The sequence below is a fragment of the Dendrobates tinctorius genome, unplaced genomic scaffold (assembly GCF_039654945.1).
Source record: "Dendrobates tinctorius isolate UK_male_01 unplaced genomic scaffold, ASM3965494v1 ptg000243l, whole genome shotgun sequence".
Lineage (NCBI taxonomy): Eukaryota > Metazoa > Chordata > Amphibia > Anura > Dendrobatidae > Dendrobates > Dendrobates tinctorius.
The window spans coordinates 18,662,841-18,734,929 of NW_027361910.1; positions in this window are offsets into that span (position 1 = coordinate 18,662,841).

Here is a 72,089-nt window from a genome sequence, read left to right on the forward strand (position 1 = left end):
TTGGAGGACGATTTGCACTCATTTGGGGATCCATTTGTCATTCTGTTCAGCATTTCACCCGCAGTCTAGTGGGCAAACTGAATGGGATAACCAGAATCTTGAGACTTATCTTAGGTGTTTTGTGTCTGAGAATCAGGAGGATGGGTTAACTACCTACCTCTAGCTGAATTCGCAGTAAATAGTCGTTGTCATGAGTCTACTGGTAAGTCCCCGTTTTTGGGGCGTTTGGGTTTCATCCTCAGTTCAGCTCATTTAATAGGAGTTGTTCTTCTGTAATACCAGAAGAATGGTTTTCATCATAAAATACGTCTGTGTGGCAAGGGGTTATTGATAATTTGAGGAAGATGGGGTTTAAATATAAGAGTGTGGCTGATCGGAGATGTTTGGTGGAACCGAACCTGTGTGTTGGTGACAAGGAACATTAAGTTAAAAGTACCCTCTTGGAAACTGGGTCCTAAGTTCAGCGGTCATTATAAGATTGTGGCCGTTGTCAATCCCGTAGCATTCTGCCTTGCTTTGCCGCACACCTTTAGGATCCATAATGTGTTTTAACAATGTCTTCTCAAAAAATAAGTTGCATCCTCTATACCATCTCCGCTTCCGCCATCCCCTGTCATTGTGGATGGAAAATTAGAATTTCTGATAGCAAAGATCGTTGATTCTTGCTTAGTTCATCTGTGGCTTCAGTATCTGGTACACTGGAAGGGATATGGTCCTGAAGAGAGGATGTGGGTACCAGCATGTGACGTCCATGTAGTCAGGCGGATCCGGTCTTTTCACGTGGCACACCCTGATAAACCTGGTTCTGGGGTTCCGGAGATCCATCGTATAGAAGGGGAAGGGTACTGTCACTGGTTTACTGCGACAGAGAGGAGCCAGAAGACCGCAGCATCTGATTTCTTCTACTCCTGGTCTGAATAGAAGCTCTTCACCTGCAAATTAAACAGTATAAATTTATTTGGGCAGTGCAGGGGTTAATCAGCTCTGTTGAGAACTCTTGGAGCTAAGGCTCTCAGCTGTGCACTGTTAGCCACTCCCATCTCCTACATAATGTAGGTGCTGACTAACACACATCCTCAGAGACAGCTTTTTCTGCATGGCTTGGAAGTTGCTGATGGTGGTGTGAGGCAGTGACCTGTTTTATATGCGAGAGTCGCTATGTGTCCCCCGGATGTACAAAGAAGCATATGGAGGCCGTGGGAGTGCACTGAAGTCACAGGCATAGCTGTGATTGCAATGCAAAATAAAAATAAGTGTAGCTTTGGGCAAGCTATTTGTTTAAGGCAGATTTAGTAAAAACCTGTCATGGGCTTTTATTTTTTAAATGAACTACAGGAAGGTAGTGGGGTTGGTTTCTTTCCTCCTCGGTCCTCGGCTCTGGGTTTTTCATGTAGCCCATGACCACAGATTCAAGTTAAAGGCCCTGCAATAAAGGGTTTGGGTGTGTCAGTTTTGGTCTTGCATGCAGGCAGAACAGTAGGTCTGCAGAGCTCAACAGTGTGAGGCAACTCAGAGCCAAGCAGAGCCAAAAGGCCTGACACCCTCAGCGTACACGGCGGTGCAGTCACCCATGGCAACAAGTCACAGACTGTATTTGTTTCTCGGCTGCGATCCGGAGGATCTGATTTATTTCCTTTGTTTGTGATTACGCTGTTTATTAAAAGAGACTTTACTTTGAACTTTTCCTGGGTAACTGCCTCATCCCTGCGCAATGTGGACACCGCTGCACTACAGTGGTTATTTGAGTAAGCGGTTGGTGGATTTATCTATGACTGTTGCTTGGTTTTGAGTGTGTGATAATTCCCTTCTCCGGCTTTGGTTTAATCCCATCCTTCATCCCCGATGCATATACCTCTGTTATATGTGTGTATATTTGTATGTTTGGTATTTTCCTCTACCCCTGTTCGTATTACCTTGTTAAGTTTGGTTGGTGTATTGCGGTACACTACTACTCCCCTCATCCCAGGGTGGGGAAAGGTACAGATGGATGGCGGATTCAGGAGTTAAGGCAAGGTTCGTGGCCCCGGCATCTTCATCATCAGAAATAAACCGGTGAGCAGGTCGAACTAGGGAGCCCCCTAGTGTTAGGGACAGGGAAGGAACCCCTGGTCCCGGGAAACCTGACAACAGAGTCGTGACTGAAAAGTCAGCTCAGTCTGAAATATCTCTATGCTCCAAGTAGGTTAAAGCAAACGAAAGCTACAGGAAAAATTAGTAAAGAAAAGGAATACATTTTGTGTGATTCTAGAAATACCTGTAGTGTGAAACCATAAGACATGTGACAATACATGTCAATGATACTGATGAGGATTTTGTGATCAGGGTCAGACTGGCACTGACACCTGCTGGCATACAGAGCCAGCAGTTGCCTAGGGCCTCCGCTACTCCAGGTGCCCCTTGCCAGTGTTGTGTCGCTAATAGCGGCACACCACACAGCTGCTATTGGGGCCCCCGGTGCCAGCTGAGCAGCAGTAGGAGGCAGGAGCCAGCTGCTGCTAAAGACTGTCACTGCTGCTAAAGAGAAATGAATATTCACCCTTCCCCATGTCCACATGAGCGTGGAGAGAGGTGAATATTCATTTCACTCTTGCAGCGGGCAGAGTTATCAGGGCCGGCGGACCAGGGCCCCCACTCCCCCAGGGGTCTCCAGCCCACGCGGCCGCTATGGAGCCATATGTCAGGCAGGTCCAGCACCAGAGCCGCTTCCAGTGCGCTCCGCATTCAACTGTATTGGCATCAGATGCCGATACAGTTGAAAGCAATAATGGAGGAGAGAGCGTCAGTGTAACAATTATAAGGGTACTACGGAATCTGATTGCGTGGGATAACACGAGACTGAGACCAAATAAGTATATTAAGAAGTGAAACAAAGCTAACAAAGCACTTCCTGCAATAGTAACAAAAACACAGTACAATATAGAATGATGCAAGTGTAACAAAACTAACAGAGCACTTCCTGCAATAGTAACGAAAACACAGCACAATATAGTAATGTCCAAAGAAACTGAAGACCAGGCCGCGACCACTAATATGAACCAGTCCAACTGTAATATGACGCAGGTGTGCACTAGGCACTAAACGTGAGAGTCCAGCAGTATATACGAGAGGAAGCACACGGCCCTTAATGAGGGAGTCCAGCGATATTATGGATGAGCATACACACTGCACTAACGTGTAAAAGTCCAGCAAACATATAGGTGAAAATGCACATGGCACCCAGACGTAGAAATCCAGCAATTCACAGGAGTAACATTAACAGAGGAAGGTTACCACATGTACCTTTTGAGCAGCTGAAAGTCCCGCATAAGTCCAGCACAGCAGCCCACACAATCACAGACTAAGAGGAGAAGGTGACGTCCGGGTTCCTTACCTGCCACAGCAGTTCCAGAGGCGAACAGCTCCTTACTAGAAGTCCAGATAGCAGTTATCAGAGAGACGCACAGGGGACTGTAGGCAGCAGAGTATGGAGAGGCATAGCATCCGAGTAATGAGCAGCAGCAGGGAGTCCACCAGTAGACAGGCCTCCTGACGAAGCCATAGGCGGTGAAACGTGTGTCGAGGCTCAGCGTGTCTCACGTACTTCCTGCATCTTTACACTGCCGTACCATGTCTGAAGGTATTTACACTTATACCTTTCTGCCAGCTGATCCTCGCTCACTCTTATAAATAGAATTTCCGTGAAACTCAAATTTTTGATCAACATAGGTTAGAGTGACAGATAGTTCTATCTAGCGTTATTATACCTTGTATAGCAACATATATTTTATGTTTGTTCTTACTGACCTTGCCGGGACATTAATTGAGGCAGAGGATATTATTATTGTTAGTATTACTACCACTATCTCTTTTTGCGGCTTGTTATTTGCAGATGCATTTAGTGAGACACATGTTTCTCTTTATGGTGTATTACTATCTATTGATGTAATTACCAATACACCAGTCCACTTTTACCTGCTGTCCCATGTTTTTTAGTACTATGCATGTTTTGTATCGTATGAAAGTGAAAGAACTGGGAGCGCAGGTGGTCTTCTCTTCCATCCTCCCAGTGGATGGCCATGGAACAAGGAGATGGAATAAGATTCTGCAGGTGAACAACTGACTACGTCGATGGTGCCGTCAGCAACGATTTGGATTTATGGATCACGGAGTGAATTACCTTTACGATGGACTACTTGCTAGAGATGGGGTGCACCTTACGAAGACTGGAAAACATGTATTTGGAAGTCGCCTTGCTACACTTGTAAGGAGAGCTTTAAACTAGAACAACATGGGAAGGGAAGCAAAAGACCAGAAAAAGCCATACACCTGACAAATGCTATTGAGAACTCTGCTATTAGAAGTGGAAAGGAAGAACAAAGACAAAAGAATCTAATTAATAAAAATATTGGAGAAAGAGAAACCAATCACAAACTAAAATGTTTCTATACTAATGCACAAAGCATGGGCAACAAACAAGGAGAATTGGAACTACTAACGCAGGAAAAGAAATATGATGTCATTGGAATCACTGAAACTTGGTGGGATGATACACATGATTGGAATACAAGACTAGAAGGATACAACTTATTTGCAAGAAACAGACTTGATAAACGAGGAGGAGGTGTCGCATTGTATGTTAGAAACGCGTATATCTGCACAGAGATTGAAGCTTCAGAGACTGGGAGTTCAGTGGAAACTGTTTGGGTAAGAATACAAGGACAGAACAATGGAAAGGACACTGTTGTGAGTTCATTTTCCCCTTCGTCACTGGATTCTGGTGGACTCCCTATTCTGGTGAAGGAAGGTAATGAGCCTGATTATCAGGCACCTGAGTCTAATGAGGATGACTGGCTGAGTGGAGTCACAGACTGGATATAAGGCTGCCGACGCCCTTCTGCCCTGCAGGTGATTTCTCTGTGGACTCCTAGGACACCAGTCTGATTCCTGCTCCTAAAGCTAAGTTTTCTGTTTTGGCTGTTAGCCTTTTTGTTTTGTTTTTTGTTTTCCTTGCTTTTCAGTATTCTGCCATCCCCTGCTGGGGTGAGCTGAATCTCCTTTTGCCTGTAGCTCTGTCTTCAGTATATTCCTGAGTGCTGACATAGCTTTTTGAAGCCTATCGTCTTCAGGGCCTTTTTCACTGTCAGTTTGTTGGCTCTTATTTTCATAGGGTTTTTCACGGATTGCAGACAGCAGCCTTCCTGTCCTTTCCTATGTAGTTAGCTTGGGCCCCTCTTTGCTCTGTCTATCTTTCTGTCTGTGTTAGTATTTTCATCTTGCTTCACCGTCATTATATGTTGGGGGCTGCCTATTGCTTTGGGGTCTGCTCTGGGGCAGTTTAGATTTCCCCTTTCTTTCTTTAGGCCTATTTAATTCTCCGGCTGTGATCGAGGGGTCTAGGGCATCGTAGGAACCCCCCACGGCTACTGCTAGTTGTGTTGATAGGTTCAGGGGTCTGCAATCCGATAGCTGCCAACTTCTCTGGTTTTCTGGACTTAGCTAGCATTTCTGTTTTTGCCTCCTATGGTGACTCAATCATAACAGAATCACCTGCCATACCGCAGATCCTAGGGTACTCAATTGCAGGAAAGAATTGTGTTAAAAAAAAAAAAGGTGTGTGTGTATATTCTTTCCTCTATATCTCTGAGGCCGTAGGGGGAATTTTTTTTTTTTTCTCTCAATGGAGATAAAGCAATTGTCTGATCATGTGGAGCAGCTCACTGCGGAAGTGCGGGGAATTTCCGCCTACCTTGCTCGTTCGCATGCTGTTGAACCAAAGATCCCTACACCTGATGTATTTTTTGGGGATCGATCTTAATTTTTGAGTTTCAAAAATAATTGTAAATTATTTTTTGCCGTGAAGCCTAACTCGTCAGGGAGCTCCGCGCAGCAGGTTAAAATTGTCATCTCTTTGCTGCGTGGCGATCCCCAGGATTGGGCGTTTTCTTTGAAACCAGATGATCCTATTCTGACTAATGTGAACGCATTCTTTCAAGCTTTGGGGTTGTTGTATGACGAACCTAATGCTATTGACCAGGCTGAAAAGACCCTGTTGGCATTGAACCAGGGTCGAGATTCTGCAGAGTTGTACTGTCAAAAGTTCCGAAAGTGGGCGGTCCTTACTACCTGGAATGATAATGCCTTGGCTGCTCTCTTTCTGAAGGGTTTGTCAGAAGCCGTAAAAGATACTATGGTGGGATTTCCTGTTCCCTCTGGTCTGGACGATTCTATGTCATTAGCCATTCAGGTTGATCGGCGTTTACGTGAACGCAGGATTGCACGAGAGGTGTTGCCACCGGTTGAACAGACGTCATAACCTATGCAATGTGATAGAGTATTGTCTAAGGCGCAATGTCAGGAGTTCAGAAGGCGTAATAAGCTGTGTTTTTTCTGTGGAGATGCCTCGCATATTATTTCTGTTTGTCCTAAACGAGAGAAACGCTTTGCACACACGTTTTCTGTTGGTGGTGTTCAACCTAAGTTTCTTCTGGCAATTACTCTGATCTGCTCCCTGTCCACATTTTCCGCCAAGGCTTTTGTGGATTCGGGAGCAGCGCTAAACCTAATGGACTTGGATTTTGCTAAACGTTGTGGATTTCCGATGACACCTCTGCAGACGCCTATCCCTTTGAGGGGGATTGATGCTACTCCTTTGGCTAAAAATAAACCTCAGTTTTGGACCCAGGTGGTCATGCGGGTCACCCCAGACCATCAAGAAAATTGCAGATTTTTGGTATTGCATGGTCTGCATGATGCCGTTGTTCTGGGGTTTCCCTGGTTGCAAATTCATAATCCAGTTTTGGATTGGAAATCTGTGTCTGTGGTGAGTTGGGGTTGTCAGTGTGCCTTTAGTGAGGCTCCGGTTTTTTCCACCTCTCCTCAGTCGCATGATGTTCCTGACTTTTATGATGTATTTAGTGAGAATGAGTCTGCGTCCTTGCCTCCTCATAGGAGTTATGACTGTGCAATTGAACTAAGCCCGGGGTGTAAATTTCCCAAGGGTCGGCTCTTCAATTTATCTGTACCCGAGCACGAGGCTATGCGGTCCTATATTAAGGAGGCATTGGAGAAGGGTCATATTAGACCATCCTCTTCACCCTTAGGTGCCGGTTTTTTTTTTGTGGCCAAAAAGGATGGTTCTTTAAGGCCTTGTATTGATTATCGTGCCCTCAATAAAATTACTATTAAATATCAGTATCCGTTACCTCTGATTTCGGATCTATTCTCTAGAGTTAGAGGTGCTTGCTGGTTTACCAAGCTTGACCTCAGGGGGCGTATAATCTTATCCGCATTAAGCAGGGGGATGAATGGAAGACGGCGTTTAATACTCCGGAGGGACATTTTGAGTACCGTGTGATGCCTTTTGGGCTCACTAATGCCCTTTCTGTCTTCCAGTGCTTCATGAACGATATTTTCCGAGACTTTGTCGATAAATTTTTGATTATTTACCTGGATGATATTTTGATCTTCTCCAAGGATTGGGATTCTCATGTGGAACATATTCGGACTGTGTTCCGGATCTTGAGGTAGAATTCCCTGTATGTCAAAGGATCGAAATGCCTTTTTGGAGTACAGAGGATTTCATTTTTGGGATTTATTTTGTCTCCGTCAACTATTGAAATGGACCCGGCCAAGGTACAGGCCATTTATGATTGGGTTCACCCCACTTTTTGAAGGCCCTCCAGAAGTTTTTGGGTTTTGCTAATTTTTATCGGAAATTTATAGCAAAATTTTCTAGTATTGCCAAGCCATTGACTGATCTGACTAAGAAGGGTGCTGATGTGTTGAATTGGTCTCCTGAGGCTGTTGCTTCCTTTCAGGAGCTGAAGCGAAGATTTACCTCTGCCCCGGTTTTGCGGCAACCTGATGTCTCACTCCCGTTCCAGGTAGAGGTGGATGCTTCTGAGATTGGTGCAGGAGCTGTTTTGTCCCAAAAGGATCCCGTAACATCTAAAATGAATCCCTGTGCTTTCTTTTCCTGAAAGTTCTCTCCATCTGAACGTAACTATGATGTGGGGAATCGGGAACTTTTGGCCATGAAATGGGCATTTGAGGAGTGGAGACATTGGTTGGAGGGAGCTAAACATCAAGTTGTAGTCCTCACTGACCACAAGAATTTGATTTACCTAGAGTCGGCTAGACGCTTGAACCCTAGACAGGCTAGGTGGGCCTTGTTTTTTACACGTTTTGATTTTGTGGTCTCTTTTCTTCCTGGAACTAAGAATGTAAAGGCAGACGCCCTCTCTAGGAGTTTCTTTGCTGATTCTCCTGTGGTAACCAAGCCTGCTACCATCTTAGGCGAAGGGGTAGTTCTTTCTGCCATCTCGCCCGATTTGAGACTTGCTCTGCAAGAGTTCCAGGAGGACAAACCTGAACGTTGTCCCAGTGGAAAGTTGTATGTTCCTGACCAGTGGAAGAAGAGAGTGATGTCTGAAGTTCATTGCTCTGCATTGGCTGGTCATCCAGGTATTTTTGGTACTAGAGATCTGGTGAGTCGCTCTTTTTGGTGGCCCACCTTGTCTCAAGATGTCAGGAATTTTGTGCCGTCCTGTGGGACTTGCTCCCGGTCTAAATCTTGTTCTTGCTCTAGTGGGTTGTTGATGCCTTTGCCGGTCCCCAGGAGGCCATGGACCCATATTTCAATGGATTTCATCTCTGATATGCCGGTCTCTCAAAGAATGACTGTTATTTGGGTGATTTGTGATAGGTTCTCTAAGATGGTTCATCTTGTACCACTCCCTAAGTTGCCATCTTCCTCTGAGTTGGTGCCCCTGTTTTTGCAACAGGTGGTTCGCTTACACGGGATTCCTGAGAACGTTGTATCTGACAGAGGAGTTCAGTTTGTGTCTAGATTTTGGAGGACTTTCTGTTCCAAGCTGGGAATTCAGTTGTCCTTCTCCTCTGCTTTTCACCCTCAGACCAATGGGCAGACAGAGAGAACAAACCAGACCTTGGAGTCGTATTTGAGATGTTTTATTTCCGCTGATCAGGATGATTGGGTTTCGTTTTTGCCCTTGGCCGAATTTGCTTTAAATAATAGAGCTAGTTCTGCCACTTTGATGTCACCTTTTTTTTGTAACTTTGGGTTTCATCCTCGATTTTCTTCAGGGCAGGTGGAGCCTTCTGCCTGCCCAGGTGTTGACACTGTGGTGGAGAGAATGCACCAGATCTGGGACCAAGTGGTGGATAAGTTATCTCTCTCCCAGGAAAAGGCCCAGCGGTTTTCCAATCGACATAGGACCATTGGTCCCCAGTTTAAGATTGGTGATATGGTGTGGTTATCATCAAAAAATATTGCTATGAAGGTGGCTTCTCCTAAGTTTAAGCCTAGATTTATTGGACCTTACAAGATTTTGGAGATTATTAATCCGGTCTCTTTTCGTTTGGCTCTTCCTGTCACATTTAAAATCCATAATGTGTTCCATAAGTCATTGTTGAAGAGGTTTGTTGAACCAGTTGTTCCTGGGGTGGCACCTCCAGATCCTGTATTGGTTGAAGGTAACATGGAATATGAGGTAGAGAAAATACTGGATTCCCGTCTGGCTAGACGGAGACTCCAGTATTTGGTTAAGTGGAAGGGTTATGGTCAGGAGGATAATTCCTGGGTCTCTGCCTCTGATATTCATGCCAAAAGATTGGTGCGTACATTTCATCGGGCTCACCCTGATCACCCTGGTGGCGTGGTTGAGGGTTCGGTGACCCCTCCTCAAGGAGGAGGTACTGTTGTGAGTTCATTTTCCCCTTCATCACTGGATTCTGGTGGACTCCCTATTCTGGTGAAGGAAGGTAATGAGCCTGATTATCAGGCACCTGAGTCTAATGAGGATGACTGGCTGAGTGGAGTCACAGACTGGATATAAGGCTGCCGACGCCCTTCTGCCCTGCAGGTGATTTCTCTGTGGACTCCTAGGACACCAGTCTGATTCCTGCTCCTAAAGCTAAGTTTTCTGTTTTGGCTGTTAGCCTTTTTGTTTTGTTTTTTGTTTTCCTTGCTTTTCAGTATTCTGCCATCCCCTGCTGGGGTGAGCTGAATCTCCTTTTGCCTGTAGCTCTGTCTTCAGTATATTCCTGAGTGCTGACATAGCTTTTTGAAGCCTATCGTCTTCAGGGCCTTTTTCACTGTCAGTTTGTTGGCTCTTATTTTCATAGGGTTTTTCACGGATTGCAGACAGCAGCCTTCCTGTCCTTTCCTATGTAGTTAGCTTGGGCCCCTCTTTGCTCTGTCTATCTTTCTGTCTGTGTTAGTATTTTCATCTTGCTTCACCGTCATTATATGTTGGGGGCTGCCTATTGCTTTGGGGTCTGCTCTGGGGCAGTTTAGATTTCCCCTTTCTTTCTTTAGGCCTATTTAATTCTCCGGCTGTGATCGAGGGGTCTAGGGCATCGTAGGAACCCCCCACGGCTACTGCTAGTTGTGTTGATAGGTTCAGGGGTCTGCAATCCGATAGCTGCCAACTTCTCTGGTTTTCTGGACTTAGCTAGCATTTCTGTTTTTGCCTCCTACGGTGACTCAATCATAACAGGACACCATTGTGGGCATTTACTACAGGCCGCCTGTGCAAGCTGAAGATATGGATGAACTCTTTATGCATCAAATGGCCAAGTTCTCCAAAAAATATGACATAGTTGTCATGGGAGATTTCAACTATCCAGACATTTGTTGGGAATCTCTCTCAGGCAAAACTAACAGGTCAAGGAAATTCTTATCCTCTCTTGCTGACAACTTTATCTTCCAAAAGGTAGGGGAGAAAACAAGGGGAACTGCTACCTTGAATCTAATCCTTATAAACAGGGAGGAAATGGTTGAGGAGGTAAAAGTGGCTGGGACCCTAGGAGGTAGCGACCATGCTATTTTAGAATTTTGGATAACTAGAGGAGGAAAACCTGTGAAGACTCAGACGTCAAGGTTAGATTTCAGAAAGGCAGATTTTAAGGGATTCAGAAAGAGAATTGGAGGGATCCAATGGCTGGATATCCTTAAAGACAAAAATGTCCAGGAAGGATGGGAAATCTTGAAAAATGAAATTCTCAAAAGCACAATTGTTAACAATTCCGAAAAGAGGGAAGAATAGGAAGCATTTAAGGAAGCCAGGATGGATGAACACAGAACTTAAGCACATGCTAAAAAGGAAGAAAAAAATGTTTATAAAATGGAAAGAGGGAGGCATATCTAAGGAAGAATATAATGCTGTCTGCAGAACCTGCAGGGCACAAATCAGATTATCTAAAGCTGACAATGAATTGAGGCTTGCAAGAGATGTCAAAAGCAATAATAAAGGATTTTGGGGATATGTCAAAAGTAAAAGAAAAGTCAAAGATGCTATAGGATTTTTACAGGATGAAAATGGTGAAATGGTAAGACAGGATGTTGAGAAGGCCGAACTTTTAAATTCCTATTTTGCATCTGTTTTCTCTCAGAAAGGAAATGTAACATCAACTGTTCTTCACTGTCCTATTAAGGGAATAGAAGAATCCAGGATATCTATAAACAGAAAGATAGTGAGGAGACACTTAGCTAACCTAAATGAATTCACGTCTCCAGGTCCAGATGAATTACACCCCAGAGTACTGAAGGAGATAGCAGAAGAAATTTTTGAACCCCTCTCCATAATCTTTGAAAATTCTTGGAGAACAGGAGAAGTCCCAGAAGACTGGAGAAGAGCAAATGTTGTTCCTATCTTCAAAAAGGGGAAGAAGGTGGACCCAGGCAACTATAGGCCGGTGAGTCTGACTTCTATACCAGGAAAGATCTTTGAACAAATTATTAAACAACATGTATGTCAGTACCTGGATAAGAATGAAGTGATTAAACAGAGTCAGCATGGGTTTGTAAGTAATAAGTCATGTCAGACTAACTTAATTTCCTTCTATGAGGGAATCACTGATTGGGTGGATCAAGGAAATGCTGTAGATATAGTATATCTTGACTTCAGCAAAGCATTTGACAAAGTATCTCATACAATCCTTATTGAAAAAATGACTAAGTATAGAATGGACAAGGCAACTGTTAGGTGGATTCATAACTGGCTTAGTGATCGGACCCAAAGAGTGGTCGTAAATGGCTGCACATCCAGTTGGAAGAATGTCTCAAGTGGGGTACCACAGGGCTCTGTCCTGGGCCCTGTATTGTTCAACATCTTTATCAACGATTTAGATGAAGGAATTGAGGGTAAACTGATTAAATTTGCTGATGACACAAAGCTAGGAGGGATAACTAATACTAGAGAAGAGAGAGAGAGGATTCAAAAAGATATAAATAAACTGGAGAAGTGGGCAGCAACTAACAGAATGGTTTTTAACAGGGAAAAGTCCAAAGTACTACATCTGGGCAATAAAAATGAAAAAGCGTATATAGAATGGGAGGAATAGGCCTAAGCAACAGCACATGTGAAAAAGATTTGGGTATACTAATAGATCACAGACTGAATATGAGTCAACAGTGTGATGCAGCAGCAAAAAAGGCAAATGCAATTCAAGGATGTATTAACAGAAGCATACAGTCTAGATCACGTGAAGTCATTATTTCCCTCTACTCCTCTTTGGTCAGACCTAATCTGGAATATTGTGTCCAGTTTTGGGCACCACATTTTAAAAAAGACATCAACAAACTGGAGCAAGTTCAGAAAAGAGCAACCAGAATGGTGACCGGTCTGCAAACCCTGTCTTATGAGGAAAAGTTGCATGATTTGGGATTGTTTAGTTTGCAAAACAGAAGACTGAGAGGAGACTTAATAGCTGTCTACAAATATCTAAAGGGCTGTCACATTGTAGAAGGATCAACTTTATTCTCATTTGCACGAGGAAAGACTAGAAGCAATGGGATGAAACTGAATGGGAGGAGACACAGATTAGATATTAGAAAAAACTTTTTGACAGTTAGAGTGATCAATGAGTGGAACAAGCTGCCACGAGAAGTGGTGAATTCTCCTTCAATGGAAGTCTTCAAACAGAGGCTCGACAGACATCTGACTGGGATGATTTAGCGAATCCTGCTTTGAGCAGGGGGTTGGACCAGATGGCCCAGGAGGTCCCTTCCAACTCTAAGATTCTATGATTCTATGTAATCATTATTAATAAAGTTTATATAATTTTGAAACTATACTTCTTGCCATCCTCTAATTTTTAATCTGGGATGTTTTGAGCAATTGCTCACACGATTTATACTATTTTGAGTATTTTCTCAAATGCCTTTTGAATTTTCTTTATCCCTGGTTTTTCCTTTTTTGTTTTTTACAATCTATATTAAGTTTATTTATGTCTCCTGACACCATGCATGCAAACATGTGGGATTAAGAACCATATGTGTCATGCTTTTTGGCCTTATATAATCTTTTACCCTACTCATGTTAACTTTTGGTTTATACATGTACAAGCTATTTATGAACATGTTCTAAGCATAATTTTGATAGACAAACCTTATCCTATTATTTAACATCTGCCAATCTAATAATTTTTATTGAGAATTTAATTAAAAAAATGTGAACTTTTATACCCAATAGAATGGACTATTGGTTCTCTGACTTTTTCATGCATATTGTTAGGCGTCGGGTTCCTGTCGCTGCACAACATGGAATCCCGAGCCTTACTTCCGGCGGTCTCCCATTCCTTTCCAGCCGCAGAGGAAGTTGCTCAGCAAACTCGTCGGTCCCGGTGCTCTGCTCAGACTAGCTCAGTGAGTTTGCTTGCTGCTGCCACCTCTGGCACAGCTATGGCAATGCATGCTGCTCAGCATCGAGAATCTCCAGGGACTATGTCCCCATGTCGGGCCACTGACCATGCCCGTGGAGTGATCTCCCGTGCTCAGGTCTTGCTCGTGTTCGGATTGGCCCATCCGAGAAGCCAGGAAGGTCCCGGACGCTCGCGGCTATAAAAGGTTTGCATGGCCTCTCGGCTATGCGCTAGGATAGCCTGTATTTTCAGACTACTAGGAGTGAGTGGTGTATGCACGTATGAATGTCTCTGGTGACTGACTCATTATGAAACCCCTACCCTTGGTACGTATGTGTTGTGCAGCCTAGCCTGCTAGCGCCCAGGCTTAGGCGTAGGTAGGTCAGAGTTTGAGTCAGGCATTAGCCATCATCAGTGACTCGGCACACCTCAGTGCCCCGTGCTCCACAATCCATAGTCAGCATCTATAGCGGCGCTCGTGGCAGCGACGCCGCGCGCTCAGTGGGCCTAGAAGGACTCTAACCCCGTGTCCTTGGGGTAGAGTTTTGTGGCCGCTTGCTGTGCGCTCTTTGGCCAGGCTCTGTGAGTTAAACTGGCTCCGGCATCCAGCGGCTGTGCGGCTCTGTGAATTAACAGAGTCCGCTCCTGTTCACATTGGGTGATGTAACCCACGTGTGACTGTTTTTACGCCGCTCTATTCTTCTGCCATTAACTAGCAGCAGTGTACCACCTCTGCATGGTGGACCCCGGGCTGCGAACGCACCTAATATTATTTTATAATTTGGTGCGTTCTGCCAGTCCTAACACATATTCTAGCTGAACAGCCTGGCATTGCCCGGCATAGTAACTAAACTACAGTTAGTTATAACAAAATTATTATGATTATATCTCTCTCTATATATAGAGCTGAGTGTACAGCCCCGCCCACTCCACATAGCGAAATTCACTATAATATCCCACATCATCCCATCAGCCAGAGCAACCAGACTACTACCCCTAATATCCCACATCATCCCGTCTGCCAGAGCTACCAGACTACTACCCCTAATAGCCCACATCATCCCGTCAGCCAGAGCCACAGGACTACTACCACTAATATCCCACATCATCCCGTCAAAGCCACTGGACTACTACCCCAAATATTCTACATCATCCTGTGAGAGCCACCGGGCTACTACCCCTAATATCCCACATCATCCCGTCAGCCAAAGCCACCGGACTACTACCCCTAATATCCCACATCATCTTGTCAGCCTGAGCCACCGGACTACAACCCCTAATATCCCACATCATCCTGTCAGCCAGAGCCACCATACTACTACTCCTAATATCCCACATCATCCTGTCAGCCAGAGCCACCGGATTACTACCCCTAATATCCCATATCATCCTGTCAGAGCCACCGGACTACTACCCCACATCATCCCGTCAGAGCCACCGGACTACTACCCCTAATATCCCACATCATCCCATCAGCCAGAGCCACCAGACTACTACCACTAATATCCCACATCATCCCATCTGCCAGAGCCACCGGACAACTACCACTAATATCCCACATCATCCAGTCAGAACCACCGGACAACTACCACTAATATCCCACATCATCCGGTCAGAGCCACCGGACTACTACCACTAATATCCCACATCATCCCGTCAGAGCCAGCGGATTACTACCACTAATATCCCACATCATCCCATCAGAGCCACAGGACAACTACCACTAATATACCACATCATCCCGTCAGAGCCACCGGACTACTACCCCTAATATCCCACATCATCCTGTCAGCCAGAGCTACCGGACTACTACCCCTAATATCCGACAACATCCCATCAGCCTGGGGTCAGAACCAGAGCGATGAGTGGAACGGTCCTAACTTACATACTGAGAATCCCTTTAAGAGAGGCCTGGGGTCAGAACCAGAGCGCTGAGTGGACTTGCCCTGACTTCCATACCAATAATCCCTTTAAGAGAGACCTGGGGTCAGAACCAGAGAGCTGAGTGGAATTGCCCTAACTTCCATACCAATGATCCCTTTAAGAAGCCTGGGGTCAGAAAGCACTGAGGGATTTGCCCTAACTTCCATACTGGAGATCCCTTTAAGAGAGGCCTGGGGTCAGAACCACAGAGTAGAGTGGATTTGCCCTCACTTCCATACCGGGAATCCCTTTAAGAGAGGCCTGGGGTCAGAACCAGAGAGCTGAGTGGAATTGCCCTTCCATACCAATGATCCCTTTAAGAGAGGCCTGGGGTCAGAACCAGAGCGCAAAGTGAATTTGCCCTCACTTCCATACGGGGGATCCCTTTAAGAGGGGCTTGAGGTCAGAACCAGAGCGCTGAGTGGAATTGCCCTAACTTCCATACCAATGTTCCCTTTAAAGGGAATCTGTCACTGGAAGTTGGAGGCCTATGTAAATGGCCTGTGTCCGGTCCAATGGGTGGTGCTTCTTCTTTTTTTCTCCACCCCATCCGTGGCCCCCGTCCGTGATCTTTTCCAGAATTCTAGTAGTTCTACTCCTTAGTTCACGCGTGCGCAAAGCAATCTTGCTTCGTGCACGCGCAGTATGCTTTGCCCAACTGCGGGCAAAGCCGAAAATCATTACTGCGCATGCACCGGTACACTAGGTCCTGGAAGTATTTTGCTGTGTTCCAGGACATAGTGTACCGGCGCATGCGCAGTATTGATTTTTGACTTTGCCCGCAGTTGGGCAAAGCATACTGCACATGCCCGAAGCAAGATTGCTTTGCGCACGCGCGACCTATGGAGTAGAACTACTAGAATTCCAGAAAAGATCGCGGACGGGGGCCACGGATGAGGTGGAATAAAAAAGAAGAAACACCGCCCGTCGGACCGGATACAGATCATTTACATAGGCCGCCAACTTGACAGATTCCCTTTAAGAGAGCCTGGGGTCAGAACCAGAGCGCTGAGTGGAATGGTCCTAGCTTCCATACCAGGGATCCCTTTAAGAGAGGCCTGGGGTCAGAACCAGAGTGCAGAGTGGATTTGCCCTCACTTCCATACCGGGGATCCCTTTAAGAGGGGTCTGCGGTCAGAGCCAGAGCACAGCGTGGATTTGCCCTGACTTCCATACGAATGATCCCTTTAAGAGGGAAGATGTGCCTATGGGATGGAGGATGTGTGATGGGTATATGGGTATGGGAGGGGGTGATTCATTTCTGTCATGTGCTCTCTGCTCCTTTCTGGGCGGCAGACAATGGCTGGGAGCCTATGTTCCCGGGGATGCTAGATTTCTCCCACCACGTCACTGTCTGCTGAGGTGTTGTTGAGTGGGAAAACTGTTGCTCATAGCAATCAGTCACAGCTCATCTTCTTTTAAACAGCTCTGTTGAAATGAAAGATGCTTAGTGATTGGGTGGGGCTATGTGGAGTGGGCGTGGCCGATACACACATACATACACACACATACATTCATTTTTATATATACAGTGGGGCAAAAAAGTATTTAGTCAGTCAGCAATAGAGCAAGTTCCACCACTTAAAAAGATGAAAGGCGTCTGTAATTTACATCATAGGTAGACCTCAACTATGGGAGACAAACTGAGAAAAAAAAATCCAGAAAATCACATTGTCTGTTTTTTTTTCATTTTATTTGCATATTATGGTGGAAAATAAGTATTTGGTCAGAAACAAAATTTCATCTCAATACTTTGTGATATATCCTTTGTTGGCAATGACAGAGGTCAAACGTTTTCTGTAAGTCTTCACAAGGTTGCCACACACTGTTGTTGGTATGTTGGCCCATTCCTCAATGCAGATCTCCTCTAGAGCAGTGATGTTTTTGGCTTTTCGCTTGGCAACACGGACTTTCAACTCCCTCCAAAGGTTTTCTATAGGGTTGAGATCTGGAGACTGGCTAGGCCACTCCAGGACCTTGAAATGCTTCTTACGAAGCCACTCCTTCGTTGCCCTGGCGGTGTGCTTTGGATCATTGTCATGTTGAAAGACCCAGCCACGTTTCATCTTCAATGCCCTTGCTGATGGAAGGAGGTTTGCACTCAAAATCTCACGATACATGGCCCCATTCATTCTTTCATGTACCCGGATAAGTCGTCCTGGCCCCTTTGCAGAGAAACAGCCCCAAAGCATGATGTTTCCACCACCATGCTTTACAGTAGGTATGGTGTTTGATGGATGCAACTCAGTATTCTTTTTCCTCCAAACACGACAAGTTGTGTTTCTACCAAACAGTTCCAGTTTGGTTTCATCAGACCATAGGACATTCTCCCAAAACTCCTCTGGATCATCCAAATGCTCTCTAGCAAACTTTAGACGGGCCCGGACATGTACAGGCTTAAGCAGTGGGACACGTCTGGCACTGCAGGATCTGAGTCCATGGTGGCGTAGTGTGTTACTTATGGTAGGCCTTGTTACATTGGTCCCAGCTCTCTGCAGTTCATTCACTAGGTCCCCCCGCGTGGTTCTGGGATTTTTGCTCACCGTTCTTGTGATCATTCTGACCCCACGGGGTGGGATTTTGCGTGGAGCACCAGATCGAGGGAGATTATCAGTGGTCTTGTATGTCTTCCATTTTCTAATTATTGCTCCCACAGTTGATTTCTTCACTCCAAGCTGGTTGGCTATTGCAGATTCAGTCTTCCCAGCCTGGTGCAGGGCTACAATTTTGTTTCTGGTGTCCTTGACAGCTCTTTGGTCTTCACCATAGTGGAGTTTGGAGTCAGACTGTTTGAGGGTGTGCACAGGTGTCTTTTTATACTGATAACAAGTTTAAACAGGTGCCATTACTACAGGTAATGAGTGGAGGAAAGAGGAGACTCTTAAAGAAGAAGTTACAGGTCTGTGAGAGCCAGAAATCTTGTTTGCTTGTTTCTGACCAAATACTTATTTTCCACCATAATATGCAAATAAAATGAAAAAAAAACAGACAATGTGATTTTCTGGATTTTTTTTTCTCAGTTTGTCTCCCATAGTTGAGGTCTACCTATGATGTAAATTACAGACGCCTCTCATCTTTTTAAGTGGTGGAACTTGCACTATTGCTGACTGACTAAATACTTTTTTGCCCCACTGTATATGGATGCCTGCAAACTTTCCGGTATTAATATAAAAAGCAACATAGGTAGCCTTAAAAAGGAATTGTGAGCGAGGGCAGCCTGATGACAGTGTAAAAATTTGTAGTGAGGGCCGCCTCAAAACCCTTCAAAAATTAGGAGCTAGGGCCGCCTGATGACCTTGTAAAAGGTTGCAGCGACGGCAGCCTGAAAACTCTTTAAAACTTATGAGCAAGGGCCTCAATAAAATTATGAGTGAGGACTGCCTGATGAGCGAGTAAAAAGTTGTAGCGAGGGTCGCCTGAAAACCCTCTAAAAATTACGAGCTAGGGCTCCCTGAAAACCCTCTAAACATTATGAGCGAGGGCCGTATGATAACCCTGCTGATAGGGTGGAAGAGGACGAGGACCAGAAAAAGGAGAAACCATGAACCACATACCCTTTTTTTGGGTGAGAAGGGGTGCATGGGAATACACCAGAAGAAAAAGGAACATTTGAATTGGGTTTATGTTTTACTGCTGTCATCCATTGGGGTTGAGAAGTCAGGGTCAATCTAGGCCTTGTTCATTTTGTTAAGAGTCAGATTGTCAGCATTTTCTGTTGATACACGGACACGGATATCAGTTGCTATGTCCCCGGCGTCACTAAAAAACCTGCTCTGACAAAACGTTAGCAACAGGGCAGTCCAGCACCTCCAAGGCATAGAGGGACAGTTCATACCACATATCCATCTTGGATACCCAATAGTTGTACGGCACAAAGAAAGCCGGCAGGACACTGGCACAGTTGGTTAGGTACTCCTTCACCATCTTCAAAAACATTTCTCTCCTTGACAAACTACCCCGAGCATCAGGGCCTCGGCGTTGGGAGGGTATAATCAAACTGTCCCAGACCTTTCATAGTGTTCCCCTGCCTCTGTTGGACTTGGAGTGTGTCTCTATCGTCTATCCATCTTGGTTGCCCAAGGATCTATGACCTTATCTGCCAGCTTTGTCAGGTTGGAATTTTTGCACTTATTGTTCAACTAGAGCCTTCTGATATTTCATCATTTTACTTCTCCACCGGAGGAAGGAGAGATGGAAAGTTCTCCTTGTAGCATGGGTCGAGAAGGGTGAACAACCAGTAATTATTGCATTTGTATTGAGGCCTGTCTATACAGGTAAGCATCTCTGCCTGTTTTGTTTTTTTCTCAAATATTGGAGAACCAGTAATTATTGTTCGCCAAAATGCATATAATGCAAGGATCACGGGAAAGGCAGCGGGAAATAAAGTCAGCCATGTGTGCCAGACTACCGACAGGCCAGACTTGCCTGTCCTCACCATGAGGATGACTCTTTGTCTCCTCCTCCTCTTCAGCCCATCCACACTGAACATACGAAATGAAATTGGTGTGGGTCAGGGGTGGACCCTGACAGCTTGGGGCCCCCTCCTTTTATGGTGACAAAGCTATATATATATATATATATATATATATATAGCCACACACACATACATGTATATATAATACATAGTGTCCTTTATTATGTATATTTCTGTCCCGTATACAGTTTACAGTGCCCTCTCTTGCTGTGTACAGCACCGTGCCTTGGATTATATAGAGCCTTGTTTTTTATTATATACTGTCCTCTCTTGTTAAATATGTAATGCAATGATGACTGATGGAGCATGGGAAAGCTTCTTTTCTAATGGACGAGATAATGGTCTGGTAATCTGGTCACCGGCTCCTCCATCAGCAGTCATTTTATATCTATCAAGAGAGCGGACTACATAATAAAAGAGGTCGCTGTAAATAACAAAAAAAACAAGAATACACTATGTAAGAGACATTACTGTACATAACAGCAGAGGAAGCTATGTAATAAAGGACGGCACCATATATAACTCGAGACGATGGTATGTAATAAGGGATGGTGTTATACATAACAAAAGAGGAAACTATGTAACTAAGGATGGTGTTATATATAAGTGAGTACACTATATACTAAGGGACTGTGCTATACATAAAAAGTGACTACACTATATACTGAGGGATGGCGCTATACATAATGTCATAGTCCAATTCTTGGCTCTGTGTCAGATTCTGGATTCCCTCATTTAAACCTTTTTTTTTCCTTTCAGTCCTTTGGGGCCTTAATATGGGTTTTTGCCCCCGGTGGCCACAGGTGTTGTTACATGTCTTATAGTTTTCTTTGCTTTACCTTTTGCCCCCGGTGGTCACTGGGGTTATTACATGTCTTTGGTTTCTCTGCTGATGGTGACCACTCCTCCTTGCTATATAAGGTCACCTGGTGTATCAGCTGGGGTTGGTGATAGCAGGTCCTTTGTGGATTCCAACCACGGTGAAGTTAGCAGCTGGCTCTGAGGTGTTTAGCCACTGCTGAAAGTTAATCTGGTGCTGAACTCTGCTGCCCGGAGTTTGCAGCAGAGGAAGATGGTGAAGGTAGCAGCTGGCCCTGAGGTGTCGAGACACTGCTGAAAGCTAATCTGGTGATGAACTCTGCTGCCCGGTGGCTGCAGCAGAGAAAGCTAAGTGTTTTGTTGCTTTCCCCCGTTTGGTGTATTTTCCTTTGTGTGTATTAGTGCAGTGGTGGGACCAGTGTCTGCACTATCCAGTTCCCTAGTAAGGAATAGGGGAAGGCTTAGTGAGGGATTCAGGTATCCTGGTCGGCGACAGGTGAAGAGCCTGTATAGGGAACGTTAGGAGTGTTCAGGGACACTGCCTCAGGGGAGTGCAGGAGGTCTTCATGTCCCCGTTCCCTATTGCAGGGCCCACTGTTGTAACTGTTTCCCCGGTGTTCCCTTTTGCCTTGTTGTTTCAGTTACTGACCTGCGGGTCGTGTCACACAGGACAGGTCTATGTGACACATAATAAGTGAGTACACTATATACTAAGGAGCTGTGCTATGTATAATAAGTGAGTACACTATATACTAAGGAACTGTGCTAAACATAATAAGTGATAATAACATCTTCCTCCAACTCCCCTATTCCTAAATCCATTATAAATCCCCCTTCCTCCCTTCCCAATCCCCCACACCCCTCATTGTCCTCCTCCCCTGGCATCCCAATATTGTCTTCTTCCCCACCCCCATCATTGCCTTCTCCTCCAGCACCCCATCATTGCTCTTTCCACCACCTCTATCATTGCTTTCTACCCCACCACCCCATCATTACCCATTGCACCATCTCCATCATTTCCTCCTCCCCTATCACCCCCAGCATTGCCCTTTCCACCATCATTGTCCTTTCGACTACAACCATCATTGCCTTCTCCCCACCACCCCATCATTTCCTCCTCCCCATCACCCATTATTGCCCTTTCGACCACCATCATTGTCCTTTCCACCACCTCCATCATTGCTTTATCCTCCACCACCATCATTGTCCTCTCCGTCACCCCATCATTGCCTTCTTCGCAATCACCCCATCATTCCCCTCTCCTCCACCTACACACACAGACACACACAGCACCATTCACCTCTCTGCACATTCCCCCCGCAGCGCTATGCACGTATACACACACAGACTACCACTTATCTCTACACACACATGTATGTACACACACACAGCACCTCTCGCCGCTCTACACGCTCTCCCGCAGCCACAGCATCACCTTCGCCGGCAACTTCCTCTCTTTGGTACAGCTGCGGCGCTGAATGATGATGTCATCCAGCAAAGCCATTGACTGGTATGTGAGACTGAAAGTGCAGGCGAGAAGCAGGACGGATCACTGCAGCTCTACTGATCTCTCCCTGCACTCCGCACATGAGGGCAGGGGCCCCCCGAAGCCTCATGGCTGGATAAACAGGCCAGATTGCCCTCATTATTAGCCACCCTGCAGGAGCCCCCCAGAGCCTCTGGACCCAGTGCAGCCGCACCAGCTGCACATGCGGTGTGTCCGCCCCTGGTGTGGGTAGTACCCTCTGAAGCACAGGTAACCATCTCCTGTTCCTTCTCCTCCTCAGCCTCCTCATTGCCACCCAAACTGCGCAGAGAAGATGAGATGAGACTGGTCTGGGTAGTATCACCCTGTGTACTTTCTTCCTCTATCTCTAACTGCTCCACATGCAAAGCTTTTTTTCTAATTGTGAGCAGGAAGCGTTTGAGTTGACACAGAAGCGGGATGGTTACTCTGATTATGGCGTCATCGCCACTGACCATCTTGGTTGATTCCTCAAAGTTTTGAAGAATGTCACAGATGTCAAATAATCATGCCAACTCGTCAGTTATTATGTGCGAAGGTTGCCCGGAATAGCAAAGGGCATGTTGTAGCTGGTATTCAACTATGACTCTCTGTTACTCGCAAAGTCTTGCCAACCTGCGTAATGTGGACATGTTGCACATTGGTCGGTGAGCTGGCACTTGCAAGCACTGGTGCAGCTCTGCCACACTGTCAGCAGCTGTAGCTGACTTGAGGAAATGGGCGCACACACGGCGTACCTTCACAAGTAGCTCAGGCAAATCTGGGTAGGCTTTCAGAAACTTCTGAACCACTAAGATGTGCATGTAGGCTAGCCATATTACTTGTGCAAGTTTACCAAGCTACAGATACACCACCAGGTTACATCCATTATCACACATGACTATACCTGGTTGTAGGATCAGCATTGAGAGCCACAACTCTGTCTGGTGTGTTATGCCTTTCCACAGCTGCGCGGCAGTGTGCTGTTTGTCACCTAAACAAATTAGTTTCAGCACTGTCTCTTGTTACTGATTTGGGACATTGTGCTCCAGGATGAGAATTCAGACATTTAGGAAGAGGAGGAGGAGTTGCAGTAATTGTGGAAGGAGGTGGAGGAAACCCTAATTGATCTAGGACTCGCAATCCTCGGTTTCCGGGAGCATGTGTGACGTCCTGGGGTCTGGCCCTCACTAGGTTCACCCAGTGTTCTGTCAGGGAAATGTAGCATCCCTGGCCACAAGCACTTGTTCATGTTTTGGTCGTTAAGTAGACCTTCCCAGTAACTGTGCTGGTTAGGACATGAGTGATGTTATGGGACATGTGCTGGTGTGGGGACACCTCACTGGAAAAAATAGTCACGTATGAGAACCGAGTACCAAGGGACAGCCACCGCCATGAGGCTGTGGAAAGCCACAGTGTCCACAAGCTTAAACGGTAACATTTCAAGGCCAAGCAGTTGAGAAATACGTCCGTTTAGTGTTTGGGTCTCTGGTGGGTGGCTGATTAGGGACAAATGAATGCTGCACAAGGGCAAAGAATTGGTCATCAACATTAATAGAAATAAACACTTGAAATTGATCATTCTGTTTGTAATGACTGTATAATATACAAGTTTCCCTTTTTGTATTGAAGAACTGAAATAAATTAACTTTTTGATTATATTCTAATTTTGTGACAAACATTTGTAAGTAATATGATTGCGATCATGCACCCAGAGCAAAAAAAATAATGATAATGATCCAATGTCTATATATAAATTGTTAAAATAGTTTACTTATTAAGTTCTAGGATATAAAGTGGAGAATTCATAGCAATAGAGGGCCCAGTGGCTTTTGGGAACAATAGGGATATGAAGAAAATACACACATGAGTGCAAACATAAGATGATACACATCAGGGTGATAGTAATGACCCGAGAGGACGAGTCCGCACATGTATCGCTGCCTGCTGGCAGTTTGACCCCTGCAATCACTTTTTTACACAGGACCCTGTAGGTATGGATTTATTTTCCCTTAATAATAAATACCTCCATTTAAAAACTGCATGTTGTGTTTACTCATGTTATCTTTGTCTAATATTTAAATTTGTTTGGTGATCTTGTTATGGAAACATATATATATATATGTATTTCATCTAGATCTCACTTGCCTGCTATAGGCTATATACTGCTATATACACATATACTCATATATATATGCACACCGATACATAAGTACAGTTTTGAACCTTATAACTAGTTGGTGGAAACTGACCTGCTACCCAGTCATCTCATGATAGCATTGTCTTGTGACATTTGTCTCAGACACACAGAAGAGGAAGTTTAGGCCAGATGGTCCAAGCCGATACTGGAGTCTTGCTGACATTGGAATACAAGTGGCAGTATATCATCTGCTTCTTAAGTCACCTTAGGTCGGACGCCCATATATGTTCATGTATTTAAACTGACCAATTAGATAAGAAGTAAAGCCTTTATGTTAATGAATAACCACTCCTTTCTGTACGAACTGATAAAAAACCATGAATGTGAATAAAGCTTCCAGAGTTCTGCTGGAATGAGTTGTGGCTAACCAAGTGTAGCTTCCTTTACCTTTGAGAGCTCAATAAGACTCTGTCTAATTGGGACAGGCCACAGTACGCACAGGGGTAAATTCACCCAACCAAAAACTCCACAACAATCTGAAACATTTAAGTGTGACAAACATGCACACGAATTGGAAATCTGGAAGGGTGCTAAAACTTTTTCAGACCACTTTATGTATACCCACGAGGGGGGAATTTTTTTTAGTGCATAGGCATTACCAGTCTAGGAGTTCCACTACCTAACAATTTTAAAAGAATGTATATGAGACCCTCCTGTTATGATTGAGTCACCGTAGAAGGCAAAAACAGAAATGTTAGCTAAGTCCAGAAAACCAGAGAAGTTGGCAGCTATCGGATTGCAGACCCCTGAACCTATCAACACAACTAGCAGTAGCCATGGGGGGTTCCTACGATGCCCTAGACCCCTCGATCACAGCCGGAGAATTAAATAGGCCTAAAGAAAGAAAGGGGAAATCTAAACTGCCCCAACATATAATGACGGTGAAGCAAGATGAAAATACTAACACAGACAGAAAGATAGACAGAGCAAAGAGGGGCCCAAGCTAACTACATAGGAAAGGACAGGAAGGCTGCTGTCTGCAATCCGTGAAAAACCCTATGAAAATAAGAGCCAACAAACTGACAGTGAAAAAGGCCCTGAAGACGCTAGGCTTCAAAAAAGCTATGTCAGTACTCAGGAATATACTGAAGACAGAGCTACAGGCAAAAGGAGATTCAGCTCACCCCAGCAGGGACTGGCAGAATACAGAAAAGCAAGGAAAACAAAAAACAAAAACAAAAATGCTAACAGGCAAAACAAGAAAACTTAGCTTTAGAGGAGCAGGAATCAGACTGGAGTCCTAGAAGTCCACAGAGAAATCACCCGCAGGGCAGAAGGGCGTCGGCAGCCTTATATCCAGTCCGTGACTCCACTCAGCCAGTCATCCTCATTAGACTCAGGTGCCTGATAATCAGGCTCATTACCTTCCTTTACCAGAATAGGGAGTTCACCAGACCTCAGTGACGAAGGGGAAAATGAACTCACAACAGTACCTCCTCCTTGAGGAGGGGTCACCGAACCCTCAACCATGCCACCAGGGCGATCAGGGTGAACCCGATGAAAAGCACGCACCAATCTTTTGGCATGAATATCAGAGGCAGAGACCCAGGAATTATCCTCCTGACCATAACCCTTCCACTTAGCCAAATACTGGAGTCTCCGTCTAGCCAGACGGGAATCCAGTATTTTCTCTACCTCATATTCCATGTTACCTTCAACCAATACAGGGTCTGGAGGTGCCACCCCAGGAACAACTGGTTCAACAAACGTCTTCAACAAGGACTTATGGAACACATTATGGATGACAGGAAGAGCCAAACGAAAAGAGACCGGATTAATAATCTCCAAAATCTTGTAAGGTCCAATAAATCTAGGCTTAAACTTAGGAGAAGCCACCTTCATAGCAATATTTTTTGATGATAACCACACCATATCACCAATCTTAAACTGGGGACCAATGGTCCTATGTCGATTGGAAAACCGCTGGGCCTTTTCCTGGGCGAGAGATAACTTATCCACCACTTGGTCCCAGATCTGGTGCATTCTCTCCACCACAGTGTCAACACCTGGGCAGGCAGAAGGCTCCACCTGCCCTGAAGAAAATCGAGGATGAAACCTAAAGTTACAAAAAAAAGGTGACATCAAAGTGGCAGAACTAGCTCTATTATTTAAAGCAAATTCGGCCAAGGGCAAAAACGAAACCCAATCATCCTGATCAGCGGAAATAAAACATCTCAAATACGACTCCAAGGTCTGGTTTGTTCTCTCTGTCTGCCCATTGGTCTGAGGGTGAAAAGCAGAGGAGAAGGACAACTGAATTCCCAGCTTGGAACAGAAAGTCCTCCAAAATCTAGACACAAACTGAACTCCTCTGTCAGATACAATGTTCTCAGGAATCCCGTGTAAGCGAACCACCTGTTGCAAAAACAGGGGCACCAACTCAGAGGAAGATGGCAACTTAGGGAGTGGTACAAGATGAACCATCTTAGAGAACCTATCACAAATCACCCAAATAACAGTCATTCTTTGAGAGACCGGCATATCAGAGATGAAATCCATTGAAATATGGGTCCATGGCCTCCTGGGGACCGGCAAAGGCATCAACAACCCACTAGAGCGAGAACAAGATTTAGACCGGGAGCAAGTCCCACAGGACTGCACAAAATTCCTGACATCATGAGACAAGGTGGGCCACCAAAAAGAGCGACTCACCAGATCTCTAGTACCAAAAATACCTGGATGACCAGCCAATGCAGAGCAATGAACTTCAGACATCACTCTCTTCTTCCACTGGTCAGGAACATACAACTTTCCACTGGGACAACGCTCAGGTTTGTCCTCCTGGAACTCTTGCAGAGCAAGTCTCAAATCGGGCAAGATGGCAGAAAGAACCACCCCTTCGCCTAAGATGGTAGCAGGCTTGGTCACCACAGGAGAATCAGCAAAGAAACTCCTAGAGAGGGCGTCTGCCTTGACATTCTTAGTTCCAGAAAGAAAAGAGACAACAAAATCAAAACGTGTAAAAAACAAGGCCCACCTAGCCTGTCTAGGGTTCAAGCGTTTAGCCGACTCTAGGTAAATCAAATTCTTATGGTCAGTGAGGACCACAACTTGATGTTTAGCTCCCTCCAACCAATGTCTCCACTCCTCAAATGCCCATTTCATGGCCAACAGTTCCCGATTCCCCACATCATAGTTACGTTCAGATGGAGAGAACTTTCGGGAAAAGAAAGCACAGGGATTCATTTTAGATGTTACGGGATCCTTTTGGGACAAAACAGCTCCTGCACCAATCTCAGAAGCATCCACCTCTACCTGGAACGGGAGTGAGACATCAGGTTGCCGCAAAACCGGGGCGGAGGTAAATCTTCGCTTCAGCTCCTGAAAGGAAGCAACAGCCTCAGGAGACCAATTCAACACATCAGCACCCTTCTTAGTCAGATCAGTCAATGGCTTGGCAATACTAGAAAATTTTGCTATAAATTTCCGATAAAAATTAACAAAACCCAAAAACTTCTGGAGGGCCTTCAAAGAAGTGGGCTGAACCCAATCATAAATGGCCTGTACCTTGGCCGGGTCCATTTCAATAGTTGACGGAGACAAAATAAATCCCAAAACTGAAATCCTCTGTACTCCAAAAAGGCATTACGATCCTTTGACATACAGGGAATTCTCCCTCAAGATCCGGAACACAGTCCGAATATGTTCCACATGAGAATCCCAATCCTTGGAGAAGATCAAAATATCATCCAGATAGATAATCAAAAATTTTTATCGACAAAGTCTCAGAAAATATCGTTCATGAAGCACTGGAAGACAGAAGGGGCATTAGTCAGCCCAAAAGGCATCACCAGGTACTCAAAATGTCCCTCCGGAGTATTAAATGCCATCTTCCATTCATCCCCCTGCTTAATGCGGATAAGATTATACGCCCCCCTGAAGTCAAGCTTGGTAAACCAGCAAGCACCTCTAACTCTAGAGAATAGATCCGAAATCAGGGGTAACGGATACTGATATTTAATAGTAATTTTATTGAGGGCACGATAATCAATACAAGGCCTTAAAGAACCATCCTTTTTGGCCACAAAAAAAACCCGGCACCTAAGGGTGAAGAGGATGGTCTAATATGACCCTTCTCCAATGCCTCCTTAATATAGGACCGCATAGCCTCGTGCTCGGGTACAGATAAATTGAAGAGCCGACCCTTGGGAAATTTACACCCCGGGCTTAGTTCAATTGCACAGTCATAACTCCTATGAGGAGGCAAGGACGCAGACTCATTCTCACTAAATACATCATAAAAGTCCGCCAAATAGTCAGGAACATCATGCGACTGAGGAGAGGTGGAAAAAACCGGAGCCTCACTAAAGGCACACCGACAACCCCAACTCACCACAGACACAGATTTCCAATCCAAAACTGGATTATGAATTTGCAACCAGGGAAACCCCAGAATAACGGCATCATGCAGACCATGCAATATCAAAAATCTGCAATTTTCTTGATGGTATGGGGCGACCTGCATGACCACCTGGGTCCAAAACTGAGGTTTATTTTTAGCCAAAGGAGTAGCATCAATCCCCCTCAAAGGGATAGGCGTCTGCAGAGGTGTCATCGGAAATCCACAACGTTTAGCAAAATCCAAGTCCATTAGGTTTAGCGCTGCTCCCGAAATCCACAAAAGCCTTGGCGGAAAATGTGGACAGGGAGCAGATCAGAGTAATTGCCAGAAGAAACTTAGGTTGAAGACCACCAACAGAAAACGTGTGTGCAAAGCGTTTCTCTCGTTTAGGACAAACAGAAATAATATGCGAGGCATCTCCACAGAAAAAACACAGCTTATTACGCCTTCTGAACTCCTGACGTTGCGCCTTAGACAAAACTCTATCACATTGCATAGGTTCAGACGTCAGTTCAACCGGTGGCAACACCTCTCGTGCAATCCTGCGTTCACGTAAACGCCGATCAACCTGAATGGCTAATGACATAGAATCGTCCAGACCAGAGGGAACAGGAAATCCCACCATAGTATCTTTTACGGCTTCTGACAAACCCTTCCGAAAGAGAGCAGCCAAGGCATTATCATTCCAGGTAGTAAGGACCGCCCACTTTCGGAACTTTTGACAGTACAACTCTGCAGAATCTCGACCCTGGTTCAATGCCAACAGGGTCTTTTCAGCCGGATCAATAGTATTAGGTTCGTCATACAACAACCCCAAAGCTTGAAAGAATGCGTTCACATTAGTCAGAATAGGATCATCTGGTTTCAAAGAAAACGCCCAATCCTGGGGATCGCCACGCAGCAAAGAGATGACAATTTTAACCTGCTGCGCGGAGCTCCCTGACGAGTTAGGCTTCAAGGCAAAAAATAATTTACAATTATTTTTGAAACTCAAAAATTTAGATCGATCCCCAAAAAATCAGTTGTAGGGATCTTTGGTTCAACAGCATGCGAACGAGCAAGGTAGGCGGAAATTCCCCGCACTTCCGCAGCGAGCTGCTCCACACGATCAGACAATTGCTTTATCTCCATTGAGATAGAAAAAAAAATTCCCCCTACGGCCTCAGAGATATAGAGGAAAGAATATACACACAACCTTTTTTTTTTTCAAACACAATTCTTTCCTGCTATTGAGTACCCTAGGATCTGCGGTATGGCGGGTGATTCTGTTATGATTGAGTCACCGTAGGAGGCAAAAACAGAAATGCTAGCTAAGTCCAGAAAACCAGAGAAGTTGGCAGCTATCGGATTGCAGACCCCTGAACCTATCAACACAACTAGCAGTAGCCGTGGGGGGTTCCTACGATGCCCTAGACCCCTCGATCACAGCCGGAGAATTAAATAGGCCTAAAGAAAGAAAGGGGAAATCTAAACTGCCCCAGAGCAGACCCCAAAGCAATAGGCAGCCCCCAACATATAATGACGGTGAAGCAAGATGAAAATACTAACACAGACAGAAAGATAGACTGAGCAAAGATGGGGTCCAAGCTAACTAGATAGAAAAGGACAGGAAGGCTGCTGTCTGCAATCCGTGAAAAACCCAATGAAAATAAGAGCCAACAGACTGACAGTGAAAAAGGCCCTGAAGATGCTAGGCTTCAAAAAAGCTATGTCAGTACTCAGGAATATACTGAAGACAGAGCTACAGGCAAAAGGAGATTCAGCTCACCCCAGCAGGGACTGGCAGAATACAGAAAAGCAAGGAAACCAAAATACAAAAACAAAAATGCTAACAGGCAAAACAGAAAACTTAGCTTTAGAGGAGCAGGAATCAGACTGGTGTCCTAGAAGTCCACAGAGAAATCACCCGCAGGGCAGAAGGGCGTCGGCAGCCTTATATCCAGTCCGTAACTCCACTCAGCCAGTCATCCTCATTAGACTCAGGTGCCTGATAATCAGGCTCATTACCTTCCTTTACCAGAATAGGGAGTTCACCAGACCTAAGTGACAAAGGGGAAAATGAACTCACAACACCCTCCTTTATGTATAACACGGGGTGACATCATTTTTGGCAGTTCTTGCATTGTCCGGATAGACTTTGTGAGTTTCAAACTCCCTCCTTCATAAGTTATCCACTTAAGGACTGAACGACTTTGTAGGTTAATGACCAGGCCTAAATTTTGAAATCTGATAAGTGTCAATTTCTTTAATATGACTTATGTTTATTTGTGAAAAATTGTACATTTGACAAAAATGTTGAAAATTTCACAGTGTTCAAACTTTTAATTTGTATGACCTTAAATGAGAGTTATGTCACTCAAAATAATTAATAAATAACATTTCCCACATGTCTACTTTACAGAAGCATAATTTTTGAAGCATATTTTATTTTTGTTAGGAAGTTATGAGGGCTAAAAGTTGACCATCGATTTCTCATTTTTCCAACAAAATTTACAAACCATTCTTTTTAGGGACAATATCACATTTGAAGTGACTTTGAGGGGCGTATATGACAGATAATACCCAAAAGTTACACTATTCTAAAAACTGCACCCCTCAGCGTGTTCAACACCACATTCAATAAGTTTATTAACCTGTCAAGTGCTTCACAGGAACTGAAGCAATATGGAAGGCAAAAATCAAAAATGAACATTTAACTTTTTTCACAAAAAGTTTACTTAGTACCCATTTTTTTTATTTTCACAAGGATATCAGAAGAAAATTAACCAAATATTTGTTGTGCAATTTCTCCTGAGTATGCCGATACCTCATGTGTGGAGGAAGAGCACTATTTGTGTGCACGACAGAGCTCGGAAGGGAAGGAGCACCTATTGATGTTTTGAATGTAAAATTAGCTGTAATCGAGAGTGGACGCCATGTCGCATTTGGAGAGCCCCTGATGTGCCTAACCAGTGAAAACTCCTTACAAGTGACCCCATTTTGGAAACTAGACCTCTCAAGGAACTTATCTAGATGTTTGGTGAGCAATTTGAACCCTCAGGTGCTTCACAAAAGTTTATAACGTAGAACCGTGAAAATTCAAAATTACATTTTTTCCACAAAAATCATCTTTTAGCCCAAATTTTTTTATTTTAACCAAGGTTGCAGGAGAAAATAGATCCCATAAATTGTTCTGCAATTTCTCCTGAGTACACCGATACCCCATGTGTGGAGGAAGTTCACTGTTTGTGCGCACGGCAGGGCTTGGAAGGGAAGGATCACTGTTTGACTTTTTGAACGTAAAATTGGCTGGAATCGAGAGCAGACCACATGTCGTGTTTGGAGAGCCCCTGATGTGAATAAACAGTGGATGCCCCCCATAAGTCACCACATTTTGGAAACTAGACCCCTCAAGGAACTTATCTAGATGTTTGGCAAACACCTTTAACCCTCACATGCTTCACATAAGTTTATAACAAAGAGCTGTGAAAATGAAAAAAAAATAACACTTTTCCCACAATATGTTTCTTTTAGCCCCACATTTTTTATTTTCTCAAGGGTAACAGGAGAAAATGGACCCCAAAATTTGCTGTGCAATTTCTCCTGAGTGTGCCCTGTTCTGCCCTCTAAATATAGGGCAAATATGTTTGTATTATGTGCTGGTTTAGTTATAGCACCATCTAGTGGTGGCTGAATTTATAGCTGTGTCTTTAATAGCATTTACAGCCTGTGTCTTTAACAGAGTGTTGCATTGTGGGATTGAAGCAATGTATTCTGGGATGAGGAAGATGCCATTTTCTTCTGTGTATTTCATGGGACGCACGTGTTTATTTGTCCTTTTGTAACTCCCCTACTTGAGTTCGTTATCCTGGTAAGATTAATATCTTTTCTTGCAATGCAGTGTTGTACAGAGATGTTATTAACTGATAGCAGCTAGTGCTCAGTAGAAGTAATTAGACACCTGTGTATTCCATGTAAAGTTTGCATCACACTGTATACTTCCTGTAATTGTGTTAGCTGTGTGATCATCTGCCCAATACTTACCCATGTCGTTTGTATTCTTTATAGTTTTACCGCATGTTCTATACTCTTCACCAATAAACAAGTTAGACTACAGAGAACGGTCTGCTTATTTTGGAAGATAGAAGGTGGTTTATGCTGTATGCTAGATTGCACACTGTGTCAACGTGTATGAAGGCAGAACAGTGCCAATACCCCATGTTTTAGTGAAAACTACTTTTGAGGCACAGTGCAAAGCTCATAAAGGAAGAAGCATCATATTGGAGTTCACATTTTGCTGGAATGGTTTGAGGAAGCCATGTCATATTGGCAGATCCTTTGAGGTGCCAGCGGAAACCTCCCATAATCCCTTAAGTGATGTCATTTTACAAACTACACCTCTCAATGAATTCATCTAAGAGTGCAGTGATAATATTGACACCACAGGTGTGTCACAGAAATGCATACTATTGGGCGGTGAAGAAAGAATAATTACATTTCTTCCATTAAAATGTTGTTTAAGCCTCAAATTTTTATAGTTTATAAGGGCCAAATGGTAAGAAATGGACATCTCAGTTTGTTGTGGAATTTCTCCAGAGTACGTCAATACCCTGTATGTAATAGGGAATGACCTTTGATGCACAGTGCAAAACTCAAGGAATGAAGAAAAGGTACTCCAGCGTAGAAAAATATAAAACTTTGTCTTTAATGGAAAAAATTCATAAAAATAGGCACAATGCGGACAACATATACAGTAGATCGCCGAGAGCTACCAAACGACGCGTTTTGACACTCTGGTCTTAATCATGGTTAGTATTAGTTGTCAGACTGGAGGTTTAAAAACCTTTTGTGAAGCAAACAGGTGAAAAATTCAGTGCTAATTATTAATTAAATTACAAGGTGAGCAGATTTAACTCTTTGTGAAAGCACTTCAACAACATGCATGTACCATATGAAATAAAAGCAATACATCATGAAAATACAATATGCAGACACAAAATAATTAATACCATGAATGAAACAGACTCTTATTCCAATGTATATCCAGACTGATAGGAAATCTGGCATGGAAAAGACAAACTGAAAAAAAAGCAAAAAACAATTACTTACAGGCGTGTTGTTGAAGTGCTTTCACAAAGAGTTAAATCTCTCTGCAATCTATGGCTATGTGCACACGTTGCGGATTCCGCTGCGGTTTTTTCCGCGCGGAAACGCAGGTAAAACCGCAGGTAAAGTGACCTGCGGTTTTCCTGCATTTTGGTCTGCGGTTTTGCCCTGCGGTTTCACACCTCTACTATGGTAGAGGTATGAAACCGCTGCGGAAACCGCACAAACAATTGACATGCTGCGGTTTGTAAACCGCAGCAAAACCGCGCAGAAAAAACCGCACCGTCAGCACAGCGTTTTTGAAACCCCATAGGGTTTCATTGTACTGTACTTGGTCAGCGGAACTGCTGCGTTTCCGCAGCGGCAAAACCGCTGCGGAAACGCAGTATAAACCGCACCGTGTGCACACAGCCTAAATGTTGTCCGCATTATGCCTGTTTTTATGATTTTTTTCCATCAAAGACGAAGTTCTATATTTTTCTATGCTGGAGTTCCTTTTCTTCATTCTTTGGAACTTGCATGCCCAAGCCCAGGCAGCACCATGCGTGGAACTCATTCTTGGAAAGAGACTGCAAAATGGTGAGCTGACTTCCCTCGTTCCCCATTCCCCTTTTTTCTCAAAAGGGAAGGAGCACATTATTATTGTGCAGATTTTACTCTTAGGCCGGGGTCACACTAACCGACGCAAAATACGGTCAGTATTTTACATGCGTAATACGGATGAATGGCCCCTAAACAGTGCTCCGTATGTCATCCGTAATCAAGGTGTGGTCGCGTATTTTGCGCATGTAAGCATCCGTATGTAATCCGTATGGCATCCGTATGGAGAGATTCTCTCGCAGGCTTGCAAAATGGACATATAATGGAGCCCTATGACAGGGTTTATAACACAAACCAATGAATAGATATAGACACATAGAATTCATATATATATATATATGTGTGTATTCTATGTGTATATATCTATTCTTTCGTTTCTTTATTAAAACTGTCAGTGTGAGTTTACTGTATAGCGCACTGAATTGCCGGCTTTGCTAAAAGACTCCTGGTACGTATTGCTTTCTGGTCACACGTCTGGCCCGTGTGTAATGCGTATTTTTTGCGCACCCATAGACTTGCATTGGCATACTACGGGCGTAGTACGCTGACAATCGCAGCATGCTGCAATTGGCACGGAGCGTAGAATACGGATGAGAAATATACGGCTGGTGCGAGGGACCTCATAGAGAATCATTTGTCCGTGTCTAATGTGTGCTTTTAGCGCCTCTCACTCGGCCGTATTCCTCGCCAGTGTGACCCCGGCCTAATAGTTTGAGGGTGCCATGACTCACTAGGATAGCCCCTGAGGTGCCAGAACAGCACAACTCCTCATAAGTGACTCCATTTTTCAAAATAAACCTCTCAATTAATTCACCTAGGGATGCAGTGATCAAATTGATACCACAGGTGTATCAGAGAATTTTATACCATTGGGCAGTGAAGAAAAAATAATTACATTTTTGCAACCAAAATTTAGTTTTAGCCCAAGATTTTACATTTTAACATGGTAAAATGGGTAAACATAGCAGCAAAATGTGTCCCACAGTTTTTGCTGAATGTAGAAATACCCCATATATGGCTGTACAGTACTGATTAGCTACACGGCAAGACTCGGGAGGGACGGAGTGCTATTTGCCTCCTGGAGAGCAGATTTGCCTAGAATAGTTAGGGGCCCTGTATATGCAGTCCACAATGTGCTGGAAGAGCAGAATCCCCCTTCAAGTGACCCCATTTTGGAAATTATACCCCTGCCCAACATGTGGACACTAAAGGTGGTTTATGCACGCTGGGGCTCAGAAGGGAGAGGAGAATTGGGATTTGGGAGCATAGAATTCACTGAATTTCTTTTGGTGGCAAGGTGCTATTTAGCTTTTCCAGAGCCTTTGTACTACAAGTACTGATGATAGACTTGAGTGGGGATTTGCTTTTTTTGTGGATTGAGTTGAAGCTTTTATTGGGAACATTTACCATAACGATTGGGATCACATTTATCCTGCGCTCTATGCTGAGCATTTACTTCCATCTTAAATCTCTGAGGACATGACAAATGAAATCCAAATCATTATAATGAGGAAGCAGAGTTTCTATGGACTCTGTCTGGCATCTGTTCAGCATTACCAGATGATGTTTTCAGTGATACAATTTTTTTTACATTCATCTTTTTGATCGCATTTTATTCCACTTTTTCCAAGGGATATGATGATTATACATAGTTTGATACTTTTTTGTGTTTTTTTTACTGAAGAGGTTAACTAGTGTGACACTTTTATAGATCGGGTTGTTCCGGATGTGGCGATACCAAACATGTTTACTTATTTTTGGTTATTTAATTTTTTTTCCATAAAAAAGTGTATTAATTAGTGTAATTTTTTTAATTAATATTATTTAGTATTTTTTTTTTAACTTTTTTTATTACTTTTTTAAACTTTTTTATTTAGCTGCTATATGGGACTTTCACTAATTTTTACTTTGATTGAAATTGATTGACTTTCATTGAAATGCACTAACATTGTAATGCATTATAACTACACTGAAAGCGTCTAACACCATGCTGTGAGCATGGTCTTAGAAGCTTTCCATAGCTTGGTGACCCAGGGTCTTCATGATGATCCCTGGGTGACGATTGGGCATCGCAGGGGTGCCGATCTGAAGGTAGAAGGCGCTCCTGTCCCTCTGCGTCCCTCCTGAATGTTGCGATCACTCTAGATCTCAGCATTTAGGAGGTTAACAGCCAGGGCAGTACCGACACCGCTCCTGGCTGTTATGCAGATGCTCGACCACTGGCAGAGCTTAGCTGCTGTGCTGATATTTCAGCATCTCCTGCGTGATCATGCTGTCAGATTGACTGACCAATCACAGTGATCCAGGTGTGGGGACCAACAGCATGGGTCCCTGCACCTCTTCCTGTGCCGCTAAGCCGCAACTGTCACTGCGTGTTTACACTGACAACCGGCCATGAAGGGCTATATCCATGCTCCGGTGGGCCCAAGCATAGGCAGCTGCTGGCATACTGGCCAGCAGCTGTCTAGGGCCCCCACTGCTCTAGGGGCCCCCAGCCAGTGGGCAGCTGCTATGGGGGCCCCCCGGTGCCAGCGGAGCAGCAGGGGGTGCCAGGGAAGCAGAAGCCGGCTTCTGCTGTCCCCACTACTAAAGAAAAATTAATATTCACTGCTCTGTGGGAGGAGCCGAGAGCAGGACTCCTCCCAGCGTGATGTCACCACAACTACTCCCAGCTCCGTGCGCACTGCTCAGAGCTGCTCAGAGAGCAGTGCGGGCGGGCGTCACATGTTTGGCTGCTGCAGACTGGGGAGCACTATTTGTAAGTAGTAAGCGCTCTTGTGTCCTGATGCTCTTGTGTCCTGATGACTTTTTGTGTTACTGCTCTTCCCTGCGATGAGCAAGCAGAGAGAGTGGAGCAGCTCTTGGCAAGGTTAGCTAATCAGTGTTAGCTTAAGTTTGTGTCCTCTTCTCCCCAGCCATACAGCACCGCTCAGGTGATGAGCTGCTGTCACCTATAACGCCCCTCCCGCACAGTGTAAGCAGCAGAGGGAGATAGATGACTCCCTACTACAGCTGCAATAGTTGAAGGAGGGCCCCCTGCCAGCCTAAAATTAAGTGTAAATGGGGAGCCTTTAGTCTGGGGGGAGAGAGGGGGAGGGGCTAAGTTACTTAGGGATAAATCAGGGCCCCATTACCTCATCTCTCCTTTCACTCCTGACTAAACCCCTCACTCTATATCACCCCTGACTGCACCCCCTCGCCCCTGAAACACCCTGACTGTACCCCCTCCCCCGGAATCACCCCTGACTGCACCCCCTCCCCCGGAATCACCCCTGACTGCACCCCCTCACCCCGGAATCACCCCTGACTGCACCGCATCGCCCCGGAATCATCCCTGACTGCACCCCCTCGCCCCTGAATCACCCTGACTGTACCCCCTCCCCCAGAATCACCCCTGACTGCACCCCCTCACCCTGGAATCACCCCTGACTGCACCCCCTCGCCCCGGAATCACCCTGACTGTACCCCCTCCCACGGAATCACCCCTGACTGCACCCCCTCGCCCCAGAATCACCCCTGACTGCACTCACTCCCCCCGGAATCATCCCTGACTGCACCCCCTCGCCCCTGAATCACCCTGACTGTACTCCCTCCCCTGGAATCACCCCCTGACTGCATCCCATCGCCCCGAAATCACCCCAGACTGCACCCCCTCGCCCCGAAATCACCCTGACTGCACCACCTCCCCCTGTATCACCCTGACTGCGTTACCTCCCCCTGTAGCACCCTGACTGTGCCACCTCCCCCGTATCACCCTGACTGTACCACCTCTCCCTGTATCACCCTGACTGCACCACCTCCCCCTGTATCACCTTGACTGTGCCACCTCCCCCTGTATCACCCTGACTGCGCCACCTCCCTCTGTATCACCCCGACTGCGCCACCTCCCTCTGTATCACCCCGACTGTGCCACCTCCCTCTGTATCACACTGATTGAGACCCTCTCTCACTGTATCACCCTGACTGCATCACCTCCCTCTGTATCACCATGACTGTGCCACCTCCTTCTGTATCACCCTGACTGTGCCATCTCCTTCTGTATCACCCTGACTGTGCCACCTCCTTCTGTATCACCCTGACTGTGCCATCTCCCTCTGTATCATCCTGACTGCACCACCTCCCTCTGTATCACCCTGACTGCGGAACCTCCCCTTGTATCACCCTGACTGCACCACCTCCCCCTGTATCACCCTGACTGCACCACCTCCTTCTGTATCACCCTGACTGCGCCACCTCTCCTGTATTACCCTGTATGCGCCACCTCCCCCTGTATCACCCAGACTGTGCCCCCTCCTTCTGTATCACCCTGACTGCGCCACCTCCCCTTGTATCACCCTGACTGCGCCACCTCATTCTGTATCACCCTGATTGAGCCCCTCTCCCCCTTTATCACCCTGACTACGCCACCTCCCTCTGTATCACCCTGACTGCGCCACCTCACTCTGTATCACCCTGACTGCACCACCTCTCCCTGTATTACCCTGACTGCACCATCTCCCTCTGTATCACACTGTCTGAGCCCCTCTCTCACTGTATCACCCTGACTGCGCCACCTCCTTCTGTATCACCCTGACTGCGCCACCTCCCCCTGTATCACCCTGACTGCACTATCTCCCTCTGTATAACACTGACTGAGCCCCTCTCTCACTGTATCACCCTGACTGCGCCACCTCCTTCTGTATCACCCTGACTGCGCCACCTCCCCCTGTATCACCCTGACTGCACCATCTCCCTCTGTATCACACTGACTGAGCCCCTCTCTCACTGTATTACCCCTGACTGACTGCACCACCTCCCCCTGTATCACCCTGATTGAGCCCCTCTCCCCTTTATCACCCCTGACTAAAACTTTCTTTCCCTACTACTAACAAAATGAGGCTCTTCATAAAACGTTATGGTCTTATAGGTGGCAGAGAGATTTCTGTAAAAAGTATATGGGGGGGATGTGAGGGAAAACTCTTTTGATATTACTCCAATGTCAGATATAAGTGATCTAGGACCCCCATCACTAGAAGAGGGGGCATTCACATAATGTATTTGCTGCAGAAATCAAACAGCAAATTAACAGCAAAAACATCCACAGAGACATTGTGCAGATATTGCTGCATTTACTACTATGTAATGTCGCACCTTTACCACTGACCTGATTCTTTGTATTGCAAAGGATGAAATCGGTGGTAAATTTGTTAAAGGGAACCTGTCACCCCATTTCAGCGCTCTAAGCTGTGGCCACCTCCATCAGGGGCCTCCATCATTCTGTAATGCTGTAGATAAGCTCCCGATGTAACCTGAAAGATAAGAAAAACACATTAGATAATACTCACTGGGGGGTGGGGTCGGGTGTGGTGGGTGTCGCGGTCCGGCGCCTCCCATCTTCATACGATGATGTCCTCCTTCTTGCTTCTCCCTCGGCTCCTGCGCAGGTGTACTATATCTGCTCTGTTGAGGGCAGAATAAAGTACTGCAGTGCGCAGGCGCCGGGAAAGGTCAGAGAGGTCCGGCGCCTGCGTACTGCATTATTCTGCTCTGCCCTCAACAGGGCAGATATAATACGCCTGCGCAGGAGCCGAGGGAGAAGCAATGAGGAGGACTTCATCGTATGAAGATGGGGAGGCGCCGGACCGCGACACCCATCGGACCGGACCGAGTATAATCTAACTCTTTTTTCTTATCTTTCATGTTACATCGGGGGCTTATCGATAAGCCCCTGATGGTGGTGTCGGCAGCCTATAGGGCTAAAATGGGGTGACAGATCCCCTTTAAAACTGCATCGGTCAATTCCCACCGTGGATTTTCTCAGCGTATAAATGAGATGAGATGTCATAAAATCCCCTCCACTACACTGGTGCTATAACACATTGGACTAGTGGTTAATAAACACCAGGGAACATTTATCATTGAGTATGAACCAAATGTGGGCGCCAACCCCTGCTATATCATTAAGACGTGTACTACCTTATGTTATACCCTGATATTAGCGTTTTAGATCGCACAGTTGGTGGCCTTGTATTTATTTCTATGTAGCTACATAGTGGGCCCCAAGAATGATTTTCTTTGGTGGGCCCAAGGTGCTCCAGTCTGACGCTGGCTATATCTATCATTGGATGCTAAGGGGTTAAGCAGGATGTGTCTGACTATGTCTCTGATGTGATTCATGCTGCCCATGGTTTGGGCAGCATAAATCAGGTGTCAGATTCTCTTTAAGCCTATGCAGGGCAGTGGCTGAAATCCATGGGAAATATTTGAACAAAATACCGAAAAGATACAGCATGAAAAATGACAGAGTACTGTTAACCATGCAATTTATTTTTTCTGGGACATGTGAACTGGATTTCTTAATGCATTCTATTGCAGGTTTTCAGTGCAGTTTCTGAGCCGCAAATCTGAAACTAATGTAAATATAATCTAATCTTTAACAGAGTTAATAATTTACAAAGCAAAAATAAATTTAAGTTTAGGGTCACTATAAGAAAACAAAAATATGAAAACACAATTAAGGGTTCCTATGATGTCTTCAGTTTAGTTGTGTCATCTTTACAAAACTCAACCTTTTCCTGTTTTATTATGTTTTTATTATGATGTTAAATCATTGTTTAGATTAGAATTCTCCTTAAAAATAAGAGCTTCTGGAATGCCTTTTCTTTTATCTGCCAAGAACACTCTGTTTCCACCCAACTGCTCCCTTAACCTTGTGCATAGCACAAGCATTATCAAATACAGTTATGGCCAAAAGTATTGACACCCCTGCAATTCTGTCAGATAATACTCAGTTTCTTCCTGAAAATGATTGCAAACACAAATTCTTTGGTATTATTATCTTCATTTAATTTGTCTTAAATGAAAAAACACAAAAAGAATTGTCCTAAAGCCAAATTGGATATAATTGCACACCAAACATAAAAAAGAAGGTGGACAAAAGTATTGGCACTGTTCGAAAAATCATGTGATGCTTCTCTAATTTGGGTAATTAACAGCACCTGTAACTTACCTGTGGCACCTAACAGGTGTTGGCAATAACTAAATCACACTTGCAGCCAGTTGACATGGATTAAAGTTGACTCAACCTCTGTCCTGTGTCCTTGCGTGTACCACATTGAGCATGGAGAAAAGAAAGAAGACCAAAGAACTGTCTGTGGACTTGAGAAACCAAATTGTGAGGAAGCATGAGCAATCTCAAGGCTGCAAGTCCATCTCCAAAGACCTGAATGTTCCTGTGTCTACTGTGCGCAGTGTCATCAAGAAGTTTAAAGCCCATGACACTGTGGCTAACCTCCCTAGATGTGGACGGAAAAGAAAAATTGACAAGAGATTTCAACGCAAGATTGTGCGGATGTTGGATAAAGAACCTCGACTAACATCCAAACAAGTTCAAGCTGCCCTGCAGTCCGAGGGTACAACAGTGTCAACCCGTACTATTCGTCGGCGTCTGAATGAAAAGGGACTGTATGGTAGGAGACCCAGGAAGACCCCACTTCTTACCCCGAGACATAAAAAAGCCAGGCTGGAGTTTGCCAAAACTTACCTGAAAAAGCCTAAAACGTTTTGGAAGAATGTTCTCTGGTCAGATGAGACAAAAGTAGAGCTTTTGGGCAAAGGTATCAACATAGAGTTTACAGTAGAAAAAAAGAGGCATTCAAAGAAAAGAACACGGTCCCTATAATCAAACATGGCAGAGGTTCCCTGATGTTTTGGGGTTGCTTTTCTGCCTCTGGCACTGGACTGCTTGACCGTGTGCATGGCATTATGAAGTCTGAAGACTACCAACAAATTTTGCAGTATAATGTAGGGCCCAGTGTGAGAAAGCTGGGTCTCCCTCAGAGGTCATGGGTCTTCCAGCAGGACAATGACCCAAAACACACTTCAAAAAGCACTAGAAAATGTATTGAGAGAAAGCACTGCAGACTTCTAAGGTGGCCAACAATGAGTCCAGACCTGAATCCCATAGAACACCTGTGGAGAGATCTAAAAATGGCAGTTTGGAGAAGGCACCCTTCAAATATCAAGGACCTGGAGCAGTTTGCCAAAGAAGAATGGTCTAAAATTCTAGCAGAGCATTGTAAGAAACTCATTGATGGTTACCGGAAGCGCTTGGTCGCAGTTATTTTGGCTAAAGGTTGTGCAACCAAGTATTAGGCTGAGGGTGCCAATACTTTTGTCTGGCCCATTTTTTGAATTTTGTCTGAAATGATCAATGTTTTGCTTTTTGCTTCATTCTCTTTTGTGTTTTTTCATTTAAGACAAATTAAATGAAGATAATAATACCAAAGAAATTGTGTTTGCAATCATTTTCAGGAAGAAACTGAGCATTATCTGACAGAATTGCAGGGGTGTCAATACTTTTGGCCACAACTGTACTGCTATTTCATGATGAAAACATATCATATTCTATAAACTGATTATTGAATTCCTTACTTTTCTTACCATTGCATCAAAGCAGTAGGCCAAAGCAAGATTTGGACTGGCCCACAGGGAAACAGGTAAATCCCCCGATGGGCCCCCTACTTCCCTATGTGAGCACAAAACACTTGGGTCACTAGGTACAGATAAGGCAACATGAAAATGTTCATTACCAAACCACCCAGAATATTATTACCGTATGTAGAAGCAGAGATACATTTATGAATGAGGGCAATGTAATGTCTACATTTTGCTGAACAGTGGGCCCACAGAGTCAATCTTACTGGTAGGCCTTTGGCATTCCAGACCGACACTGAGCCAAAGTAACATGGGATAATGACTTTCCTATGCAGCTTAGATTAAATAAGAAATATGAGCAACACTGAGGACCTGCAGATGTATATCTAGCAGAAGAGATGATCAGTGTGTAACTGTGTCACTAACCCAAATAAACCCAAAAGCAAGGAAAAAACCTATTCAGAACATTTAAACAATTAGAAAGACATACATTTAGGTTTAAGGACAATGTCTACACTTTTCCCACAGAATAGATCAGTAGGCAAGCTAAAAACAGAGAAGGCTGAGTTTTAAAACATCAACATCAAAATACACAGAATTTCAGGAAGAGACACTCCCCTCCACATGATAACATGATGGAAAAGCATGTTTTAGGCCAAAAAGTTGCGTAATGGACCTTAGTAATGCTTGATAGCTTAGCGTTCTCTGTATTTGCATTGCATTTTGACTATGTGAAGTAATCTGATTGCTTCTGAATAGTTTGATAAACTGAATAGATGATGTTCAGAATGAGGCACATAAAACTTTTTAAAGTTGCCATGGATTGCAGTAGTCATTTGAACAGACGTTTCTTAGATATAACATTCATCAAGAATGTTATGTTTTTTCTTTTTTTTATTTTAATATATACTGCTAGGACCATGCAGAGTTTAGCAAAACAGGCAATATCTGTTTCACATGAGTATGTGCTTCATCCAGGTCTCATTGTATAGTGAGGAACAGGCCTAAGTCATTTACTCCTAGAAAGGATTCATCAGATATTTGTTATTTTTGTACATATTCTACTCTGCTCAAGAAATTCATCTAATGGTGTAGTGAGCATCTTGAACCCATAGGTTCCTCACAAAATTTTATAACATTGGGCTGTGTGAATAAAAATTACATTTTTACTACTAAAATGTTATGTTAGCTGCAAATGTTTCTTTTTCACAAAGGGTGATAGGTAAAATTATACCCAAAAATGTGTTGAGCAATCTTTCCTGAATGTAATTGAAAACGATTGTTTGGGCACCCAGTAGGTCACAAAGGAAGGAGCACCATTTGGCTTTTGGAATGCAGAAACGGGATATGGCTCGGGTAACAATACATCCAAAGATCCAGAGATCCAAAGATCCAGAGATTCTTTACAAAACCACAGCCAGGAGCAGTCTACAGAATAGCTTCCAGATCATGACTCCATCATGAGGGACACAGATTTGACATTCTACAGGATGTCAGCTTAGGGGACCATGGCCCCAGCTGAAAGAATAGAGATCTGCTCCATATACCATAACTGAACCCATGGACATGTTTGGGGAAGTCAGGATTGGGACCCACCAGTCACCTGGCTCCATGGACAATGTTTGGAGAAGCCAGGTTGTGACTCTCCAGTCACCTGGCCTTGTACCTCAATGGACTATCAGCTTCCTAAGCTCTTTAGTCACAACTGTTTTTATTCCAATGAGTCAGCGGAAGGGTGAGTGTTATGATTGAGTCACCGAGGAGGAAAAAACAAAACACAAGCTCAGCCCAGAAAAACAGAGAGGTTGGAAACTAGCGGATTGCAGACCCCTAATCCTATCACACAACTAGCAGTAGCAGTGGAGTGTTCCTACGGTGATCCTAGACACCTCATCACAGCCGGAGATCTAAATAAGCCTAAAGAGAGAAAAGGGAAAAACTGACTGCCCCATAGCAGACCCCAAAGCAAAAAGCAGCCCCCAACATATAATGACGGTGAAACAAGATGAAAACACTAACACAGATAGAAAGATAGGTTGAGCAAACGATGGGGCCCAAGCTAACTAAAAAGGACAGAACAGAAAAGCTGCTGTCTGGAATCCGAGAAAACCCTGCTAAAAATAATACCAACACAACTGATAAGCAAAAAAGACCCTGAAGTCACTAGACTTCAAACCCTATATCAGCACTCAGAATATTCTGAAAGCAGAGCAAAAGAGAACACTGATCAAGGAATAAGAATCCAGCACACCCCCGGCCAGGGATGGCTGAACTCAAAAAACAAGGTAAACAAGACCAAAACTAATAAGTTCAATAGCAGAGCAAAAACTTATCTTTGGGAAGCAGGAATCAGACTGGTCTCCAAGAATCCAGCAGAGAAATGACCAGCCACTCAGAAGGGCATCAGCTGCCTTATATCCAGTCTGAAGTTCCTGTTACCCAGTCACTGTCCACCTGATCAGGTGTTTAGTTTCTTTCATCCAAATCAGCCTCACTACCTTCCTTCACAGAAGAGGGAGATCCTCGGACACAAAAGGTGAATGAACAGATCAGCTCACAACAGTACCTCCCCCTTGAGGAGGGGGTCACTGAACCCTCATCCAAGCCACCAGGCCGATCAGGATGAGCCCAATGAAAAGCACGCACCAATCTTTCGGCATGAAAATCAGAGGCAGAGACCCAGGAATTATCCTCCTGACCATAACCCTTCCACTTAACCAAATACTGGAGTCTCCGTCTAGCCAGACGGGAATCCAGTATCTTCTCTACCTCATATTCCATGTTACCTTCAACCAACACAGGGTCAGGAGGTGCCGCCATAGGAACCACTGGTTCAACAAACCTCTTCAACAAGGACTTATGAAACACATTATGAATCTTAAATGTGACAGGAAGAGCCAACCGAAAAGAGACCGGATTAATAATCTCCAAAATCTTGTAAGGTCCAATAAATCTAGGTTTAAACGAAATGTAGAGTAGAAGGACAACTGAATTCCCAACTTGGAACAAAAGGTCCTCCAGAATCTAGAGACAAACTTAACTCCTCTGTCCGATACAATGTTCTCTGGAATCCCGTGCAAGCGAACCACCTGTTGCAAAAACAAGGGCACCAACTCTGAGGAAGATGGCAACTTAGGGAGTGGTACAAGATGGACCATCTAGAGAATCTATCACAAATCACCCAGATAACAGTCATCCTCTGAGAGACAGGCAGATCAGAAATAAAATCCATTGAAATATTTGTCCATGGCCTCCTGGGCACCGGTAAAGGCATCAACAACCCACTAGAACGAAAACAAGGCTTAGATCGGGAGCAAGTCCCACAGGACTGCACAAAATTTCTGACATCACGAGACAAGGCAGGCCACCAAAAAGACCGACTCACCAAATCTCTAGTACCAAAAATACCTGGATGACCAGCCAACACGGAGCAATGAACCTCAGACATCACTTTCCTCCTCCACTGGTCAGGAACATACAACCTACCACTGGGACAACGCTCAGGCTTATCCTCCTGAAACTTCTCCAGAGCACGTCTCAAATCAGGTGAGATGGCAGAAAGAACCACCCCCTCACCTAAGATGGTACCAGGCTTGGTCACAATAGGAGAAGGAGAATCAGCCAAAAAACTCCTAGAGAGGGCATCAGCCTTAACGTTCTTAGTGCCCGGAAGAAAGGAGACCACAAAATCAAAACGTGTGAAAAACAAGGCCCACCTAGCCTGTCTCGGATTCAAGCGTTTAGGCGACTCAAGGTAGATCAAATTCTTGTGGTCAGTGAGGACCACAACTTGATGTCTAGCTCCCTCCTACCAATGTCTCCACTCCTCAAATGCCCACTTCATGGCCAACAGTTCTCGATTCCCCACATCATTGTTGCATTCCGAAGGAGAAAACTTTTGGGAAAAGAAGGCACAGGGGTTCATTTTAGATGTTACAGGATCTTTTTGGGACAAAACAGCTCCTGCACCAGTCTCTGAAGCATCCACCTCCACCTGAAATGGAAGTGAGGCATCGGGTTGTCGCAAAACCGGAGAAGAAGTGAACCTCCGCTTCAGCTCCTGAAAAGAAGAAACAGCCTCCGGAGACCAATTCAGCAAATCAGCGCCCTTCTTAGTCAAATCAGTCAATGGTTTGGCAATAACAGAAAAATTGGCTATAAACTTACGATAAAAATTAGCAAAACCCAAAAACTTCTGGAGAGCCTTCAAAGAAGTGGGCTGAACCCAATCATAAATGGCCTGTACCTTGGCCGGGTCCATTTCAATAGCTGACAGAGACAAAATAAATCCCAAAAATGAAATCCTCTGTACACCAAAAAGACATTTCAATCCCTTAACATACAGGGAGTTTTCCCTCAAAATCCAGAACACAGTCCGAACATGTTCCACATGAGAGTCAATATACAGCAAAAATGCCAATAGTAATCAGGGAATCTTTGGTTTAGCCAGTATATAAACATATAAGTGCAATTGGCTATGGCATTTTGCTATTTTTTATGCTGTATCCAACATATATAGCTTGCTGCTTGGATATTACATTAGCTGCATTCTATACTCCTATCTGATGCTTTTGGGTGCATTCAATTATCCCTTGGGGATTACCCAATGTATGGGCATCTCGTTTTAATCACTTTTGGTGACACTTTAGGTTTGATTTTTTTAGAGTTATGTATTAAAAGTTATATTTTATCTTACTTGCTGTGATACATTATACATTGTTGGGTGAGAATTCATTGTCAATCCCTGATTACTATTGGCATTTTTGCTGTATATTGATATTGATTTTTATTGAAGTGATATGGCAGGTTTTTTATCTGTGGGTCTAAATACTGAAAATTGGTTATCAGAGGCTAAGGAGGTTTTCTCTGAAAACGCCTTTACTCAAAAGAAATATCTTCCTACATTTAACGTTGATTTCAAAGAGCTGCAGCAGGTATATAGGGATCAAATTACTTCCTGGTGGGAAGTACAAAGCCTAGAGAGCTATCTTAAGGCTAAGATCGTTCCTCGACATTTGAGAATTAACCTATTGGCTGGTAATAGACATAAGAATCCAGCCTTTGTACTTAAATGGGAACGTGAAGCCACTGAGAGCTCTCTACGCTTTATGCAATTGCTGCTAGATGAAGAAAAGGCTACCCTGAGTTTATTGAATGAAAAGCTTAAAGAACATATTGAGGTTACTAAAAAATTTTCTACGGAAACAGACTTTGGATTAAAAGAAACAAAGCTTCAGACATATTTTGAACGCTTTCAGTATCATCTTAAGGAGAGAAAGCACAAGCAGTATTTGCGAGACGTTCAAGGCTTTAAAGATAATAAAGCTTATTTAGTTCTAACCCCACGTATAGGTGGCCCTGATAGAGATACTGAACTCTCTTCAACAAATACGGACTTCTCCAAATCAGAAAGTAGAAGTCGTTCTAATAGAGGGAGAAACAGAGGGCGAGGCAGGGGTCGAGGCTCACGGGGGACCTTCTGATAGATCTGATACATCTAGTGGGCATTTTTTAGACCAAATTTATGCCCTAAGGAACAGACCACCACAATCCAAGAAGTGATGAGTTGTGTATCTAATGATTTGTCCCTTTCTCAGGATATTCAGATTATTAACCTCTCAGAGAGGTTGATTGATGGTGCTGAAAGATCTGTATTGAGTAAGGGTCTTTCATTTGTCCCTAACACGGATTTTGATCTTTTCCGTATAGTGAAGGATCTTAATCTGTTTTTACGCAAAGTTAGGTGGAAGAAGTTCTACCAGAAACAAGATTCTCGTGTAAGTCTAGAGTTGGGCATTCCGGAAGACATGTTACCTGATGTCAGATTGCTCGACTCTCTTTCAGAGATTGATCCTAACACTTTGGGTCAAGGTCCTTTTACTGAATTGAGAAATAGAAGTACGAAAATGCCGCCATTAACTGGTGATCTGTCCGCGATTGATGTTTTTTCTAATCTAGTCACTGATGATTTAATTAAACTTTCACAGGATCGGCTCTATTGCCATTATAATTGCTCGAAGGAGGAAATGGATGCGATTGCGCGTCTGGAACAGGACGACAGCATTGTGATTAAGCCCTCAGATAAGGGTGGCAATGTTGTCGTCCTGGGAGTCGATCACTACCAACAGATGTGTGACGCTATCCTTTCTGATGGTGACACATATGAGGTGTTGACATGCAATCCCATGAATGTGTATCGAGAAGAATTGCAACAGATCCTATTAGAGGCTATGAGTAAAAAGCTCATTAATAATACTGAATTTGAATTTATGCTCCCGAAACATCCAATCACTGCCACCTTTTATTGTTTACCCAAGGTTCATAAGGGACTTCGTCCCCTTAAAGGTAGACCAATTGTCTCAGGGGTGGGTAGTCTCTGCCAGAATGTAGGAATTTATCTAGATCAGATCTTGTCTCCCTTTGTTTCCTCATTACAATCTTTTGTGAAAGATACACCAGATTTCCTCCGTCGATTGGATGGGCTTAATGTTGATCCTAAGGCTCATCTTGCTAGTATTGACGTTGAGGCATTGTATTCATCCATTCCGCATGTATATGGTTTGGAAGCAGTGTCACATTTTTTGAACATGAGAGGGTGCCAATATCGAGAACATAATCTTTTTGTCTTGCAGCTCCTCCGGTTCTGCCTTACCAGGAATTTTTTTGTCTTCAATCACAGGGTCTACCACCAGCTGAGGGGGACTGCTATGGGGTGTCCCTGTGCACCGGCTTATGCTAATCTCCTCCTCGGCTGGTGGGAGGAGACCTTGGTTTTTGGTGGTGACGAAGATGAGGGGTCGTCTATGTGCCGTGTCCCTGAGCTATGGACGCGGTACATAGACGACATTTTCGTTGTATGGAGGGGCTCGGTTGAGGAATTTAAGGAATTTGTTGTCGCTCTTAATCATAATGTTATAGGCCTGTTTTTCACTTCAGTTATCGAGACATCGAGACTGCCCTTTCTTGATATTCTGATTGAAAAGGATGAGAAAGGGGAAATAGTGACTTCGACATATAGGAAACCGACATCAACAAACTCTTTATTACATTGGGATAGCCATCATCCCCAACATTTGAAAAAAGCCATCCCTAAGGGACAATACCTCAGGGTTCGGAGGAATTGCTCCGATATGTTCGGTTTTGAATCCCAAGCGAGGGATTTGAGGGATAGATTTTTAAACAGGGGCTACCCCAAATATGTGTTGAAGCAGGCCTATCAAGGCGCTAAGGACAGCAGACGATCTGAATTGTTGAGTACTGGCAGAGTAAAGCCTCTGGTTAATGATACCCTCAGATTCATAACTACATATGACAATGGTGCGGTTCCTGTGAGGAACATCATTAAGAAGCATTGGTCCATCTTACAGATGGACAATGATGTTTCCCCATACTTGAGTGCCTCCCCTATGATTACATATAGGAAAGCACGCTCTTTGAAGGATAGATTGGTGCGGAGTCACTTTTCATCTCCGGTGAACAAAACATGGCTCCATAGTGATGTCACGGGCTGCTTTAAGTGTGGCCATTGTGTGGCTTGTTCACACATTGGTGTGAGTAAGACCTTTACTAGCAATGTGACTGGTAAGAAATATACCATCAAACACTTTATGAATTGTAGCACCAAGGGCGTCATTTATAAAGTCACTTGTAAATGTGGGTCAGAATATGTTGGAAAGACAATTCGTGAATTCAGGAGAAGGATCGGTGAACATGTGGGAGATATAACACATAAGAGGGACACTTCTATCTCAAGGCATGTTCATGGTATGCATGATGGACAGATTACGTGCCTTACTTTCACTGCGATTGATAGGGTCTGTAAACCACAGAGAGGCGGCAACTGGGATCAGTTGTTGTTACAATGTGAGGCTAAGTGGATCTTCTATTTGGATACGGTAACACCTAAAGGCCTTAATGAGCAAATTAATTTCAATTGTTTCATTTGAATTCCTTCTTTTTTGTCTCCCAATTTTCAATCCACTGATAGGATTGTTTTATAAGCCTAAATCACTATTTTTGTCACCAATTACTAGGATTTGCATTGTACGTTTGTATATATCCTTTCCATATTGGTACCTTAAATTGTCCAACATTATTCCCCTCTTTGATATTAGTGAGGGGGGCTTTAGTCTTTCTCCCCGCTCCCTTTATATATTTCACCATATTGGTGAGGTGTATTGTGTTCCCCTAAGGACCACTTGAAGTGATTTCCATTTAGGTGGTGTTGCTGCATCTTTTTCATATGAGATCAATCGTTGTTTTTGATTTATCACTGAATTACCACTATATCTGGATGTTATTTAAATTCATCTCTGCTCTGGTAGACCGGGGGTGTTTTTGTGTTAATTTGCGTGCTATTTTCCCCTTGCCAGCGTCATTTTTGCGCTGTTGTTGTGGGTGGCACTTTTTTCCAGGAGGTGTGGCTTGATGCGATTCCACCTATTGAAAGTGGGGCGGCACCATTATATATGCTTCCCCGGAAGTGGGGCTTGATGCGGTTTGGCTCACCGATAGTGCTACGGCACCGCGCTATGTGCTTTTATGAAAGTGGGACATAATGCACTCCCAGAGACGGCTTTTGCATGCCAACCGGAAGTGGGGCACCCGCCATCTTGGTTTTACCGGAAGTGGGGCATCCCGAAGGGCGTCTACTGTGTTTTGAGACGTCACCGGAAGTGGGGCATCCGCCATCTTGGTTTCACAGGAAGTGTGGCGTCTTTGACCAGTTAGTGCTCTGTACCCATGACTAGAGTTGAGCGATACCGTCCGATACTTCAAAGTATCGTATCGGATGGTATCGGCCGATCTTTAAAAAAAGTATCGGTATCGCCGATTCCGATACCGGAAGTCCCATTCAAGTCTATGGGACTTCCGGTATCGGAATAAGAAAAACCCTTTCCTGCCCTTGTACAGCCTCTCTGGGGTCTGTACGGGCCTTTCGGGGGGCTGTGCCGGCCTGCCAGGGGGTCTGTGCAGGCTCCGGTGGTCTGTGCCGGCCTGCCGGTGGTCTGTGCAGGCTCCGGGGGGCTGTGCCGGCCTGCCGGGGGGCTGTGCCGGCCTGCCGGGGGGCTGTGCAGGCTCCGGGGGGCTGTGCCGGCCTGCCGGGGGGCTGTGCCGGCCTGCCGGGGGGCTGTGCAGGCTCCGGGGGTCTGTGCAGGCATCGTCCGATGGGACTACAAGTCCCATCGGGCGATGCCTGCTACCATGACAGTGATTGACACATTAGCCAATGATGGGACAGTAGTAGTCCCATCATCCGGCTAATGTGTTAAATGTAAAAAAAAAAAAAAATTACATGCTACATACATACAACATGCATACTACATACATGCTACATTCATACTACATACTACATACATGCTACATACATACTACATATATACTACATGCATGCTACATACATACTACATGCTACATACTACATGCATGCTACATACATACTACATGCTACATACTACATATATACTACATGCATGCTACATACATACTACATACATACTACATATATACTACATGCATGCTACATACATACTACATGCTACATACTACATATATACTACATGCATGCTACATACATACTACATACATACTACATATATACTACATGCATGCTACATACATACTACATGCTACATACTACATGCATGCTACATACATACTACATGCTACATACTACATATATACTACATGCATGCTACATACATACTACATGCTACATACATACTACATATATACTACATGCATGCTACATACATACTACATGCTACATACATACTACATATATACTACATGCATGCTACATACTACATGCTACATACATACTACATATATACTACATGCATGCTACATACTACATGCTACATACATACTACATATATACTACATTCATACTACATACTACATATATACTACATACATACTACATACATACTACATACATACTACATACATACTACATGCATGCTACATACATACTACATGCATGCTACATACATACTACATACATACTACATGCATACCACATATATACTACATACATACAATACATTCATACAATACATACATAGACATACAGTACATATAACATAGAGTAACATACTTACCAATACTTGTCACATTGTTCCCCGAAGCCATTGTCTATTCCGGGATAAATATTAACATAACAAACCACAAAAATACTCACCCACGATCCGAAGCAGTCCACGAGTGTGTCCCACGACGATCTTGGGTAGAGAACTGCAGCATCAGATGATGCTGCCGTTCTCTACGGGCTGCAGGAATCCAATGACGGAAGGTAGGTATCCTTCCGCACTGTATTCCTCCGCCACTTAAAAAAAAAAAGTCCCTAGTCTCACTTTATGCCATTGCTGTGTGGGAAATTCCCACACAGCAATGGCATAAAGTGAGACTAGGGACTTTTTTTTTTTAAGTGGCGGAGGAATACAGTGCGGAAGGATACCTACCTTCCGTCATTGGATTCCTGCAGCCCGTAGAGAACGGCAGCATCATCTGATGCTGCAGTTCTCTACCCAAGATCGTCGTGGGACACACTCGTGGACTGCTTCGGATCGTGGGTGAGTATTTTTGTGGTTTGTTATGTTAATATTTATCCCGGAATAGACAATGGCTTCGGGGAACAATGTGACAAGTATTGGTAAGTATGTTACTCTATGTTATATGTACTGTATGTCTATGTATGTATTGTATGAATGTATTGTATGTATGTAGTATATATGTGGTATGTATGTAGCATGTAGTATGTATGTGGTATGTATGTAGCATGCATGTAGTATGTATGTAGCATGCATGTAGTATGTATGTAGCATGCATGTAGTATGTATGTAGTATGTATGTAGTATGTATGTAGCATGTATGTAGCATGTATGTAGTATGTATGTAGTATATATGTAGTATGTATGTAGCATGTAGTATGTATGTAGCATGCATGTAGTATATATGTAGTATGTATGTAGCATGCATGTAGTATGTATGTAGTATGTATGTAGTATGTATGTAGCATGCAGCATGTATGTAGTATATATGTAGTATGTATGTAGCATGCATGTAGTATGTATGTAGTATGTATGTATGTAGCATGCAGTATGTATGTAGCATGTATGTAGTATGTATGTAGTATGTATGTAGCATGCATGTAGTATGTATGTAGTATGTATGTAGCATGCAGTATGTATGTAGCATGTATGTAGTATGTATGTAGCATGCATGTAGTATGTATGTAGCATGCATGTAGTATGTATGTAGCATGCATGTAGTATGTATGTAGTATTTTTTTTTTTTTTTTTTTTTTTAACATTTAACACATTAGCCGGATGATGGGACTACTACTGTCCCATCATTGGCTAATGTGTCAATCACTGTCATGGTAGCAGGCATCGCCCGATGGGACTTGTAGTCCCATCGGACGATGCTTGCACAGACCCCCGGACATCAGCACAGCCCCCCGGCAGGCCGGCACAGCCCCCCGGCAGGCCGGTACAGACCCCCACAGGGTGCACAGACCACCGGCAGGCCGGCACAGCCCCCCGGCAGTCCGGTACAGACCCCGGGCAGTCCACACAGCCCCCCGGCAGGCCGGCACAGCCCCCCGGCAGGCCGGCAGAGACCCCCGGAAGGCCCGAAATGACGGCGCATCATGATGCGCACACACCGCGCATCATGATGACGTCAGGCCGTCAATCAACTGAACTTCCGATTCCGATGCCGAATTCCGATATTGAAAAAATATCGGAAGTCGGTATCGGAATTCCGATACAGCAAGTATCGGCCGATACCCGATACTTGCGGTATCGGAATGCTCAACACTACCCATGACGCTTTGCTCTGTGATGTCATGGGGGGGCGGAGTTAATGCAAACTGTGGCGCGCACCTTGGGGAAGAATCACATAATGGAGGACAATTGATATGTAAAGTGAGAGTGAGTATACATGTGTGACTCACTGAATTAATTATGATGGGGCTGTGTGGATCGCCCTGATGATATAAATAAGCCCTTTTTCCTCCGCTCACTGCAGACAGCAGATAGTATTGAGAGCAGTAGGATGTATCTCTTAGCTTTAGCACTGTGGCACTTTTGAACAAGTTAGTCCCCTGAAGAATTACTTGGATGAAACGCGTTGGGACGCTCCTTGAAGGGAAAGTGTAGGGCTTGTGCAATCTAGGGCTAGTTGTGGACTGCCCTTGTCAGGGCAGGAGTCTGGGGATCAGATAATGGTCAGCTTATGAGGGTTGTGACAGGGTATTGTACTCCCACTGCTGCCTATCCATATGTATGATGAGTATCCCTGGAGACTCCTGACCGTCTGCAAAATATTGGTGAGATTGTTCCTTTTATTATTATTCTCATCTATTTGTGGCTATGAACTTCTTCCCCCTTTCTTTGGTTTAGCCAGTATATAAACATATAAGTGCAATTGGCTATGGCATTTTGCTATTTTTTATGCTGTATCCAACATATATAGTTTGCTGCTTGTATATTACATTAGCTGCATTCTATACTCCTATCTGATGCTTTTGGGTGCATTCAATTATCCCTTGGGGATTACCCAATGTATGGGCATCTCGTTTTAATCACTTTTGGTGACACTTTAGGTTTGATTTTTTTAGAGTTATGTATTAAAAGTTATATTTTATCTTACTTGCTGTTATACATTCCACATGAGAGTCCCAATCCCTGGAAAAGATCAAAATATCATCCAAATAGATGATCAGAAACTTATCCACAAAGTCCTGGAAAATATAATTCATGAAGCTCTGGAAGACAGAAGGGGCGTTAGTGAGCCCAAAAGGCATCACCAGGTACTCAAAATGTCCCTCAGGAGTATTAAACGCTGTCTTCCATTCATCCCCATGCTTAATGCGAATAAGATTATACGCCCCCTGAGGTCAAGCTTGGTAAACCAGCAAGCACCTTCAACTCTAGAAAATAGGTCAGAAATCAGGGGTAACGGATACTGATATTTAACAGTAATTTTGTTAAGGGAGTGATAGTCAATACAGGGACTTAATGAACCATCCTTCTTGGCCACAAAAAAAAACAGCACCCAAGGGTGAAGAGGATGGTCTAATATGACCCTTCTCCAACGACTCCTTAATATAAAAACGGATAGCCTCATGTTCGGGTACAGATAAATTAAAAAGTCGACCCTTGGGAAATTTACACCCCGGACTCAGCTCAATTGCACAGTAATAACTCCTATGAGGAGGCAAAGACGCAGACTTACTCTCACTAAACACATCATAAAAATCAGCCAAATAGTCAAGAACCTCATGCGACTAGGGAGAGGTGGAGAAAACAGGAGTGTCACTAAGAGCACACCGACAACCCCAACTCACCACAGACACAGATTTCCAATCCAAAACTGGATGATGGATTTGCAACCAGGGGAACCCCAGCACGATGGTATCATGCAAATTATGCAACACCAAAAATCCGCAATTTTCTTGATGGTCTGGGGCGACCCGCATTACCACCTGGGTCCAAAACTGAGGTTTATTCTTTGCCAAAGGAGTAGGATCAATACCCCTCAAAGGAATAGGCGTCCGCAGGGGTGTCATAGGGAAACCATAGGGAAACCACAACGCAAAATCCAAATCCATTAGGTTCAAGGCCGCTCCTGAATCCACAAAGGCTTTAGCAGAAAATGTGGACAGGGAGCAGATCAGAGTAATTACCAGAAGAAACTTAGGTTGTACACCACCTACAGCAAATGTGTGTGCAAAACGTTTCTCTCATTTAGGGCAGACAGATATAATATGAGAGGCATCTCCACAGAAAAAACACAGCTTATTACGCCTTCTAAACTCCTGACGTTGCGCCCTAGACAAAACTCTATCACATTGCATAGGTTCAGACATTTCACGTAAACGCCGATCAACCTGAATGGCTAATGACATAGAATCGTCAAGACCAGAGGGAACAGAAAATCCCACCATAGTATCTTTTACGGTTTCTGACAAACCCTTCCGAAAGAGAGCTGCCAAGGCAGCATCATTCCAAGTGGTGAGGACCGCCCACTTTTGGAATTTTTGACAGTACAGTTCTGCAGAATCTTGACCCTGGCTCATTGCCAACAGGGTCTTTTCAGCTTGATCAATCGCATTAAGTTCATCATACAACAACCCCAAGGCCTGAAAAAATGCGCCCCCATTAGTTAGAATAGAATCATCTGGTACTAAAGAAAACGCCCAATCCTGGGGATCGCCGCGCAGCAAGGAGATGACAATTTTAACCTGCTGTGCAGAGCTCCCCGATGAGTTAGGCTTCAAGGCAAGAAATAATTTACAATTATTCTTAAAATTCATAAATTTAGACCGATCCCCAAAAAACACATCAGGAGTGGGGATTTTTGGTTCAGCAGCGTGTGAATGCACAAGATAGGCGGAAATTCCTCGCACTTCAGCAGCAAGCTGCTCCACACGATCAGACAATTGCTTAAACTCCATCAGAAAAAAAAAATATTCCTCCTATGGCCTCAGAGAAAAGGAGGAAAAAATATACACAAAAAAAAAATTCTGACACTTTTCTTTTTTTTTTTTTTAACAATTCCTTCCTGCTTTTGAGTACCCTAGAATCTGCGGTATGGCTGGTGATTCTGTTATGATTGAGTCACCGAGGAGGAAAAAACAAAACACAAGCTCAGCCCAGAAAATCAGAGGTTGGAAACTAGCGGATTGCAGACCCCTAATCCTATCACACAACTAGCAGTAGCCGTGGAGTGTTCCTACGGTGATCCTAAACACCTCGTCACAGCCGGAGATTTAAATAAGCCTAAAGAGAGAAAAGGGAAAAACTGACTGCCCCAGAGCAGACCCCAAAGCAAAAGGCAGCCCCCAACATATAATGACGGTGAAACAAGATGAAAACACTAACACAGATAGAAAGATAGGTTGAGCAAACGATGGGGCCCAAGCTAACTAAAAAGGACAGGACAGAAAAGCTGCTGTCTGCAATCTGAGAAAACCCTGCTAAAAATAATACCAACACAACTGATAAGCAAAAAGGACCCTGAAGTCACTAGACTTCAAACCCTATATCAGCACTCAGAATATTCTGAAAGCAGAGAAAAAGAGAACACTGATCAAGGAATAAGAATCCAGCACACCCCCGGCCGGGGATGGTTGAACTCAAAAAACAAGGTAAACAAAACCAAAACTAATAAGTTCAATAGCAGAGCAAAAACTTATCTTTGGGAAGCAGGAATCAGACTGGTCTCCAAGAATCCAGCAGAGAAATCACCAGCCACTCAGAAGAGCGTCGGCTGCCTTATATCCAGTCTGAAGTTCCTGTTACCCAGTCACAGTCCACCTGATCAGGTGTTTGGTTTCTTTCATCCAAATCAGCCTCACTACCTTCCTTCACCAGAAGAGGGAGATCCTCGGACACAAAAGGTGAAAGAACAGATGAGCTCACAACAGGTGAGACTATGTAATTTTGCACCATCTTGGGTATTTTGCTGGGACTGTTCTATGTGTTATTTGCCTGTTTTGTTGTTTAATAAAGTATTACTACAATGTTTTACCCTCACCCTGTGTTGTCTGAGTATTATGCCCACAGTAAAAGGAGAGCAGGCGTTCAGTGTGATGATTCCTGGTTCAAGCGGTCTCGAGCCAGCGGACTAGAGCACCCGCTCACCCCAGTGTCTATATACCTAGGCTGCCAACATCCATAACATCTGTGCTCCACTACTTTCCCTCCCCGCCACATTCCAGAAGACAAGGTAGGAATTAACTAGAGGTACATTCACATATAGAAAGATGAGATGGTGGTCTAGTAGGACTGTGAACATTGGGGAGTTAAGAAAAATGGTGGTGGGGTGCGGGTAGTTATTTCTCCATCAAACAGCAGCTTCTTCCACTGAGTCTTGGTAGCACGAACCTCATCAGCTAAAGCTGCAGCTTTTTCCACTATCGTTGGTTTCCTTTCATACACCCGTTGCCTGATTTCATTGGGGAGTTGGCAAAGGACGGCTTTTTTTGGATGACGTGTAGGACCTTTTCTGTGGTTAAGGCCCCCTCTCCCTCCAGCCAGCGATGACTTACTTGTTTAATTCTATTGGCATATAGATCACCCCCAAAGTTGTGGGGTTTACTCGGTACCGGGCCAGTGTCTTAAAGGGATGTGTCGCGGTGGCAGTGACCTGGTCTGTGGCCCTGGGTGTCTATGTAGAATAAGAGGAATAAAGTTTATGTGTAGATAAGTTCGTGATGCCACCTGTGGTATCTGGTCAGAAGGAGACCAGCGCTGCAGTGCAGATCCTCTTGGATAGATGGTGTGATGCAGCAGAGGTGTAATAGCTCTCCACAGGCAGAGCTGTAGTCCCAGGGCAGTTGTGGTAGATGTTGAAATTGATAGATGGGGAAATAGTAGGTAGCAAGGGATGTAGCAGTGCTGAGAAGGTGATGCAGGAAGAATTCAAAGGACACAACAGAGTGCAGTTTCTTTTACCTTTCACTGTGCTTTGTTGGTACAGTCCAGGAATCAGAATTCGGATGTTACAGGAGTCGATCAGCCTGAAAGCAATTTGGGAATCTCTTTATGCAGGTGGGCTGTGAGGTCTCCTTTTCTAGCGCTATTCTGAAGTACTTGCGGTTCTGAACTCCACACAAGTTCCTCTTTCTGTCTGTTACTTAGAACTCCACTCGCATGACAGGTAGCTGTAGCCTCCTTCATGAACTGCCCCTAATGGCATCTCTGGCTCACACGTTGCTACTGTGTCGTTGAGTCTCATTTGGGAACTGAGCATTTACAGCCTCTTGTTCCTCTGGTTTCTGCTATGGGACTGTTAGCCTTGGACTCTGGCGTCCGGTGACTGCGCTTCAGCTTAGGGGTGAGCTCCTCTATAGCTCCAAGCCTCCAGCTCGTCTCCCACGTCATCACTCTTCCCTGTCTACACTCCAACTACTAACTTCCTATTCCTGACCACAGAGAGCAGCTCCTCTGCTGTTAGGTTCAGAGCTCCCTCTGCTGGCCTGGAGTAGAAACTGTGTTGTGTGCTGGAACTATCTGATAGAGAGATCCTTTCACTGCTTTTCATTGCACCCAGGCATGGCATCACTCCCCCCCCCGTAGGGAAGCAAAGACACTGTGGCAACCATACTCCTGGGGGTGCCACACATACATTTTAAAAGAGCCTTCCCCATTATATGCTAAAGAGAGGAACTGAGTCCTGTAAGTGTCAAGAGTTATCACATAATGTTCCATGACGAATTGCTTAATGTGCTCATACTCGTGGTTCCACACCTCAATACACTTCTGCAGCTCCACTCTCTAGGATTACTGGACCCAATCCATTTCCAAAACTACATTAACTGACATTGTTGTTCAAAGCCTTGAAGGAATCCCTTAATGTCCCCTGCAGTCTCATTAAATGTTTTAAAGTCCTTGTGGGACACTCTTTGGGATTCCTTCATGATGGTTGTTGTGGTGAATGTCTGCTATTGCTTTCTAGCTGCTTCCACAGCGAGCTGCCTTTCATGATCTCTCCAAATAGCATCCTCTTTTTCCTCTGTGGTGGCTTCATCCCTGAGTAATGCTGCCTCCTCTTCACAGCACAAAACCTATTGACTTTTCCAGGCATTAACGGCTAGGTTCCGTCTTTCCTCCAATAGATGTAGGAATCCTTATCCAGTACCATTTTGAAGGCTAGTTACTTAAAAACTTTAAATAGTTGATTCTTGGACTGTCTTTTGTAACATAACCTATAATTCACGTGCCTTTCTTTGTAGGTTTACCATAGTTCAATTTCTGGCACACAGAGACCTCAGACTTTTGAACAATCAAATAACCTTTAGTAATGATTCCACCCCTCACTGTGTCTTAGGACACTGTAACTGACAGTTCAGTAATCCTGTCTGGTGGAGGGGTGTGCTGAGCTGTCTGTGTAGTGATTGACAACTCAAATGTCAAGGCTGATGCAGGGGCGTTCTGAGCTGTTTTGCTTTTATTGACATTTGACTGTCTAATCTGAGACTGGAGGGTGATGGGCTCTCGCCAGGTGCTCCCTGTTCTCTTGATTACTCAGCTATTTAACTTGATTGGCAGTCCCAGATATCTGCCAGCCATAGCTTCAGCTCTGTGTGGTTTGTTTATACTGTGCCTAGTGCCTTTTGTCGCTGACTGACCTCGGACCTTGTTCTGATCATCCATTTGTCTAATACTTTTGCACTGATCTGCTATCCTCCCTGTATTGTGACCTCGGACATTTTTCTGCCTATGCCTTTATCTCTTCACTCTGTTTATGATGTACCCTCCTGGCTATTGACCTCGGACTCCTTTACTATCCCAAATCACTTTTGTATTGGCTCATTTATCATTTTGTCATTTTTAAAATGTAAAAGATGAAAATATATATATTTTTTTTAAATACAATGAGTTTCTTACAATGCTCTGCTGGAATTTTAGACCATTCTTCTTTGGCAAACTGCTCCAGGTCCCTGATATTTGAAGGGTGCCTTCTCCAAACTGCCATTTTTAGATCTCTCCACAGGTGTTCTATGGGATTCAGGTCTGGACTCATTGCTGGCCACCTTAGAAGTCTCCAGTGCTTTCTCTCAAACCATTTTCTAGTGCTTTTTGAAGTGTGTTTTGGGTCATTGTCCTGCTGGAAGACCCATGACCTCTGAGGGAGACCCAGCTTTCTCACACTGGGCCCTACATTATACTGCAAAATTTGTTGGTAGTCTTCAGACTTCATAATGCCATTCACATGGTCAAGCAGTCCAGTGCCAGAGGCAGCAAAGCAACCCCAAAACATCAGGGAACCTCCTCCATGTTTGACTGTAGGGACCGTGTTCTTTTCTTTGAATGCCTTTTTTTTCTCCTGTAAACTCTATGTTGATGCCTTTGCCCAAAAAGCTCTACTTTTGTCTCATCTGACCAGAGAACATTCTTCCAAAACGTTTTAGGCTTTTTCAGGTAAGTTTTGGCAAACTCCAGCCTGGCTTTTTTATGTCTCGAGGTAAGAAGTGAGGTCTTCCTGGGTCTCCTACCATAAGTCCCTTTTCATTCAGACGCCGACGTATAGTACGGGTTGACACTGTTGTACCCTCGGACTGCAAGGCAGCTTGAACTTGTTTGGATGTTAGTCGAGGTTCTTTATCCAACATCCGCACAATCTTGCGTTGAAATCTCGTGTCAATTTTTCTTTTCCGTCCACATCTAGGGAGGTTAGCCACAGTGCCATGGGCTTTAAACTTCTTGATGACACTGCGCACGGTAGACACAGGAACATTCTGGTCTTTGGAGATGGACTTGTAGCCTTGAGATTGCTCATGCTTCCTCACAATTTGGTTTCTCAAGTCCTCAGACAGTTCTTTGGTCTTCTTTCTTTTCTCCATGCTCAATGTGGTACACACAATGACACAGGACAGAGGTTGAGTCAACTTTAATCCATGTCAACTGGCTGCAAGTGTGATTTAGTTATTGCCAACACCTGTTAGGTGCCACAGGTAAGTTACAGGTGCTGTTAATTACACAAATTAGAGAAGCATCACATGATTTTTCGAACAGTGCCAATACTTTTGTCCACCCTCTTTTTTATGTTTTGTGTGGAATTTTATCCAATTTGGCTTTAGGGCAATTCTTTTTGTGTTTTTTCATTTAAGACAAATTAAATGAAGATAATAATACCAAAGAATTTGTGTTTGCAATCATTTTCAGGAAGAAACTGAGTATTATCTGACAGAATTGCAGGGGTGTCAATACTTTTGGCCACAACTGTATGTGCAACTGTAGTCACAGGAACATCAAGCTGCTTGGAGATGGTCTTATATGTTTTAGCTTTAACATGTTTGTCTATAAATTTTCTTTCTAATCTCCTGAGACATCTCTTTCCTTCGCTTCCTCTGGTTCATGTTGAGTGTGATACACACCATGTTACCAAACAGCACAGTGAGTATCTGAAGCCCTCTATACAGGCACACTCACAGATTCCAAGATTGTAGACACCTGTGATGCTAATTAGTTGACACACCTTGATTTAACATGTCCCTTTTGTCACAATATTTTTAGGGGTACCATCATTTCTGTCCAGGCCTATTTCATGAGTTTTATTTTTTAAAAATTCTGTGAAATCATGGTTGAAAAGCAATGTCTGGCTATCATTTGTTCGTTATCATAGATTTTTTAGTTATTATTACTTTTATCAGATTCAAGTTATTTCTGTGACCATTGTGGGTTTTTCTGTCATTAAACGAGGGGTACCAACAACTTTGACCACGTGTGTATATGGGCCCATCATACACTGGAGCATCATATATGGGCCCATCGTACACTGGAACATCACATATGGGGCCCATTATACGCTGGAACATCAATGGGATAGATGAGGGGGGGATGCTAGGTTGGAGCTGCAGGACAATGAAGCAGCTAGCTGGGTGACAGTTAGAAGGCGTGGTAGAGGGAAGACCACCAGGGAGGCTAGTCCTGATCTGGCACAGCCCAATAAGTTTGCTAAGTTGGCAGATGAGGGGATTGTTAGTGCAGGAGTAGCACTGCTGCAGCAAGGCATTGTCATGATCCAGGACGGGGTTTCGCTTTGGCCCATCCTGGTCAGACAGGGGGTTAATTGTTTCTGCCTCTCTCTGGCAGAGGATCGCTATTTAATGCTCACTGGACCTGGGTCCGGTGTCAGTTATACTCCTGCCTTCGGCTGAGTTAGTTGACCTCTTGTGTACGTGTGCCTTGTGCCTGATAACTTGTTGCTTGTTTGGTTTTGATCCGGTTCTGTCGCTGTTACGAGTTCTGCCTGTCCCTCTTGTACCGCACCGCCCTCTCGTGTATGACTATCTGCTTGTGACTTGACTATTCTCTGCTTGTCCCTTTGGTACCGCACCGCCCTCTTGTGTATGACCTCTGCTTGTCTGACCTGCGTTTTCCTCTCCTCTACTACAGTATTCCTGCAGTAGGTACATTACATCATCTGCAGTAGTAGGATGCTAAGCCCCGCCCCCTGCAGCCACATGATCGTAGTTCCTGGTACTCCTTACTATTTTCCGTGCCTCAGGTCCTGTCTGCTTAAACCTTCACTACCGTATTGGGCCCCATGCTCTCCCGCAGTGTGGGTAAGTCACCCTGCTCAGCCGTGGCAGTTGCCGACGCTGACAGGATCCTGACAGGTATGTCCTCAGAAAGCCGGAGGAGTGTCTGCTCCAGTAAGGGGGAAATAGGAAAGCAGGGCAGGCCAGACAGGTTCTGGTAGTGGGAGACTCAATTATTAGGGGAACAGATAGGGCAATCTGTCACAAAGACAGGGATCATCGAACAGTGTGCTGCCTACCTGGCGCTCGAGTCCGACACATCGCTGATCGGGTTGACAGATTACTGGGAGGGGCTGGTGAGGATCCAGCGGTCATGGTGCACATTGGCACAAATGGCAAAGTTATAGGTAGGTGGAAGGTTCTTAAAGATGATTTCAGGGAATTAGGCTGTAAGCTTAAAGCAAGGACCTCCAAGGTGGTATTTTCGGAAATACCTGTACCACGTGCCACGCCAGAGAGGCAACGGGCGATTAGGGAGGTTAATAAGTGGCTCAAGAATTGGTGTAGGAAGGAGGGGTTTGGGTTCCTGCAGAACTGGGTCGACTTCTCAGTTGGCTACAGGTTCTACGCTAGGGACGGGCTGCACCTCAATGGGGAGGGTGCAGCTGTGCTGGGGTAGAAAATGGCTAGAAGGTTGGAGGAGTGTTTAAACTAGGGACGGGGGGTATTCCTTTTATAGGAGGGGAAGACAGTGCAGATAGAGACCTGGGCACAAATAATGAAATTGGGGGTGGGGGTGGAGGTGGCATGGGGGGTGGGGTTAGAACAGTTAATAATTTAAGAATGAATAGAGGTACAGAGAGATACATAAAGTGCATGTATACTAATGCCAGAAGCCTCGCCAACAAAATGGAGGAATTGGAGTTAATGTTGTTGGAACATAATTATGACATGGTGGGGATATCTGAGACATGGCTGGACGAGAGCCATGACTGGGCGGTTAATTTACAGGGCTATAGTCTGTTCAGAAATGACTGAGCAAATAAGCGAGGGGGGGCGTGTGTTTATATGTAAAATCATCCTTAAAACCCATCCTTCGTGATAATATATATGAATCTAATGAAAATGTAGAGTCCCTGTGGGTAGAGATAAGGGGAGGGGGGAAAAATAATAAATTACTGATAGGGGTTTGTTATAAGTCTCCAAAAATAATGGAAGCAACAGAGAATATCCTCATAAAGCAAATAGATGAATCTGCGACTGAAGGAGAAGTCATTATTATGGGGGGCTTCAACTACCCTGAAATACTTTGGGGAACTGAAACCTGCAGTTCCAGCAAAGGTAATAGGTTTTTGACAACTATGAGAGACAATTACCTTTCACAACTGGTTCAGGACCCAACAAGAGGGGGGGCACTGCTAGATCTAATATTAACCAACAGGCCAGACCGCATATCAAATGTAAGGGTTTAGGGTCACTTGGGTAATAGTGATCACAAATTAATAAGTTTTCATGTATCCTTTAAAAACATGTGTAGTAGAGGGGTTACAAGGACACTAAACTTCAGTCCTGAGACATAAAAATACACAAAGAAAGTGGGAGACGTTTATTAGCTTCCTGAATAGGACCTGTGCACAATATATACCGTATGGGAATAAACATGCTACTAGAAATAGGAGGAGACCACTATGGTTAAATAGAGATGTAAGCGGAGCAATAAGTGCCAAAAATAAAGTATTTAGAGAATTAAAGCAAGTAGGTAGTGATGAGGCATTAAATAAATACAGAAAATTAAATAAATTCTGTAAAAAGCAAATCAAGACAGCAAAGATTGAGACAGAGAGACTCATTGCCAGAGAAAGTAAAAATAATCCCAAAATATTCTTTAACTACATAAATAGTAAGAAGCTAAAAAATGATAATGTTGGCCCCCTTAAAAATAGTCTGGGTGGATGAGGATGAGGAAAAAGCCAATATGCTAAATGACTTTTTTTCAACAGTATTTACACAAGAAAATCCCATGACGGATAACATGATCAGTGATAAAAATTCTCCATTAAATGTCACCTACTTAACCCAGCAGGAAGTACAGCGGCGTCTAAAAATCGCTAAAATTGACAAATCCCCAGGCCCGGATGGGATACACCCCCGAGTACTGCAGGAATTAAGCACAGTCATTGATAGACCATTATTTTTAGTCTTTAAAGATTCCATAATAACAGGGTCTGTACCACAGGACTGGCGTACAGCAAATGTGGTGCCAATATTCAAAAAGGGGACAAAAACTGAACTTGGAAATTATAGGCCAGTAAGTTTAACCTCAACTGTGGGTAAAATCCTACAGGGTTTTCTAAGAGATACTATACTGGAGTATCTGGAGAAGAATAACCTCATGACCCAATATCAGCATGGGTTTACAAGGGACCGTTCCTGTCAGACTAATCTGATAAGCTTTTATGAAGAGGTAAGTTCAGGACTGGACCAAGGGAATGCAGTGGACGTGGTGTACATGGACTTTTCAAAAGCTTTTGATACGGTGCCACACAAAAGGTTGATACATAAAATGAGAACAATGGAGATAGGGGAAAATATGTGTAGGTGGGTTAAGAGCTGGTTGAGGGATGGTGGTTATTAATGGAGCACACTCGGACTGGGTCACGGTTAGCAGTGGGGTACCTCAGGGGTCAGTTTTGGGCCCGCTTCTTTTTAACATATTTATTAATGACCTTGATGGGCGGCACGGTGGCTCAGTGGTTAGCGCTGCAGCCTTGCAGCGCTGGGGTCCTGGGTTCGAATCCTACCAAGGACAACATCTGCAAGGAGTTTGTATGTTTGCGTGGGTTTCCTCCGGGCACTCCGGTTTCCTCCCACATTCCAAAGACATACTGATAGGGAATTTAGATTGTGAGCCCCATCGGGGACAGTGATGATGATGTGTGCAAACTGTAAAGCGCTGCGGAATATGTTAGCGCTATATAAAAATAAAGATTATTATTATTATTATTGTAGGGGGCATAGAGAGTTGACTTTCAATATTTGCAGATGACACTAAACTCTACAGGGGATACAATCAATACAGAGGAGGACAATTTTATATTACAGGAGGATTTATGTAAACTAGAAGCTTGGGCTGATAAATGGCAAATGAACGTTAATGGGGATAAATGTAAGGTCATGCACTTGGGTAGAACGAATAAGATGTATAATTATGTGCTTAATTGTAAAACACTGGGCAAAACTGTCACTGAAAAAGACCTGGGTGTATGGATGGACGACAAACTCACATTTACTGGCCAGTGTCAGGCAGCTGCTGCAAAGGCAAATAAAATAATGGGATGCATTAAAAGAGGCATAGATGCTCATGAGGAGAACATAATATTACCTCTATATAAGTCACTAGTGCGACCACACTTAGAATACTGTGTACAGTTCTGGTCTCCGGTGTATAAGAAAGACATAGCTGAATTGGAGCGGGTGCAGAGAAGAGCGACCAAGGTTATTAGGGAACTGGGGGGTCTGCAATACCAAGACAGGTTATTACACTTGGGGTTATTTAGTTTGGAAAATCGAAGGCTTAGGGGTGATCTCATTACAATGTATAAATATATGCGGGGACAGTACAAAGACCTTTCTAATGATCTTTTTACTCTTAGACCTGTGACGAGGACAAGGGGGCATCCTCTACGTCTGGAGGAAAGAAGGTTTAAGCATACTCACAGACGCGGATTCTTTACTTTAAGAGCAGTGAGACTGTGGAACTCATATGATGTTGTAATGAGTGATTCCCTAATAAAATTTAAGAAGGGACTGGATGCCTTTCTTGAAAAGTATAATGTTACAGGGTATATACACTAGTTTCCTTAATATTGCGTTGATCCAGGGAGCTAGTCTGATTGCCGATTGTGGAGTTGGGAAGGAATTTTTTTCCCCAATGTGAAGCTTACTGTTTGCCACATAGGTTTTTTTGCCTTCCTCTGGATCAACATGTTAGGCTACTTTCACACTTGCTTTTTTTTGCAGCGCGTTTTTCCCGCAAAAAAACGCATGGAAAAAACGCATACAAACGCATACAAATGCTGCGTTTTTTCAAGCATTTTTATGAGCATGCATGAAAAAAACGCAGCGTTTTTATGCGTTTGTATGCGTTTTTAGAGCGTTTTTACCGCGTTTGCGTTTTTTCCCAACATTAGTTGGCCCCTCACACTAACCCAAACCATGACTTTACTAACCCTAACCCTCACCCTAACCCTGACCCTAACCCCGACCCTAACCCTAACCCTTAACCAAACCATACCCTAACCCTAACCCTGTCCCTAACCCTGACCCTAACCCTTAACCAAACCATACTAACCCTAACCTTAACCCTAACCCTTAACCAAACTCTACCCAAACCCTAACCCTAACCCTAAACCCTGACTAACCCTAAACCCTAACCCTTAACCAAACCATACTAACCCTTACCCAAACCCTAACCCTAACCCTAAACCCCCTTAACTAACCCTAACTATAACCCAAACCCCTAAATTCCATTGTCTAACTAATGGTCAACAAAAAAACGCATGCGCAAAAAAACGCATACATGAGCATGGCAATGTGCACATATGCGCACCCATAGACTTATAATGGGTGTCTTGCTGTAAAAAACCGCATTGCGCGCGCATGCATTTTTTTGAGGCGTCGGACGCCCAAAAAATGCAACAGGATGCATTTTGTGCGTCCGAGCGCACACCACAAAAAAACACATGCGCGGAAAAACGCATACAAACGCATGTGTATGCGCACATAAGAGCATCCCATGCAAAATATAGGGGGAAAAACGCAAGTGTGAAACCAGCCTTAGGGCAAGTTAGGATAGGATATGGGTTGAACTAGATGGACTTAAAGTCTTCCTTCAACCTTAATAACTATGTTACTATGTTAGTATATATGGGGCACATCATGCACTGGAGCATCATATATGGGGCACATCATGCACTGGAGCATCATATATGGGGCCCATTATATATGGAGCATTATATCGGCCCATCATACACTGTAGCACTGTAATATACAGGGCCCATCATAAACTGGAGCACCATATGGGGTCCATTGTATAAGGAGCATCATATTGGGCCCAATATATATGAAGCATCATATAGGGCCCATTATACATGTAGCATTGTAATGGGCCATTCTGTATGGAACAATTTATGAGGCCCATCATATATTGTATGGAGCATTATATGGGACTCATACTGTATGGAGCAATATATGGGGCTCATTATACTCAATGAGGCCCATCCTATACTGTATGAAGCATTATATGGAGCCCATTATATACTGGCGCATTATATGGAGTCCATCATATACTGTATGGAACATTATATGGGACCCATTATGTATGGTGCAATATATGAGGCCCATTATACAGTATAGAGCAATACATGTGGCTCATTATACTGTATGTAGCAATATATGGGTCTCATTCTGTATGGAGCAATATATGTGGCTCATTATACTGTATGGAGCAATATATGGGGCTCATTATTTTGTAAGGAGCACTATGTGGTGCCCATAATACTGTATGGAGGACTATCCTGTCAGTTTTTTGAGTTATTGATATCACTTATGTAATGTAAGAAGTAAGTGAAATCTTGCATTGTGCTATACCTATATTTCTCTGCCTTATCTGTGCATCATGAATTGTGTTTTGTGTTAAAGGGGACCACTGAGACTCTTTCACCTGGGGCCCACAAAAACGTAGAGGCGGCCCTGGTGCCCACTTAACATTTATTGTCCCCCTAAGTCTAAGTGTTACTAAGACACAGTAGTAATGTCTCCTTATTTCCAACATGTACAGAAATAATTTCTCTCTCCTAATTATTTCCAGCTCCTAAAATCAGTCTTTTATTGAAAATTTCTTTAAAACATGTAGTGCGGCAAAATCCTCAGTATATGTGGACGTACGGTACACTAGACACTGCAAGTCTAGCAACACTGTTTCTTTGTGCAACAGTGATAGTGTCCTAAGTCTTCCCATGCACAGCTCCTTTAACCCCTTTCTGATATCGGACGTACTATCCCGTCCACGGTACCCGGGCCCGTATGACCGGGGACGGGATAGTACGTCACTGCGATCAGCGGCGCTCACGGGGGGAGCGCCGCTGATCGCAGCTGGGTGTCAGCTGATTGTCACAGCTGACACCCGTCACTATGTGGCAGGGGGGGTCGCGGCCCTCCCCCGGCACATTAACCTCTGGCACACTGTGATCAAACATGATCGTAGTGTATCGGGGCACAGGGAAGCATTGGGCAGGGAGGGGGCTCCCTGCGTGCTTCCTTGAGACCCTCGGAACAGCGCGATGTGATCACACTGTTCCGAGGGCCTCCTCCCTGCAGGCCCCCAGATCCAATATGGCTGCGGGGGCCTTCGACGTCCTGCAGGGAGGTGGCTTTCTTAGTGTCTGCTGCGAGCAGGCGCTGAGAAAGCCTCTTCAGTACCTGTCAGATCGCTGATCTGACACAGTGCAGTGCAAAGTGTCAGATCGACGATCTGACACTTTATAGCAGTGTTCCCACCTGGGACAAAGTAATAAAGAAAAAAAAAAACAAGTGTAAAAATAGTTTTAAAAATATTCCTAAACAAATAAATAAAAAAAAAATTCGCTAATAAATTATTTTTTTTTGTAAATTAAAAAAAACAAAACAATAAAAGTCTACATATTTAGTATTGCAGTATCCGTAACGACCCGCCCTATAAAACTGTCCAACTAGTTAACCCCCTTAGTGAACCCCTTAAAAAATAAGTAAAAAACAACGCAAAAACAATGCTTTATCATCTTACCGCCGAACAAAAAGTGCAATAACGCGCAATCAAAAAGACATAAATAACCATGGTACCACTGAAAACATCATCTTGTCCCGCAAAAAATTAGCCGCCATACAGCATCATCAGCAAGAAAAATTAAAAAGTTATAGCTCGCAGAATAAAGCGATGCAAAATAATTATTTTTTATATAAAATTGTTTTTATTGTATAAAAGCGCCAAAACATAAAAAAAGATATAAATGAGGTTGTCGCTGTAATCGTACTGACGTTATATAATATGCTTTATCAATTTTACCACACGCGGAACGGTGTAAACGCCCCTCCCCAAAAGAAATTCATGAAATGCTTGTTTTTGTTCATTCTGCGTCCCAAAAATCGGAATAAAAAGCGATCAAAAAATGTCACGTGCCCGAAAATGGTACCAATAAAAATGTCAATTCGTCCCGCAAAAAAATAAGACCTCACATGACTGTGGGTCAAAATATGGAAAAATTATAGCTCTCAAAATGTGGTGATGCAAAAACTATTTTTACAATAAAAGCATCTTTTAGAATGTGACAGCTGCAAAACATAAAAACTTGCATAAATAGTAAATCAAACCCCTCTTTATCACCCCCTTAGTTAGGGAGAAATAATAAAATTAAAAAAATGTATTGGGGGTTTCCACTGTTCAGGCACATCAGGGGCTCTCCAAACGCAACATGGCGTCTGATCTCAATTCGAGTCAATTCTGCGTTGAAAAAGTCAAATGGTGCTCCTTCTCTTCTAAGCTCTGCCATGCGCCCAAACAGTGGTTTACCCCCACACATGGGGTATCAGCCTACTCCGGACAAATTGCACAACAACTTTTGGGGTCCAATTTCTCCTGTTACCCTTGGGAAAATAAAAAATTGGGGGCAAAAATATCATTTTTGTTGTAAAAATTTTCATTTTATTTTATTTTTATGGCTCTATGTTATAAACTTAAGTGAAGCACTTGAGGGTTCAAAGTGGTCACCATCTAGATAAGTTCCCTGGGGGATCTAGTTTCCAAAATGGGGTCACTTGTGGGGGGTTTCCAGAGTTTAGGCACATCAGGGGCTCTCCAAACATGACATGACACCCACAGACCATTCCATCAAAGTCTGCACTCCAAAACGTTACTACTTCCTTTCCGAGCCCCGATGTGTGCCCATACAGTAGTTTTCTCCCACATATGTAGCATCAGCGTACTCAGGACAAATTGGACAACAACTTTTGGGATTCAATTCCTCCTGTTACTCTTGGGAAAATAAAAAA